General features: G+C 41.7%; 2 protein-coding genes across 2 annotated transcripts; both read left to right on the forward strand.

Moving 5' to 3' along the window:
• Positions 1-41,438: 41,438 nt before the first annotated feature.
• On the forward strand, positions 41,439-44,298 carry LOC133815218 (negative regulator of systemic acquired resistance SNI1-like; the record flags this gene model as incomplete). The annotated part of the gene is made up of 9 exons (XM_062248075.1): positions 41,439-41,564; positions 42,435-42,516; positions 42,600-42,649; positions 42,767-42,979; positions 43,065-43,135; positions 43,228-43,297; positions 43,675-43,740; positions 43,944-44,143; positions 44,262-44,298. Coding segments are annotated over 9 exons (915 nt in total), but the record flags the coding sequence as incomplete, so codon positions are not given.
• Positions 44,299-50,546: 6,248 nt separating this feature from the next.
• LOC133816550 (protein MOR1-like) lies at positions 50,547-51,924 on the forward strand. The gene is made up of 2 exons (XM_062248981.1): positions 50,547-51,125; positions 51,210-51,924. The coding sequence occupies exons 1-2, from the start codon at positions 50,808-50,810 to the stop codon at positions 51,294-51,296; spliced, it is 405 nt and encodes a 134-aa protein (XP_062104965.1). The 5' UTR covers positions 50,547-50,807; the 3' UTR covers positions 51,297-51,924.
• The last annotated feature ends 20,165 nt before the right edge of the window (positions 51,925-72,089 follow it).

Consider the following 72,089-nt stretch of genomic DNA (forward strand, 5'->3'; position numbering starts at 1 on the left):
CCAGCGGGTCGTGGTGCGGAAAGTGGACATTGCGGGTGTCATCCTCCATGAAGGTGATGGGGAGGTTTATCAACTTAGGGCACTGAGCCGGAGCTTGGACAAGGGCGCACACCTCCTGATCGTGGTCCAGCTCGCTTAGGTAGCGCTTTTGGTCATTCCTGGATGGCCCTACCAGGTGAGGTCCGCCCAAGATGGTGACCACATGTCTGTCCACTTGAGGGGGTGCTGCCCAGGAGGGGTAAGGCATTCCGGGGTTGGGAACCTGCGCGACGGGGGCCCCCTAAGGGGCCTGCGCCGGGGGTCCCTGTGCATATCCTCCCTGGGTGGGGGGGTATGCCCGAGTCGTTCCCAGGACCGCGGGTTGTCCGGGGCTTGCTGACAGGCCCGGGACTCCCACAGGCACCCTTACCCACTGGTGGAGGTGCCCCAGCTTGATGATATTTTCAATCTCATCCTTGAGCTTCCAACATTCATCGGTGGTGTGGCCGACATCCTTGTGATAGGCGCACCTTTTGCTGGTGTCTCTAAGATTCCTTCCTCCTTTGAACATGGGGCTAGGCTTTCAGTAGTGCGGCGCCCTTTCTGTTGCCAGATAGATGTTCTCCCTGGTGTCCACCAGGTTGATGTATTCTGAATATTGGGGCTCGTAGCCCCTCTTCCCCTTCTTGACCGGCTCGGGTCGGTTCTGACCTTTGCTCGATCGCTTCCCCAGGGAGGGGTTCACGCTCACCTCAGTCACTCCTGTCTGTGACTGCTGGGCCCCGACAGGGGCCATGCTGTGTCCTGCCGGCGCGACGCCATAACTGGAGAAGTGGGTGGATTGGATCGGGGCGTACCCTGAAGTGGCAGGATCGTACACCGTAGGGGTGTAGTTGACCCCAGGCGTGACGGCCGGTCCCGGGGCAACGGGGGGCGTGGTGTAGGATGGCATCGGGAACTGTCCCCCATATCCCGAGAACGTCTGGGGGACAGGATGCGGAGCCGGGGGGAAACCTAAAGGCTTGGATCTGGGCTTCCTCCCAATTGATGAATCCTTGGGCCCTCCTGATGAACTCTTCCAGGGTAGCGGCCTTGCTACGCTGCATGTCATCCCAAAGGGGGGATCCGGCCCGGATTCCGGACTATAGTGCCACCGGCGCTGTCCGTCGTCCACTTTCGTCTTGGAGGCTTCTTCAGTAAAGCGCTGGATGTAGGCCCTTAGTGTTTCCGCGGGGAGTTGCTTAATATTTGTGAGAGCGCCGATCTGCATATCCATCCTCATGGCGGCCACGAACTGCTTGCGACACGCTGACTACAGCCCGGACCAGGATTGGATGGATCCCGGCTTAAGTCTCTTCCACCACTCCTCAGCGGGACCGCCCAAAGTGATTGAGAAGCAGAGGCACTTGCCGTCGTCACTAACATGGGCCACTGTCATGAGCCGGTTTTATCGGGACAGATGGTCCCTAGGGTCGGTGTTTCCAGTATAGGTGGTGAGGCTTGGCATCTTGAACCCCTTGGGGAGTATGGCGTCCAGGATGTGCCTTGCGCAGGGCTCTTTATCCTCTTCGTCAGAGTCGGTGTCCGCGCCTTCTTGCTTGCGGGCCAGGCGATCCGTGACCTTTTTCAACACGGCCATCTGCTCCATGAGCTGCCTGGCCGTGCCATCTTCTAGGGGGATTCTTTCGGTCCTCATGTCGTTGATGTTGTTCCTGAGGTCGCCACCTCGGGGGAGGATCTTTTCCTTGCGGGCCCACTCCTTCTGAGCGTTCAGTCCATCGCGTAAGTCTATCCGGGAAGTGTCTTCCCCTGAACTGAGGGCATGACGTTCCTTGCGGCGAGGCCATTCTCGACGGTTCTTGTTAACCGAGGCACTTGGGTGCAAAGATCTTTCCCGCCCATCTTGCCCTGGGGCGTGCAGGGCCTGTACGTTTTGCGGCCGCGTCCCCTGCGGATCGATCGGGTGGCCTCGTCCTGGGACGAGGTGCACCTTCTCTTTCCTAGGGAGCGGCCGGGAACAGGTCCCAGCTTTTGCGAAGAGGGTGGTCTTTTCTCGGGTCTTTCCACCGGCCTTCTTTCTCTCCCTGTTCGGGTTTCCCAGAGCTGGCTCAGGAAAAGGCTCCGGGGGAGGGGCCGGGCTGGCTCATTCGGGGACCCCGGCTCGCTCTTGTGGAGCAAGCTGCTGCGCTTCTGGAAGGGGGCCAGTTGCGGGATTGGTTGCCGGACCCTGCGCGGCTATGAGTGCCTCTGCCTACTCAGCGATCCTGGCTTCCTGATCCAGGATTTGCTGCCTTAGTCTGGTCACCTCCAAGTCTTGCTGGTCGGGCTCTCCTTTGGAGGTCTCGGGATCCGCAGCTTTGTCGTGGTACTCCCCCTCATTTTCCTCTTCATAATATTCCTCCTCGTTTTCCTCTTCGTATTCTGTCCCACCCTCGTAGTCTTGTGACTCGTCATGGTGAGATGTTTGAGGAGGCGCGTTCTCGGGCAGATCCTGAGGGAGATGCTGTGAAGGCAGCGGGTCTCTGTTGCCCTGCTCTGGATTGCTAGGGTCGAAGGTTGTGTGTCGTGTGTTCACCATTGTAGTAAAGGCCTGATGTTAGCACTAGCTTCCTTCAGATCTCAATGAAAGCACCAAACTGTTAACCGAGGTTTTCGGTAACTATATTAATAAATATTATTTAAGGGTAATAGTAATAAAAGTAGAAGATTAACACGGGGTTTATACGTGGTTGGGGCGTTAATGAGCCTTAGTCCACGAGTCTGTAGTATTAGAGCTTGGAAAACCTTTTACAATGGAGTTTCTCTCTGTATTTTGACAGAGTAACTGTATCTTAGTTGAAGAGAGGTCCTTTCTCTAGTGTTCTATAGCCTGTATTTATAGGCTTATGGGAACACTGGGTCTGGGCCGGGTATGACCCGGGCCCATCAGAGATACGGATATTCTTGGCCTTTCTAGTGGAAGCCCAATATAAAAGATACAAGATACATGAATTCCAGACCAGCTAAGGCCCAATAAGTCGACTCAAGAGCTATATCTCACCCGACAAAACGGTGCTTTTGGTCTGGACACTTCGAGTTACGAGGCAGATTTAGGAGACAAGACCAGTCAAGGTACTTGGCAGCACAGACCTGAAACAACAGCGTGCAATCCCGAGGTGGCCTTTTCCGCATGTGAAAAGTGGGGACAACGCCCACGCGGAGTAGGGCGACTTCAGGGTCCTGGACGCTTGGCCCCTCCAACCGGGGACGATGTGATCCAGGTTTGTTTACCTTTGTCCCTCTTCATTTACCACAGGCCCAGACCGTACCAGGGTCCTGGACCAGGACGCGTATGTCGTGGGGGGTTCGAACGGTCTGCACGTCTCCCGGATGACTGTCCCGGATAACGGGACCCGGTGACCATGCCGGACCCCCCTAATGGGCCCAGAAATGTACCCCAGGCCCGTGCCCCCCCTCTTGGACACTCCCGTTCCAAGAAGCCTTGGGCCAGGCCTGCATGCTGAACAGCCCCTGACCATGGGCCCGGACGAATGTCCCGGGTCCATGCAAGAAATGGGGATAACATGACTAAACTAAAATTCAAAACTCTTCTTCAACCTTCCTTCAATTTCCATTCCCCCTCATTCGACTCCATCTCCCCGGATCCCCTTAGAATTCAACCTTCTTCAACCCCTTGGAACCCTCTTGCAAGACCCATCGTTGCTCCATGGGAGGATGGGACGGATCTGGGTTTGTGTAGTGACCCAAAATTTATTTTATGTTTTATGTTAATTTTTTTATTATTAGAAAATAATTTGAATTGTTTTTTTTTGTGTATGTGAATTAGGATTTAATTGATTTATTTGGAATAATTGTGTAATGTTTGTTTAATTATTAGTATTACCTTTTTAGGTGTGACAAATTATGTGATCAGAATATGTTACATTATTTTTATTTATTTATTTATTGAGTGAGTGTGTGCCGAATTGTGTGTGTGTGTATAGGTGGAATTTGTTTTAATTTAATTTGAGAAAAAGAAAAGAATTTTTGAGTTGTCATCTTTTCAGATAAGATGACAAGGATTATCCATTGTTGTAACGCCCTGGTTACCCCAGAACAGTTACGGTGAACAGGAAATTTGACCCGCTACCCGAGTCCTTTGTTTAAAAACGTGCATCTAAGTGTTATTAACAAGCTAAGGTAGAAAACCAATAAAAAGGAAAGGATATATTTTATTTAATACATAAAACTGTTCATGGGTCCATCAAAACATTTACAAGTTATTTACAACTCAAACTGGTCATTACTGTTTCAGATTTACAAACCTGCCGACCTAAGCGGCAAAAATAGGGTAAACCCCCTAGTTCCTCTGAGAATTCCTTGGTCGTGGTGGTCAAGCGGCCGCATATGTACACATCACCACCTAAGCTCTCCACTCAAGGTTGGGTGAGCTTTTCATTCCCTTTACCTGCACCACATAGCACCCATGAGCCAAGGCCCAGCAAGAAAACACAATATAGCATGATATAATATCAACAATGATCATAATAATCATTCAGGACTTTCAGTCCAAAACAGGTAAGTGATAGTCGCAAAAGTCACTAAGGTGGGTACAACTTCCTTCAGCCATGTGACGATAGGGTCACCGGGGCTTAACAGATAAGTGAACCTTTCACTAGCTTAAACATGATAGGTGCATGATGACTAGTCACCAACATAACCTTCCTCATGACTCTAGAGTCATAACTATGGAACACTGTTTCCTAGCCATGTGACAAGCAGTCACCTAGGCCTTTGGCCTTGGCTCTGAGTAACTAGTCTTAGACTAGCCATGCACTTATAAGTTTGATCGACCTTAGGGTCGGTCCAGCATTAATGCCTTAGAGTCATTCAATGATAATATCAATTAGATCTAATCTTCATTCGGCCCTGCGTTCAGGACGCTTATGCCGTTTCTGACTCTTAGGTCAATGATACGCAACCAGTGTCGTCCCTGACTAATCAGTGCCATACAAAAGTAAACAACGTCCTCTAGCATTTAATATGCAATCAATGTGCACATTTATCAACAAACATGCCTCAACAACAATCATGCATGTCATATACACAGGGTGCAGTTTTCTTACCTCTGATTCGAGCGAGAATGAATAAAAGAACGACCCCTTAGAACGATTTGACTTTTACTCCTTTAGCGGTCAGCTAATCATAACCAAATATGGGACACCATCAATAAAATAATTAACAAAGGTTCCCAAACCAAGATCTAGCTTCCGGGACATCAATCCCCACTAATCCGGGTAGAAGGAACAATCTCGAGGCCTAAAACCAAGCTCCTGGGGCCAAAACACTCAAACGGGCTCAAACCTGCTCAAGGGCTACGGCCCTAACACCTTGGGTTGTGGCCCCCAGCCACTCCAGGAGCAAGGGTCGTGGCACCCAGCAAGGCCAAAACCTTCCTCCGCTTCTTCGAGCTAGGGCCGTGACGCCCAAGAACAAGGTCGCAGCCCCCAACCCAGAACCATCCCCAAACTCGTTTTCCTTCATTCCAAACCTCCCAAAAACATACCTAAACACTTCCAAATCATCAAATCAAAGTTCCCAAGCTTCCCAATGATCCAAAACCATCAAATCCCGAGGCTCAAACGAACCAAAAACTCAACTATTCACAAAAGCCAATTCGAAGCTTAGAAACTCTAAAAGAACTCAAAACTTAGATTACCTTTGATTTGGTTGTTTCTCATCAAATCCTTCGGTCAAGAAGCTTCTAATCTTTCCTAGGATCGCTATGCCTCGATCCTCGCTTGATTCCAACTCCTAGAACTCGAGATTCCTTGGAAAATGCCTCGAACGTTAAAACGAACTAATGGGAAGAGAACGAGAGGTTTTCTAACGTAAGGTTCTATCTAACAAGCTACTTCAAGCTTAAGTAACCTCAAATAAAACCTAATGCTCGAGACCCCAAAAACACCCCCGGGGACATTATAGTCAAAACTTCCAGAATTTCCTCCTGATCTCAAAAATTCCCAATTTATCATCAAATAAAATTCTCATTACTCAATATCCCAATAAAAGACCCCCGTTATGAAAAAACCACTAATTTATAATATAAAACCGTCTCATGCCGAATAGCTCGAATATATCTCCATAATAATGGGATCTTATCCACAAATCACAATATGCACCCAAATACACAAATATGCCCTCAACGGGCCAAATTACCAAAACACCCTAATAATCACATGTGGACCCACATGCATGCATATAACATCATATTATAATATAATTCACATAAACATGCATATATTCATTTAATGACATAATTAAACAATTATGGCCCTCCCGGCCTACTAATCCAGCCATTAAACCGCATTAGGGATTTTGGGGCATTACAATTGTAGTTTTGTTCACATTGGATAGGGTTTAGGTGAGGTGTAAAGAGAGGAAATTGTGAGATTTAGGCTTATTTTTTGGGATAGGATTTGGGCTTTCACACTTATGTTATTTTCTTAGGGTTAGGTCACTAGGATGTTATAAATAGAAGAGTGTGAGCCTTGGGAATACCCCTTTGTGGCTGCCGAAGCTTTGGGAGAAAGAAAGAGAGGGAGTGCACAAGAAAGAGAGGAAAAGAGAGAAAGAATAAGAAGAAGGGTGGGGTTTAAACTCTTTAGGTGCCCAAGGATTGATTTGCTTTGTGTTCTTAACACTACCAATGAGATAATGGGATTCCCTACCTTTTTGTTGATTTGATTATTGTTTATGGTCATGGATTAGTGTTTGATGTTTTGAGAAAATATGTCTATGTTTGATCATATAGTTTGGCGAATATCTCTTGATTAGATTTTAATTAAATTTAGGTGAAACAAGAGTGTATTGTTGGATGTACCTAGCCTATAGTGTTTGGTTCATGTTATTCTTTTGAATTTTGATAAAACATGTTTCTTATTTAGGGGATACGGTTTAAGGTTTGAGCATAAGGAATATTAGCATGAGAAATGTGATGTATGAATACTTTATGTATTATTAGGAAAATCATGTTAGAGTTTTTATATTATTATAAAATATAATGTGTTGAGGATGTATGATTGAATTAGGTAGCATGATTTAGTTTGTATATTTCTTAATGTTTGATGGTGTATTCGGCCAAGGCTTTGTTTTTTTGGGTTTTATGTTTTTTAAATGATTTAACTCGTTGATACATGCTAATTGTATTTTGGAATGCATGAAAATATAGGAACATGTTAGGTTAATGGTTAAACATGAATATGGGCATATTTAAATAAAATAATTCTTGCTGATTTTTGTTCATATTTTATAGTAATGGATCATACTTCATGTCTTAAAATTTCACATTTTAGAATTAATATAAGTAAAAGGTGATTTTTCACATTTTAATAATGTATTTTTTTCAATAAAATACATGCATATTTTTATGGGTTAAAGGTTGAGAAAAACTATTTTTTAAAAAAAGATGCTTAGAAATTGGTTTATTAATAGTCTTTTTTACCAACTTTTAGGTCCTTAGATATTCTTTTTAAAAATTGTTTCAAACATGTTATGAGTTTTAGGTAATGTGAAACATGAGTTTTGGTCAAAATTTTGCAAAACAAAGTGTCACATTTTTTTTTGTACATTTCGACCAAGTCTATAATTTCATGTTTGAGTTTGTTTAAAATTCTTATGTGATTAATTCTATGATTTTATGTACAAATAGTAGCATGGTAAGCGGTATTTCATGCATTATGAGTTTTGTGAAATTCTTTGTAACCTATAGGTTTCGGCATAAGCATTTATAAAGTGTATAAAGTTCATGAAAACTTTTGTTATATGCTTGTGTGAGTATGAATTGTGATTGAGACCAAATTGTACTTGTTATGTTTAGGCTTTTGAGGAAGTGGTCATGTGTTGCTTGGGTTTTGTGCATGGACTTGAGGTAAGGAAGTTAGCTAGATTTATGCTTTGTTTCTTAATGGACTTTGGTTAAAAGATATGTATGGATTTGTTTGTGTTTGCTTAACCTAGTGTTGCAGCATTATTAAAGGCAGGAGTGCCTAAAGTCTAGACAATAGGGGTGCTAGGTAAAAACATGGACAATAGGGGTGTCATGTAAGTAACCAAAATGAGAGTTGCATATGATCATTGGTCAATAGGGAAGTCATGATCTTATGTTGCTAGTCATTGGATGATAGGGGAGTCATGATCTTATGTTGTTTGCTTAAGTTGATCGTCGGACAATAGGGGTGTCATGATCTTATGTTGTATGTTTATGTTTATGTTGCAATTGATCTTATGTTTATGGTTATGATCTTATAATGTACGATTATGCTTACGTCGCAATTAGTCTCGTGTTTATAATTAAGACTTTATGTTGATAATGATTACTATAAGAAAAGTATGTTAACAATATATGAGATATGTCGCTTATGCTTGTATGTCGTATTTGCACTTCCTTACTGGGGTTTTAGCCCACTCCCTTACTTTCTCTCTTGCAGGTAGACACTATATAGACTCGTGTGACACGCATGGTGAGCTGAGTCAGTTTCCCACAAGTATGTATGTATGTTGCGGGGAGCCAATGAACGAGGAAATGATCTGCAATGCCATAGTGTCTTAGAGTCTTTCCTTATATTAATTTATCAGTAGGATGTATTTATTTATTTTAAGACTACATCAAATTCTCTATCTTTTTGTAAACATTGGATCCAACTGTGCATTATTTTCAATAAGGACCCACTGGCGTTTCAGTCATACTATGAAATCTTTTAACTTATTATTAAAACTAATATTTTAATAAAGACATGCCATTAGGGGCATCATAGTTTGGGTGGGAGGTATATGGGTTTTTCAGGGCTAGGATCGGATCGGAGTCAGGACTGCGAAGACACCGTTCGCACAAGAGCAACGTTGGGCTCACCGATAATTGAAGAACAAAGATTTAGATTTATAGATCTTCACATTTGAACATATGTAGAAATCCCATTGCAGAGTTCAAGAACCCGCATCTTTTGCTTGCGATGAAAGATCCATGTCATCTATTAGTGGGGAGTTTAGATCAACTCAGTTTATTTTTCAAGCAAAATGTCATTGGTCTATTGTTGTTGTGCTAACTTTTTATTGGTTTGTTATTGTTGTAGAACAAGAAACGGTTTGGGAATAAATCCATTACTGAGCAAGATTCAACCTTTTACCAATTAGAAAAAATCCAGAAAAAGAAATCAGTCTATCATAATAGAAAAGAAAAATAAAACAAAGACACAAATTGAAAAGAAAGATAGAGAAACTCAGATGAGATGATACATTAAAAAAAAGAAAAGAAAGTTTACCATTACAACAATGAGGATTCAACGTGGTTTTTCTTTTTAATTTTAGATTTAGTTTTTAAGTTTTTATTAGTTAAATTATATGTCTAAAATTTTTTATTAGTTAAATTTTAAGATTTTTTTAATTGATATATATTTTTTATTATTTTAAATTAAGTAGATTCTTAAAAAATATATTTTTTAATGATTTTAATTTATTTATTAAATTAAAATTTATTTGACCCAATTAGGTACCGCGATGTGTACCCTTGGATTCACTTAATAGCCCAAAAACCAAAATAGTAATGGTAAGTATTTATGTTACCAATTTTTTTACTTAGATATTTAAGTACAACAAATCAAACTACAAATATATTTTTGCACCAAATTTCCCAAAATAAATATAATGGTTGATTATTTATTTTTGGTGCAAAGCTTTGGGTGATATCTCATAACTAGGACCTTAGAATAATTTCAGAAATTATTGGGGTTCCATAAATTAGTCTTGGAAGACTTTAGACTAAGATTTCATGTGTTGGAGAAACACATTTATTCTTGAAATATATTATTGGATATATTCATGCTAATGTCCAGTATATAGCATGATATTTGAGGTTTAAACATTTTTATTAAGCTAATTAATCATTTAATGGTATTTTGGCTCAGTAATGGGGTTGAGCGTCATGGTGATGTAGAAGGGGTTACTAAGCCTAAGTAGTTAGTAGATGTTAGGGGTATTAAAATGGAATTTTTATTGAATGAAATGAGGACTTAAATTGCATGTTGCCATCGGTTTGGAGTAGTTAGTGAGATTGTGGAGATTTAATTATTATTAAGTTAATAAGGGTTTTATTATAAATATTATATATATATATGGATGTCTATTATAATAATGGAGAATCACCAAGTTACCCAGAGTTAAATATCAACATTAATTATTGATTGTATTTGCAGTATTTACTTCATTTTCTTAGATCATATTTATGTGTATAAATAGGGGTCTATCCCTATTGAAATAAGACACAAGAGTTTCACTCTCAATACACATCTCTCTCTATTACTCTGTCTATTTCTTTTATTTATAATTTATATTTCAGTATTCTTAATAGTTTTATAACAGATTTATATATATAGGAATAATTGTAGGCATCACTTTTGCCCTTATCAGAAGTGTGTTTTCTATTTTTGGCACTAAGAAATTATAACTTTTTTTTTTGTATGATGATGTTATAATAGTCATCCCACCAATTTGAAAATTCTGAATAATTTACAGTGTCGAAATCCAAGTTCAAACCATTAATTGCACGAGTGCTTGATTTTTTATACGTGTGGAGAATAAAATATTTGAACTCTAATTTCAGTAGTATAAACTATTCAGAATTTCTCGAAAATTGACGGGATGACGGTTGAAATCGTGAAGTGTTTTATACCACCTTGTGTAAGACTACTTAACCAATCTAAAAAAAAAAGCACAATTACATTTATCGAAGTTGGTGAAAAGGTTAGGCAAAAGCCTACCATCAGAGCACACTGCACTAAAAAATTCAACACCTTTCTCTCTCAATCAAGTTCTCCCATCATTTCCCAAGTCCAAGAAGACAATCTTCAACGAGGTCGGGAGATAGTTTTATATACTCAATACTAGCGTACGAGTGTGTCTTTCAATGAATCTGGCAAACTAGAATCTACCAAACCTAACAAGGAAAAGTAGCCAAAGAAAATAAATTATTGTTTTGCTCTATTCTCCAGTAGATCCACTAGATCTTCCCCCAAATCGTTTTAAGTCTCCTGTTTATCGACTCCCCCTTCTTCTCTAAAAATAAAATCTTTTGACTCTTCTATCAAATCAAATCCATCACAAAAACTCATGTATTTAAAACAAAAAAATTGACCCTGTCTCCCAACAATCCAAAATCCTACTTCAACTAGCACTCTTAGGGGTCGTAGGTATGCAAAAATCTAGAGATGAAAATGAGAATCTAAACACTTTTCATGTTTGGTACTGAGTTTGAATTTTCCTAACCTGGGAAACTGTACTCCAGGGGTTTTAACTTTTCATGATTCTGGCTTCAAGTGAAACTCACCTGACAGGTGTGTTGAGTGCATTTTTCGCTATCAACCTAATATGAGAGTTTAAAGAAAATAATAGAAAAGAACACAACGATTTTACATGGTTAAGGCTATAAAAGAGCCATAGTCAACGAGTCTCTGATATTTAGTGAGCTTGAAGCTTGTTTGAGCAAGCTTCAATGGTGTTTCTCAGGCAGCATATATATTGCACTAAGTTAGAGAGTTTCTCTCTCTAAAATTCAAAACCTCTACAAGGAAATACCCTAACCCTATTTAGAGAGGTTGGGATAATTAATCCCAATCATATATATTTAATTTAAATTTCCCTATTCATGGGGTATTAATTCAAATTAATACAAAAAGGAGTGCACTAAATAGAGACTACGACCCAGGTGGATTGCACAGGGCCCATTGCAGAAAGTTGTCCACTAGCTTTATGGGGAACATGCCCTTGATAGTGTCAGGGTGGGGCCGCACGTTTTCTCCATGTCAGTTGGCATAGTGGTAAATGTCGATTTTCGAGTGTACGACTCGACACCACTACTTGAGGATCCTTCAAAAGGTTGTCAGGCGATCTTCTGGTGGCTCATATGTGCAGTGACTGACACCTGGCAGCTCGTCTAGATTCTGAGGAAAAAATCCTAGACGTGGAGGACAGCTGACAGAAGAAGGCCCGATGACCTCTATACTAGTCCTCGAGGAGTGATCTCACCTGGAGACATCTACACCTCAAGGACGGACCTCAGGGGTGGCCTCCCTTGGAGACATCCGCATCTGGCTAGTTCGGGGTACCAAGAGGAGTTCACCCTCCGAGAACATCATACCTTGTCTTTCCATTAATTACTCCTAATTTCCACGTGTCGAGTGGTAAAATACACGGACAACATTTGCACCCCAAGTTTTTGGTCGTCCTCGGATAGTGGAGACTTAGATTGAGAGGAGTAGTTTGAAAAGGTCTTCGGGGGAGGGGGGAGACATTTGGGCTTCCCTTAACATCATTCTTGAAAATCACGCCACGTGTTAACACCCTATTTCTGGGCCCATTAATCCGTGCAATTAATGAGGGGTCAACTCCATGGCCCAAAACATCCAATCCGTACCCTAGGCATCCCTTCGCCCTGTGCTGAAGGCACCCTTTCCAATTCTAATGATCACGATCCATTCTTTTTTATCTTGACCATTGGATCGTTGTCAAGTACCTACAATGTAGGTAATCTGACGGTCAGGGTGGGATTGCTTCCTCCCCAAGTTCTACTAGTATAAAAACTCGAGAACCACTTCTTAGTATGCACTTTAACCATCCGAAATTCAAAATCTCACAAACTCTCTCATCTTCCTCCAGCTTCCAAGACCTTCAACCATCTCTGAGTTTCCTCTGCAATTCTAGACGGTCGGTGAGAAAGGGAAGCGAATGGCTAGAATCAGTCAAGCCTTCATGTTATGAGAGGACCCTGCCATTGCAGCGACAAGACCCCTTCGAGTTGGCATCTCGGAGGAAGCAACCAATGAGGGTCTGATGCCAATGAACAAGCCTTACACCACCGCGGGATTCAAGGCCGAGGCAATCCCCAACAAGCTCCAACATCAGGGGACATTTGAGAAGATTCTCACCCACTACGAGTTGGACACCCGTGAGATGTTGTTGCGCCTATCTCGAGAGGATGATAGGGCGTATGAGAGCATTCACGGGCTCGGGCCCTGAAGTGCTTATCATTTCCAGGCTAGTGTAACCCTGCCTTTGCACAGTACTATGCCGAATTCCTTAAGTTCATCGACATAGCTCCTTTCTAGTTGTCCCCGAATGGATATCGGGTGTTGGTTGGGCTCTACGTTCTATACAGGAGACAGAATTGGCCTGCCCCTTCCCCAGCTGAGATATTGTACGTCTGCGGCTTTTGGCAGTGTCCGAGGAAGGGGGACCAAGATGGGTACTACACCCTGATGAAGCATACATTCGCAGGGGTGAGATACAAAACTCCCGACGGCAACGAGAACCATGCTCGAGACTACAAGGACCACTTCTTCTAGGCAACTGGTTTCTCGACGAGGACCAATCCCGGCTTGCTCTTGAACTTCGCTATGGTTGGTAAGTGCTTCTGTCCTTGAGTCTTTTCATCTGATAGTGTCCCGCTTGGAATTTATCCTTATTTTTGAAATGTCTCATTTCATATGCCTTCCATCGTACACCTTTCGTTGATTCCTTCAATGAAAGGTTTAAGATAATGAACAACCTCCGCAACGAGGATTTGTATCTTACCTTCCACGACACTAATGTCAATCTTTAGCAGTATAGAATAATGCGAGAGGGGAAAAGTATAAACCCGATGGTCCTCACCAGCTTTCAGGACTTGAACCAATCACACCACGAGGCAAGGCTCCGCACGAAATAAGTGGTGGCTAAGGCGCAATTTGAATATATGAAATTCCTTTGAGAGGAGCATTTGGAGAGCGTCCTCATCGACTATGCGCGCCATCGGTTTTTGGCAGTACGAGACCAATCCGACACAGGAGATTGGTCAACTCATCCGTGAGTTCACCCATTTTATCCTTCACCCGGAGGAGCCTGATCGTAATGGGGCTCTCGAGGAGATTTTTATTTTTAGTTTTGCATGCATTTTTGCTTGTTTTTACTGCTTCACTTTCCTTCCGAGGATTTGACCAGTTTGTTTTCTTTGTGCAGAAAGTATGGGCTTGTCCGAATTGGTCAGTTCGAAGCGTTATAGGGTTTCGGGACCCTCTCAGATAGACCTCTTAGCGATGTCCACCATGACGTCCACACCCCCGGCTGCTACGCCTCCAGACTTGGTGGCCTTAGTGGTTCCTGCAGCTGCTCCACTAGTCCTCACCCCGAGATAGTGGATCCTAAGGAGGTCATTGACCTTGAGGTTTTTCCCCCTCAACATGGGGGATCCTCTAGGAAGGGCAAGGAAATCCCTTTAAAGGTGCCGAACTCTCCTCTAGTTAGGGCACCTCGCTTGATAGTCTTCCCATAGCATTATGACGGTGAAGACTTCGAGAAGCACAAGTGGGTCATTGAGTACTACAATGCCCGTAATGACGAGGGCAGCAAGGACTTCAGACTCCTTGCTAAATTCCTACGCGGGGACCGGCCGCAAGATTATGTCGCTCCTCCCAGCCGTGAGGAGTTGGAACCTCTCCTTGTGGGGAGAGTAGGAGAGAAAACTACTTCGCTTGCCGCGGAGCTTTTCCAAGGGATAGCGGGGTCCCTGTGTGAGATGCATTCTGTTGGGGTTTTATGCCCTAATTAAAACCCAAATTCTTTGTAATCTCATTTTATTATCAATAAAAGAATATAAATCATTTTTTGACTTGGTCAATCACTTTGCTCACATGTTTTATTTTCATGATTATTTGTTTAATATAAACTTCTATTAAATCCCGAGCATATAGCTAATCTTATTTATAGTGACGTAATCACAGTGGAATATAAATATGATTATATGTTCAAAATAAGTTAGTCCTAAGATTAGTCAGTGCACCAGATTTACACTGACTTGCCAATCTACGATATGATCTACTTACAAATTACAATGTTATGTTCTTTCCAGAACATTAGCAAAGTAGATAAGATCGGATGTATTTGTTACGTCGGACAGGACCGATATTGACAGTTAATAAGATAAGTAAACATACCGCTATTATCTATTCTAGTCATATCATATAGTTGACCATAGGTCAATTCAATCTCAATTCTGAGTGGTTAGTATTCTAACTGATTGTATTATTTGAGTTCTTTGACTTGTTCGTTACCAGCTTACCCTACGGACTAGCCCATACTTACATCTTGGGAACTCGGTAGTATAATTGAGTGGGAGTGTTAATCATAGATATGAACATCTATAGCTTCTGATGAAGAAGTGAAACGATGGTTTCCTTTTAGTTTGGTTCAAGGTGATAAATGATAGAGATCTCATTTCAGTAATTAAATTAGTTTACTGAAATATCATTTACAAGGAACTAAGTGTTTTAAGGATAAAATACAATGAGGGGTAAAATGGTATTTTAGCCTTATCTCATTGTAGATCGTCTACAGTGGATTGAGTGACAATTATGGTTGTAACAATGGATAATTAATAGCGTATCTATATTTGTTATAGAGCGTTCTATGAATTCAAGAGTGCAATTCTGAGTCTATAGTGGAGTCACGAGGAATTAATAAGTTAGTAAATTTATTTGTTAGATTTATGATAACTTATTGGAGCTTGATTTCATAGGCCCATGGTCCCCATTGTACCTTGGATAAAATCATCTAGATAGTCTCAATTAATTGATTTAATCATCAATTAGAATTATCAAAGTTGACCAGGTCAATTTTGGATAGTTTCACAGAGTTGTGTAATTTTTAGAAGAAAAGAGAAATTATGGCAGATTTATTAATTAAGATAAATTGGTATCTAAATTAATAAATAAGTTTAAATCAAGGTTCAAATTATAAATAATTAATTTGATAAAGGATTTAAATAACTATTTAATTAATTAAATCAATAGAAAATAATACAGGCCTTGATTTTAAGTCCAATAGGCTTATAATCAAATGAGAAATTTCACGGGCCTATAGCCCATGATAATTTCGACATAGGGCTTCAAAATGGCTATTATTTTATTGATTTTTTAATTAAATTAAATGACCTAATTGAGTCTATAAAAGGAGTGCTTAGAGAGAGGTCAGTAGGAGAAGTTTGATAAGTTTAAGTCATATTTTCTAATAGTTTTATATTCTTTCTAAACACAAGTCCTTTTCTAAACCTCTTTGTTATTTTCTTTTCTTCTCTCTATATCTATCTCATATGTTGAGAATTGCCCACACTAGTCTAGGTGGTTCTAAGGATACATTGGAAGATTGTGAAGAAAATAGAAGATCGGTTCAGTTTCTTGATAATACTCTGCGACAGAGAGGTTACAAGAGTTAGAGAAACTGAAGGAAAGACTCTTAATTCCGCTGCGTATACTATAAGTATTATATTATTTGTTTCTCTTTGAATTCAATTTTAGAAACATGTTTTAGGCAATCTCGTATTAATTTGTTTAATATTAGATATACATAAAAATAAATAAAGATCATGTATAAGCTAATCCAACAACTGGCCTTAGAGCCTTTGGTAATCTTTATTTTCATGCATGAACATGTTTAAAATTGGATTATTTGATATGTAAATAATTGGATGGTTTTCATGTTTTTATGAGCATATTGATTTTATGTGAATTTTAGCAATTTTTAGGTTATTTTGTAGTGTTTTCTATGCTATTAATTTTTATATATGCTTTATTTTGTGTAAAACATGTTAAAAATTAATTAGAAAATGGTTTTGGTTTGAAAAATTGCTCAAAAAAAATTTTGACAAAAAAATTTGCACTGGCTCCCATGCGCGCGCCCCAGCCCCGCGCGCGCGCCACCAATAGCCAGAGCAACCGAGGTGAACAGTACCCGACGGTACTGTTCATCCAGATTTTTTTTTTTTTTTGAAAAATAAATAAAATTAAAATTGTAGAAATTTATTATGTATAATCAAAACCTAAAATATCTTTTTTGTTTTATCATTTAAATTTTTTAAAATAAGATATTTTGGTTAGTTGAGATTTAAATAATTAGATATTTTCTACAAAGATTCAAATTCAAATTTAAAATTAGACTAACAACTTAATTTTAAATCTTTTAATATATTAAAATATTAGAATTATGATATGAGATATTTAAGATATTTTCATTTAAATTCTTGATATTTTTATTAAATCTTTATTTGAAATATAAATATTTTTTTATTCTATAGTTTTTAATATTTAAATTATTTGAAATTTAATATTGTTAGTTAAATATTTTTATGGATATTTGAATTTGTTTAACTATTTGAGATATTTTAGGATTGTTATAACTATTTGTATTTTATTATTTTTAAATGGTTAAAATATTAGATAATAGTCGTAACAACACAAGATATTTTTTGAAAATAGTTTAAATATTGATTTTAAAATTTAAAATTGGTTAAATTTTGAAAAATATCTTTTTTTTTCAGCCAATTAATAAAATATTTTTTTGTAATAAATGGGATTTAAATTAACTTTGGTTAATTGTTGATAAATCCAATTTAAACTAAATTAATATTTTTTTTATCAAATTAACCTAAAACCAAGTTGATTGTTGATAAATGAAATTTAAATTCACTATTGTTAATTGTTGATAAATTTCATTTAAATTGACTTATTTTTTGCAAAAATTTAATTAATTTGAATTTTTTTTTATAAATTCTAGATAATTAATTGTGGTATTTTTGCAAATGAAATCAATTGTGGTATTTTTGCATAAATTCATAGAATTGCTCATATAGTAACATGATTAGGCCCATCCAATTATAACATGTCTGTTTGCACTATATGTGGTATTTTTGCAATTGGGCTTAGATGCATATAGTGGCCCATAGGTTTGTTAGATATATGGTATTTTGCCAAATAAAATATTCATAAAATGATAGGTTTTATTTGGGCCCATTAGAAAATGTAAAGTTTAAATTCCTCTCTTGTGGGTGATTCCACTTGTGAAGGCCCATTTGCTTTGCATGACTATAGTGGGCCTAATCAATTAATAACAATTAATAAAACGAATGTTTAAATTCCTGTCTTTTGGACCTTGTATGGAAGATAGGGGGCCTTTGTAGTGGGAACGACATACTGGACCCAGCCCTCCTCCATACAAGCCCAATTGTTAAGGCTCATTTACCTGAGTTGGACTTAATTGTATAGGTTCATTATATTAGTTAAACCTAAATATTGATTAGCAACAAATTAATTCTAAATTAATTGAATTTGTTTCAATGTGACACTTTAGAATTAATAAGAAATTATAGGACTTTGGTTTTAAAAAATTTTAATCTGTTTAATTTTTTTTTTGGAAAACCAGTCATTAATTTTCTAAAAATAAATAATAAAAATACTATTTTTAATTTTATAATGAGCTTATTTTAAGAATTTTATTCGATCTCCACCGTTGGTTTAACATAGTCAATAGCTTAATGGGGCCTCGAGGCGCTTTGATTCGTCCCCCTACGGAAGGTGTTCATTAGTTATTTTGACAAGGTTAGATTTCAAAAGATAGATAATTATAGGTCAAATTCTACTAGACTTACCCCTACGGTGACTACTAGGACTAAATCTATGATTATTGAAACCGTGGGTCTAGCTCATAAAATAAGAGATTTTGTTTTCTTATTTTGATCGAATAGTAGGTTGTTAATAGTGGTGTCCATTATTAAATGAGTTTACAACTCTATTTAACTAGTGATATTTTTTACTCTCGCCAACCGGGACAAGGATATCATAGATTAGTTAAAAACCTAAAGAAATAGATATATGATTGTTTTTGGTATTTTTTCTCATATCTTACATATTTTTGGTATATGTTGTGCTATTTCTTGAAATTTGTGTGAATAGAAGTTTTATTGAGCAAATGTGATTGTGCTATCCAATAAATTAGCATTGGTGACATGGCAAATAATCTCTTGACACGTGGCTGATACCTGGGAGCGTCTGCTAGAGTATCGACCAGGAGACACAGTAGAAGCAGGGTAAGACTGTATTACCCGCGACCAGTCTGGTCGGTAGTTCCGTATACAAGGCAACATTTATGAGAAGATCTTTATGAATCCCGAAATTATCTCATACAATCTTCTGGATACCCGATTATTCAGGGAAGAATATCTGTAACAATCTCTTGTAACCCTCCTTGAGCCTATAAATAGCAAGAGATAGCTCAAAGGAGGGGGCTCTCTCTCTCACTTTTAGTCATTCAAAACTGTAGTAATTTTCCAAGTAAATTTGTATTGTTCTTGAGAAGAAGGTGAAGCTCATTGAACCCTGGTTCCTTGATCATTCTTCTGATTTTACAGCAATATTATTCTAAGTGGACGTAGGTCATTACCAAATCCTGGGGCCGAACCACTATAAATTATTGTGTTTTCTTTACTTTTGTCATTGCGTTCTTCTCCATACATCTATCCATATCAATCACGTTTTGACTCCGTGTCAGTTGGCCAAATCTTGGGTCAACATTCTGGTGCTTTTCATTGAGAGATTGATTTGTTGCTGTTAAGAAAACCAATGGCGAAAGCAGGAAGGAAAACTGGGCAGGCAACTGCCGCTGCACCGTCGAATCCACCACCTCCTCCTCCCCCTGCAAGCATGGCGGAAGATGAGCCGCAACTAGATTTTGAAGAGGAGGAAATGGACGATGCGACGCTGAAGAGCACCTTGGGCGCGTTGCAGGAAGAATTGGCTAGTCTGGGGGCCAATCAAGAGACTGCCGCAGAAGTTATGGCGCGGCAACAGCAGGAGATTGATCGACAGCGTGCAGAATTGAGCGAGAGACAGGCGGAGGTGGATCGCCGCCAGACTGAAGCCATGGCCGCCCTCGAAGCAGCCTTGCTGTTGGCTAGAAATCAGGCCGCACCTGCCTCGCAGCCTGACCAACCCACGAATGGTCCACCCCAGAAAGGTCCCAATCCTAGCCCACCAGTTCAGCCTTCAAGTCCGCAAAGGCCTAAGCAGCCTCAGACGCCCCATGACGATGTCCTGTTGGACCCCGAGGGAAACCCACCATCCCAAGCTGTTCGGGGTAATTCCCCGCAGCAAAGGCAGAATAGGACCGAGCGTCAACCTCGTAGTCCTAGGCGCCATGAGAATGACAGGCCAAACCAAGCAAACAGAGGTCACTACCCTCCTGGTAACAGGAGGGACTCAGAACTAGGCTCTGCGGTCCGTGGACCCCCACGACATAACGATGCACGGGGACACCGCGACCAGCGCAGGCCACCCTCTAACGCTCAGGGCGTTTCTGCCAGAGACGGGAACAGAGGGAACAGTCAGTCTCACCACAGCCAGTCAAGGTTCAGAGATGTTCATGGGTACAATGAGGCCGACTCAGGCAAGGGAAATGCTGGTGGGAGGAATGGAGAAAGAGGTAAAGGCAGGAGCCAAATACCTCAAGGTGACCAGCCAAATAGACAAGATGCTGGGGGGCAGCCCAGACAAAATAATGTCTTCAACCGGCTCGGAGGTAGCGAGCAACGAAGAAGAGAAGAGGATCTGAGAGATGTACTCAACAATCGTCGAGAAAGGCACGGCGAGAACATCCCCCCGCAGTGCAAGCCCAGATAGACGCACTCAATCAGGTTGTGCAGCAGCTGGTCGGAGGAAGGACTTCTTACATCGACCACGACAGAAGGAAAGGTACTCCTTTCGTCCAGAGGATAGCTAACGCCGAAAATCCCAGCAAGTTCAAAATGCCTACGCTCCCGAACTTTGATGGATATGGGGACCCAGTCTCGCATGTGAATAAATTTGAGATTCAAATGGACATACAGAAAGTGTCCGAAGACGCTCGGTGCAAGATCTTCCCTGCAACACTTTCTGAAGCAGCGCAGGAGTGGTTTTTTAAGTTCCCGCCTGCAAGCATAGTTTCTTGGGAAATGTTTGTAAGGGAGTTCTACGGGCAGTTCTATGCAGGTCGTGTGCACCCAACTGAAGCAAACCAGCTGGTCGAGATTCGCTAGCAGGACGGAGAGTCAGTGAAGGATTACGTCCAGCGCTTTATGCGAGCGGCGGCTGGAGCGAAAACAGTAGGAGACAAAGGCAAGATGATGGCCATTACCGCAGGGGTAAAGCGTTGCTCTCCCCTCTGGAAGAGTCTCCGAAAGGAAGGAGTTAAAACGACCCAGGAGTTCTTGGACCGAGCTGATCGTTACATCAAGCTCGAGGAAGCCAATGCTGATGATGGGAAACCCTCGAACAAGGGTAAAAAGGCCGCCGAGCCTGCCAAAGCCGCCAATGGTTCCAAACCTAATGGCAACGACAAAGGCCACAAAAACGGCAACGGTAATGGCAAAAATGGTGGGAAACGGCCGTATAACGAGCCTTCCACCTCCGACAACAAACGGGCCAAGGGTAATCGTTATGAACCTAGGTTCACTAACTACACTGCCCTCGTCGAGTCTCGGGGAGAGGTTTATCAGGCCACAAGCTCTAGTGTGCCTTACAATAAACCAGGACCCATTCGAAAAGACATTTCGAAAAGAGACACCACCAAGTTCTGTCGTTACCATAACGACTACGGACATGACACTAACGAATGCAACCAGTTAAAAGACGAAATCGAGTTCCTTATTAGACAAGGACACTTGAGAAGGTACGTATGGGCATCGGGAACTTCCCAACGAAAAGCTCCAGGTAGCAACGAGCAGGCATCTACACGCCAACGCTCGCCACCATTACAGCCTGCCCCCGTGGCCGGAACACTTTTAACCATCTGTGGAGGCCCGCACCTTGCGGGAAATAGCGGAAAGGCCAGAGAACAATATGCTCGGACTCTACGTCACGACCAGGACATCGAGATGATGACAGTGGAGGACCGTACACCAAAAAAGGCTCGGTCAGAGGAGGGTGAGATAACTTTCTCTGATGGCGACGCCCGGCACGTTCGATTCCCACATACCGATCCGCTGGTCGTGGATATCCAAATGGCCAACATGATGGTAAAAAGGGTACTGGTCGATACAGGAAGTTCAGTGAACATCCTGTATAAATCAACACTGGAACGCATGAAGTTTTCCGTAAAAGACTTGGAGCCCTGCAATCAAACCATATACGGCTTCTCTGGAGAAGGACTCGCCCCAGCCGGAATGGTCAAGCTTCCAATAACGACGGGTACATCGCTCGCAACAAGGACATTACTCACCACTTTTGTAGTGGTCGATTGCCCTTCGGCATACAACGCCGTTATTGGAAGGCCCATACTGGTTGATCTACGGGTCGTCATCTCTATGTGGCACTTAGCCATGAAATTCCCAACGGACGCGGGGATAGGACGCGTCGTAGGGAACCAAAGGGAAGCCAGGGAGTGCTACAACGCCTCGATCACAAAGGCGAAGAGTGGGATGTCGAGGAGCACTACCCTAGATCGATTGCAGATGGCAATAGACACGCAAGCCCAATCTGGTGGAGAAGCCACCAAATAGGGTTTTGCCCAAAGTGAGGATGGAGATTTGGATCCTCGCTTTGGGGATTTTGAAGAAAATGTTGGACCTGTCGAGGACCTAGAGGAGGTCCAACTCGACAAAAAAGATCCGACCAGAGTCGTAAAGGTTGGGAAGAACTTAGAGCCTACTATAAAGCAAGCACTGGTGGAATTCTTGCAAAAGAACCAGGAAGTTTTCGCCTGGACGCACAAAGACATGGTTGGAATAGATCCGGCAGTAATCAGCCATGTCCTAAACATAGATAAAACCTTTCCACCCATGCAACAAAAGAGAAGGCTGCTCGATAAAGAAAGATCAAGGGCCTTGAAAGAAGAAGTCGAAAGGCTCAAGGAGAACGGGTTTATCAGGGTAGCGTTTTATCCGTCATGGGTCTCCAATCCGGTGCTGGTCCCCAAACCTAACGGCAAATGGCGGACCTGTGTGGATTTTACGGACCTCAATAAAGCCTGCCCAAAGGACTGCTTCCCGCTCCCAAGAATCGACCAGCTGGTCGATGCGATTGCAGGACATGAGATCCTCTCATTCATGGATGCATATTCAGGCTACAACCAGATCAGCATGCATCCCCCTGACGAGGATCACACCAGCTTTCGGACCGATACGGGCTTATACTGTTACAGAGTGATGCCCTTCGGGCTGAAAAACGCAGGTGCGACTTACCAACGGCTAGTCAACCACATGTTTAAGGAGCTGATCGGTGTAAACATGGAGGTATATGTGGATGACATGCTGGTAAAGTCTAAGAAGGCAGAAGGACATGTGAGCGATTTGCAAGAATGCTTTAATGTGCTAGACAAGTACCAGATGAAGTTGAATCCCCTCAAGTGTTCCTTTGGAGTCGGATCAGGGAAGTTTTTGGGTTTTATAGTGAATTCAAGAGGAATCGAGGCCAACCCCGACAAGATAAAGGCCCTGGTCGACATGAAGTCGCCAGAAAGGATTAAGGATGTACAAAGATTAACCGGGAGGATCGCGGCCCTGAGTAGATTTATCTCGAAATCAACTGACAAGTGTGTGCCATTCTTCAATCTACTCAGGGGGAATAAGAGGTTTGAATGGACGGAAGACTGCGAACAAGCATTCCAGGCCTTAAAAACTCATATGGCGCAACCTCCCATCTTATCAAAACCAATCGAAGGAGAAACTTTGTATATTTATCTGGCAATTACCGAAGTTGTTGCCAGTGCAGTACTAGTACGGGAGGAAGAAGGCGTACAGAAAGCAGTCTATTATGTCAGCAAAAGGTTGATCGGTGCAGAATTAAGATATCCGCCAATCGAAAGATTAGCGTATTGCCTAATTCTAGCCTCCAGAAAGTTGCGTCCTTACTTCCAAGGCCATCCTATCACAGTTCTAACCGACCAGCCCCTTCGGCAAGTCCTCCAAAAACCTGAGGCGGCTAGAAGACTATTAAAATGGGCAGTCGAACTAGGGCAGTTCGATGTAACTTATTCACCGCGGGCAGCAATAAAGGGACAAGTCTTGGCCGATCTTGTCGCGGAGTTCACCGAACTCCCAGACAGTGAGCAGAGCGAACAGCTTGAAGCGCCTATGCCTCAAGACAAAACTCCCTCGTGGAAGCTATTCACGGACGGTTCATCCAATGAATCCCACACTGGAGAAGGAGTGATATTGATAACGTCGGAGGAGCATCGATTTCACTACGCAATCAGGTTCGATTTTGCAGCATCAAACAATGAAGCGGAATACGAAGCGCTCCTTGCTGGATTGAGAATGGCCAAAGATATGAACATAAAAACGCTTGATATTTACAGTGACTCTCAGCTAGTTGTAAATCAAATCCTAGGATAATATCAAGCACGGGGATTAAAGATGGTGGCCTACCCGAATAAAACAAAGGATTTGCTAGCCCAGTTTACAAAGTACACCCTCCAGCAAATCCCGCGAGACCAAAATTCGAATGCAGACGCCTTGGCTAAACTCGCGAGCACGAAGGATGCTGACACTTTGAACATTGTGCCAGTGGAAAGATTAAGCAAGCCAAGTATACAAACAACTGAGTCCAGTATGGAAATTCGAATGGAAGATACATGGATGGCGCCTTACTTGGAGTATCTGACAAATGGTGCACTACCAACAGATAGAAATAAAGCCAGGACTCTGCAAAGGCGAGCCGCTAGGTACATTCTGGTCAATGGTATTATGTATCGAAGAGGATATTCAATGCCAATGCTCAGGTGCGTTACACCAGAAAAAGCTAAGGAACTCATGAAGGAAGTGCATGAAGGCTTCTACGGAGATCATGCTGGGGGGCAGAGTTTGGCAAAAAAGATTCTAAGACAAGGTTACTTCTGGCCAACAATGAACGAGGATTCAATGGAGTATGTACGAAGATGTGACAAATGTCAGAGGTTCTCCAAGATCCCACGAGCAGCTCCGAATGAACTAAAACAGATGCAGAGCCCATGGCCCTTCGCAGTGTGGGGGATAGATTTGATTGGATCCCTGCCAACAGGGAAAGGAGGAGTAAAGTATGCAGTCGTGGCAGTCGATTACTTCACAAAATGGGTCGAAGCTGAACCACTCGCAACCATCACAACCAAAAAATTTCTTGACTTCGTCATCAAGAACATTATATGCCGGTATGGATTGCTCAGGAAGATAGTTTCAGACAACGGGACCCAATTTGACAGTGATTTGTTCACCGATTTCTGTGAAAGGCATGGAGTCATTAAAAGTTTTTCTTCAGTCGCACATCCCCAAGCAAATGGGCAAGTCGAAGCCGTGAACAAAACTCTTAAGGACACCATGAAGAAAAGACTCGAAGAAGCCAAAGGAGCGTGGCCAGAACAACTGCCTGAAGTCCTCTGGTCGTATAGAACATCCCACCGAACAGCAACAGGGCATACCCCATTTTCTCTAGCCTACGGATATGAGGCAATGTTACCTGTCAAGTTAGATCCCCCCTCACATCGACGTTTGACTTACGACCAGGACGTGAACAGCCAGCTGATGATGGAGTCCCTAGACTCGATCGACGAGATATGAGAAAAATCTCAACTCCGAGTTGCTGCTTACCAGCAAAAAGTCGCCCGGTACTTTAACTCCAAAGTTAAAGAAAGAAAATTCAACGTCGGAGATTTGGTGCTTCGACGAGTTTTCTTAAATACCCGCGACCCCACTGCTGGAGTGCTCGGACCTAACTGGGAAGGACCTTACCAGATTGAAGAAGTCCTTCACCCAGGCACCTACAAACTTGCACGCTTAAACGGAGATCTCGTTCCGAGCTATTGGAATGGAGAACACCTGCGCAAGTATTATCAATGAACAGCCCTTCTTAAAGGACTGGCTTGTTTAAATCCCTCATTTTAATTTTTACAAGTTTTGCAAAGAGGGTTAGCCACGCTGTATGGCTAACTGCTCGTATATGTAAGACTCTATTTCAGAATCACTCGTAAAGACATGTTTAGTCCATTTTTAATATGAGATTATAAGGGACTGTGCTCAGCCAGTCATTCTTGCCAACCTTTGTGAATTTATATTTACAAGTATTTGTTCATTACGTGTGTTGTTTTGCTGTATTACAAGTATCAGTTTTACTACGAACAGGAACGTTCGAATAGGTTATGGTCAAGGCAAGTGACCAAGGACCTAAAAGCTCCTCGATCACTTGGGGGGCATATAAGGCACATCGATAGCAAAGCATACTTCTCAAGGTATGTAAACACATGAACAAAATAAGTGAAAGCATGCTACAGTACTTAGAGTATTTTTCAAAATTTGTGTTTGATAAATCATGACAAAGTACTATGCTAAGTTCGGTCATACGAACAAATGTTATAAATATTATAACATCAATATTTAAGTTTGGATATAACTGTTCAAAGTAAAAAGATTTGCTGCCCGTACAGCAAAGTTTAAAAAAGAAACTACTGTCTTTACACCACGACCCTTGGGTCGTAAATCCAAAAAAGAAGAAAAAAACAAATAAGCATTCAAGAGGCATTCGGGACTGAAGGGTCCTGGGCAGCATCCTGGTTAGTCACATCCTCAACAGCATCTTCTTCTTCCAAACCAGCAACGCTTGGGGTGGCAGGGGTCGCGGCTCTTGCTTCCTCCTCGTCCAGTTGGGCAGCACATCGGGCCAGCTCCGCAGTTTTGACTTCCTCTGAAAGGTAGCTAAAGTCAGCACCCTGATTGTGTTTCCAGAAATTGTAGAAACATCGCAGTGTTGTCCTCTTATACTTTTCCAGATTCTTGGAGTTGTCAAGCTCCAACTGCTTCACTTTGCCCTCGAGGGAGAGAATAGCCTTATCCTTGGTCTTGAGTTCCTCCCCCAGATGCTTGATTTCTCAGAGATGGGTTTTGTTGAACTCCCGGTACTCTTGCCTCAACTTGACCGCTGCTTCCTTCGCAGCTTCAGCCTCGGACAACTTAGTCACCGCTGCATCCCTCTCTCGGATCACCGCCTCCAACTCCTTAGCATGCTTAGCCTCAGCAGCCGAAAGCTCCTCGGCCGCTTTCACCTGAAACCTCTCGATGGCTTTTGCCTCGGCCTGCTCGAGGTTAGCCTGGGCTCGGGTACGGGCAGTAATGGCAGAAAGTAAGTCCTGTGCACAAAGAAAAAGGAGTTAGAACTTATCACGAGGACTAAAAAAACTAAAGACTCGAAGAATAAAGAAGCACTTACGCTGGAGATTTCGTTCAAAGCCCTGTTCATGATCTGGTCGACTGGCAGCTCTTCAGCTTGAACCATTGCGGCCCTAACACGCTCGCCTTTACCAATGCGATCGAGGCGGTCCCTGGCGGATCGGATGGCACGACTCATAAGTCTGGCCCCATGAGCCTCTTCACGAGAAAGATGCTCCCTGGCAGGCGCAGCTGGAGGATTCGGCTGAGCAGGAGTAGTTTGCTGTTCAGAAGGAGCTGGAGGAGGAGTAGGAGTTCGCCCAGTCGGCACAGGACTTTGCCCAATAGGCATGCCCTGAGGAGGATCTTCTGGTCGACCCTTCTTGGCTGGAGGGCCTTGACTGGATTCACCAGTTCTTTTCTTAGGTTTCCGTTGGAGTTGAGGAACTTCCTCTTCCTCCTCAGCCTGGTACATGTCGAAAATGTTGGGAGTTGACATATCTGCATGAAGATAAACATAGCAAGTTTATAAAAAAAAGAGGCAGGTGAGAGTAAGTTAGACAATTGAAAGGAGGTAACAAAGTAAAATACCCGAGCTACAACTACTGGTCGCTACACTACTGACTCTATTAGTCATATACTCATTATCTGGCATGAAGAAGTCTGATCCTAAGTTTGGAGCATATGTAAAGTTACCATCCCCATCAAACAAGTGACAGGGAATCGATAAACCATTTAAAAGCGAAATAACTTTACCATTATCGTCGGAAGATTCTCCCAAGTCAACAATGGGTTCTTTGGCCTTTTCTTTCCCCTTGCCTTGGGGAGCAGAAGGCCTTTCTGCGGAAGGGCTACCTGTGGGTTCCCTAATTGTAACTCCTGTTGGCCTCCTCCTAGGAGGAGGCACAGGAGGTTGCTGCTCGGGAACCCCCTCGGCGGTGGCATCGCCCACCACGGGCCCTCTATTTTCATGGCGAGGAGCCAGGAGGCCAGACGACCTTAAGTTCTTTTCGAGTGTCAGGGTCTTGACACATTTTGCTGCATCAGACATCCTGGCCAGAGTGTTAGACCTCGACACCATGCTTGGTGTTGGGGTCGGACGTAACCAAGGGCCTGAAAAACAGATTAAGTTTAAAAAAAAAAAAAAAAGATGAAAGGAAACACTTTATGTTAAAGCATCGACCAGATGAAGACAAATTTATACCTCCTCTCGCAAAGGCCAAGTTGTCACTGGTTATGTCCGGAGTAAAGAAGTACTCCTTGTTGTAATGCCCCACGTTTGATATATGGGTTGTACCACTCAAGAACGTCCGGCCGGTTTCCTGGTGGCAGAAGTGGAAAAAGCCCATCCCGTTGTGCTGAGGGTTGGACTTGAGGTCAAAAAGATAATTGACCTCGTGGGGTGAAGGTTCTGGCCATTTGTTAAGTTTGTACAGAACATAGAGTGCGACCAGCATCCTATATCCGTTTGGAGTTATTTGAAAGGGAGCGACGCCGAAATAATTGGCCACCCCCACAAAGAAAGGATGAAGAGGGAGATAAGCTCCCGCCTCAATGTGATACCGGGACAAGGCGCTGTTCGCCCCTCCTGGACGGTTAGCCCTCTGGTCCGCGGTGGGACGTGTAATGGTTACCCCCGTGAGGGGAAATTTCCTGAAGCAGTTAGCAACCATTCGGATAGTCACTGAACTGGTTGGAGGAGTATACCACTCGACATTAGACGGATTCCGATGACGAGGGCGAGCCCTAGTTTGGATATTAGGGTCAGGAACAAGATTTTCTCGACCACTGGTCGAGGGAGCCCTAGCCTTACGAATCAGACTGGGCAGGGGGAGTAGTGTTGCTTTCAGATTCGGGCCTCTTCTTGCCAGAAGACTTGGAGCGGGCCATTGGAGAGGAAGGATGTGGTCTGGAAGAGGGTCGCGAGAAAGGAATCTCGTGGACACGTACAGCTGGTTGTTCTTCCCCCTCGAGCAGCTGGGCAAGAAGGTCGTCGTCGATGGGTCTTTCACCTCCCCACAAATCTGGCATTAAAGTCTGCAAACAAAAGGATGGGGAGGTGAGGAAATAGAACTCTAAAAATCTTGATAGAATAACGTTGGTCGAGTATAAAAGTTAGGCTTTTATACAACAACATTCTATCAAAAAGCTAGTTTTTCCATACGAACAGTTTGAAAAGTGAATCAAAGGGTGAAAGTAAAAAGTTTTTCTGTAAAAGCTTTTTCAACTCCCCTTAGGGCGGGAAAAATTTATTTTTCAACTGGCTTAAAAATCGAAATGTTACTTCGGTTTTACGTCCTAAAAAGCATGATCCTGGGTTTTTAAACTGACTCGTAAAACTTTACTACGCCTACAAAACATTCTGTCTACAAGCATTTTAAACCAGAAACAAGACTTAAACAGTATACCACCAGAAGCATGCGTCACGAGAAATTAGAAGCGTGGGGTTTCAAAAACTTACTAAGAAAAGTGATCGTGAAAGTGGAAGAAAGGTCTTCGGAGATTAAAGAGTCCGCGGTCTGAGTCTTGAAAATGCAGGAAAACGGTCTCCGAAGAAGATTAAAGCTCTGGTTTTTAGGGTTTTCTGCAAAGATAATGGCGTGCGTAAAAAGAAAGAAGGGGCTCCGACGGTCTTATATAAGTTTGTCTCTGATATTAAAAAAGTGTGATCATTATTTTTCCTTTTTCAAGGTATGGGGGAACGTGATGGCCGTCGAAATCGTTTCTGGGGGACTGAAAAGGCATGATTAGATAGAAGTGGGTTGCTTTTTTCGAGAGCACACGAAGGGTTCTGACACGTCAGGAGGGGTTACCGAAGAGTCGTCCGTTCAAAGTTTATTTACTGTTCGTAGTAAATAAACTTTGGGGGGCAAATGTTATCCAATAAATTAGCATTGGTGACATGGCAAATAATCTCTTGACACGTGGCTGATACCTTGGAGCGTCTGCTAGAGTATCGACTAGGAGACACAGTAGAAGCAGGGTAAGACTGTATTACCCGCGACCAGTCTGGTCGGTAGTTCCGTATACAAGGCAACATTTATGGGAAGATCTTTATGAATCCCGAAATTATCTCATACAATCTTCTGGATACCCGATTATTCAGGGAAGAATATCTGTAACAATCTCTTGTAACCCTCCTTGAGCCTATAAATAGCAAGAGATAGCTCAAAGGAGGGGGCTCTCTCTCTCACTTTTAGTCATTCAAAACTGTAGTAATTTTCCAAGTAAATTTGTATTGTTCTTGAGAAGAAGGTGAAGCTCATTGAACCCTGGTTCCTTGATCATTCTTCTGATTTTACAGCAATATTATTCTAAGTGGACGTAGGTCATTACCAAATCCTGCGGCCGAACCACTATAAATTATTGTGTTTTCTTTACTTTTGTCATTGCGTTCTTCTCCATACATCTGTCCATATCAATCACGTTTTGACTCCGTGTCAGTTGGCCAAATCTTGGGTCAACAGATTGATTTCTATTTTATTGATAATTTGTAGTTTTAAGCTAAGTAGTGTCTGTGTCTACTCCCATCCTTTCTCAACTTTCGATGGAGAAACTCACTAGAAAAAACTTCCTTAATTGGAAGCAGAATATCAACATAGAGTTGATTGGTGACAACTCTGAATTCGTCATGATTGAGGAATCCCTAGAACGAGCACCGTGTCTGCACGTTAGTGATGGCACCGTCAATGCTCGTGATGGTACCGTAAATGCTTGGATAGCATCGTCTCTGCACATTCGTGATGGCACCGGAAATTCTCGGATGGCACCATGTCTGCACGTTCATGCTCAACTCAACTATGGTCTGACGCAGCTCATGAACGAGCTTCAGATTATTGAACCTGTCATGGGTGGACCTAGTAAAGGAGGTGAAAATAAGACTACTGATGTTGCTGCGCATCTAGCTAAGGCTGAAGCTAACCAAGCTTCGTCTTCAAAAGCTGGAAACAAGAGGAAATGTGGACAAATAAACAACCCCAAGCCTGCAAAGTCTGCAAAGACGAGTGCACAACCAAGTGCACAGACGCCTAAGGGGAAGAACAAGAAAACACAAGAAACGTAAAGATAAGTGCTTTCACTGCAAAGAGAAGGGGCATTGGAAACGAGATTGCCCTAAGTTTCTAGCAGCGAAAAACAAAGGTAATGATTATAGTTCATTTATCTTGGAAACATGTGTTTTAGGGAATGATAAGTCTGTTTGGATTAATGATTCTGGAACTACTAACCATGTTTGTAACTCTTTACAGCTTCTTGAATTGTGGGAGAAAGTGAACGAAGGCGGCTTAAAGCTTAGAGTTGGCAATGGAGCATTCGTTGCGGTCCAAGCTAGAGGAAGAGCTCGTCTGAAGTTCGGAAATAAATTTTTAATTTTAAAAGATGTATTTTTTATTCCAGATTTTAGTAGAAATTTAATTTCAGTTTCCATGTTGCAATTAGAACGATTTGTTATGATTTTCACAAGTTTTAATATATCTATTTCTTTCAATGGATCACAATTGTGTATTGCATGTTTGGAAAACGGGCTTTATATTCTGCGACCTAACGAACCCCTTGCTCTTAACAATGATTTATTCAAAGTAGCTAAACCTAGGACCAATAAACGTCAAAAGATCGATAACAATAATATGACGTATTTATGGCACTTGAGACTAGGTCACATTGGCTATGAAAGGATTCAAAGACTTACAAAGGACGAACCTTTGAGGGAACTCACCTTAGGTGAATTACCCGTCTGTGAATCTTGTCTAGAAGGCAAACTGACCAAGCGTCCATTCTCTGCAAAGGGTGATAGGGCCAAAGAACCACTTGGTCTTATGCATTCAGATGTTTGTGGACCTTTGAATATACAAGCCAGGGGTGGTTTTGAGTATTTCGTCACTTTCATTGACGATTACTCTAGATACTCATGTCTTTACCTAATGCATAGGAAATCAGAAACATTTTCAAAGTTTCAGGAATTCCTAGCAATGGCTCAGAACCAATTAGGTAAAAGGTTAAAGATCTTGCGATCTGATAGGGGTGGAGAATATTTGGATATGCAGTTCCAAGATCATTTAACTGAACTTGGGATTTTATCACAACTTGCTACCCCAAGTACTCCGCAACAAAATGGTGTAGCGGAACGCCAAAACAGAACTTTATTGGAAATGGTTAGATGCATGCTTAGTTAGTCAACTCTACCAACTTCGTTCTGGGGACATGCAATTGAAACCGCAAATGACATTCTCAATGTCGTGCCATCAAAATCAATCCCCAAAACACCTTTAGAATGCTGGAATGGTCGTGAACCTAGTTTACGCCATTATAGATTCTGGGGGTGTCCCGCTCACGTCCTGAGGAAAAAGGAGGGAAAGCTAGAACCGCGAACTGAAGTTTGCATGTTTGTTGGCTATCCTAAAGGTACTCGGGGTGGACTTTTCTATTGTCATTCAAAAAAGAAAGTGTTTACTTCTACAAATGCTACTTTTCTGGAAAATGACTATGTCCAGAACTTTAAACCTCGCAGCAAAGTAGTTTTAGAGGAGATGGTTAAAGAATTGACTCCAACCAATGTTCCATCATCATCAGCGCGAGTTGATGATGAGATTCCCACTCTTCATGTACAACCGACGCAAGTCGATTTAAATGAAGAAAGTACCATTGTTCCTGAGCAAACAGTCACGGAGCCTCATCGTAGTGGGAGGGTTTCTAGAAACCTAGTTCGCTGTGGTTTGGATGGTGAAACCAATATGGTTGTTGGTGACACTAGTGATGATGATCCATTGTCTTTCAAACAGGAAATGGCTAGCCCTGAAAAGGAACTATGGCTCAAAGCCATGAAACAAGAAATGGAGTCTATGTACTCAAATTCCATCTGGGATCTTTTGGAAGCACCTAATGACTTTAGGGCCATTGGGTGCAAGGGGATCTACAAGAAGAAACGAGGTGTTGATGGAAATATCGAGACTTATAAAGCTCGATTAGTGGCAAAGGGTTATACCCAAAGAGAAGGCGTGGACTATGAGGAAACTTTTAGTCCAGTAGCCATGCTCAAATCCATTCGCATCCTCCTATCCATAGCAGCCGCTCTCGACTATGAGATTTGGCAAATGGACGTCAAGACAGCTTTGCTTAATGGAAAGCTTGACGAGGTCATTTATATGGATCAGCCATAAGGATTTAAAGTATCTGGACAAGAAGGAAAAGTTTGTAAGTTAAATAGGTCCATCTATGGACTTAAGCAAGCTTCTCGTTCCTGGAATCTTAGGATTGATGAAATAATCAAAACCTATGGCTTTGAACAAAATATTGATGAGCCCTGTGTTTACCAACTGAAGGAAAATCAAATAGTGGTATTCCTGGTTCTTTATGTAGATGATATCTTACTCATTGGAAACAATGTTAACAAATTATCAGATGTAAAGAATTGGTTGAGCACTCAATTCCAGATGAAGGATTTGGGTGAAGCAAGTTATGTTCTAGGTATCCAGATAATCAGGGATAGAAAGAACAAACTTTTAGCACTATCTCAAGCAGCTTACATTGATAAAGTGCTTGAACGTTTCTCAATGACAAATTCCAAGAAAGGGCGTCTACCGTCCCGCCATGGAATTCATCTTTCAAAGAAGCAGTCTCCCCAGACTCCTGAAGAGGAAGATGCAATGAGAAAAGTTCCTTACGCATCTGCAGTTGGAAGTCTGATGTATGCCATGTTGTGTACTAGACCAGATATCTGCTATGCAGTGGGAGTAGTGAGCATGTATCAGTCAAACCCAGGACCGGAACATTGGATAGCAGTTAAGCATATCCTGAAGTATTTGAGATGGACTAGGGATTATATGTTAGTCTACAAGGGTGGTGTTCTGAACCCTGTAGGCTACACCGATTCAGATTTTCAGACTGATGTCGATGACAGAAAGTCTACTTCTGGAATGGTGTTTACTCTTGGGGGTGGAGCTGTGATTTGGAGAAGCGTAAAGCAGTCTGCAATCTCAGATTCCACCATGGAGGCTGAGTACATAGCTGCGTCAGAAGCAGCTAAGGAAATAGTCTGGCTAAAGAAGTTCTATTCGGATCTTGGTGTTATTCCAGAAATGGATAAACCACTTATGTTGTTTTGTGACAATACAGGAGCGATAGCCAACTCGAAAGAACCTCGAAGTCACAAGAGGAGTAAGCATATAGAAAGGAAGTATCACATTATTCGAGAATATGTGGCCAGGGGAGATGTGAAGGTTATGAAGATTGCGACTGAAGACAATCTTGCAGATCCGTTTACAAAGACACTGCCAGAAGTTACAATTGATAAGCATATCAAGGAGATGAGATTAGTAGAATTAAGGCATTAGTTTCAATTAGTGTAAGTGGGAGTTTGTTGGGGTTTTATGCCCTTATTAAAACCCAAATTCTTTGTAATCTCATTTTATTATCAATAAAAGAATAGAAATCATTTTTTGACTTGGTCAATCACTTTGCTCACATGTTTTATTTTCATGATTATTTGTTTAATATAAACTTCTATTAAATCCCGAGCATATAGCTAATCTTATTTATAGTGACGTAATCACAGTGGAATATAAATATGATTATATGTTCAAAATAAGTTAGTCCTAAGATTAGTCAGTGCACCGGATTTACACTGACTTGCCAATCTACGATATGATCTACTTACACATTACAATGTTATGTTCTTTCCAAAACATTAGCAAAGTAGATAAGATCGGATGTATTTGTTACATCGGACAGGACCGATATTGACAGTTAATAAGATAAGTAAACATACCGTTATTATCTATTCTAGTCATATCATATAGTTGACCATAGGTCAATTCAATCTCAATTCTGAGTGGTTAGTATTCTAACTGATTGTATTATTTGAGTTCTTTGACTTGTTCGTTACCAGCTTACCCTACGGACTAGCCCATACTTACATCTTGGGAACTCGGTAGTATAATTGAGTGGGAGTGTTAATCATAAATATGAACATCTATTGCTTCTGATGAAGAAGTGAAACAATGGTTTCCTTTTAGTTTGGTTTATGGTGATAAATGATAGAGATCTCATTTCAGTAATTAAATTAGTTTATTGAAATATCATTTACAAGGAACTAAGTGTTTTAAGGATAAAATACAATGAGGGGTAAAACAGTATTTTAGTCCTATCTCATTGTAAACCGTCTATAGTGGATTGAGTGACAATTATGGTTGTAACAATGGATAATTAATAGCGTATCTATATTTGTTATAGAGCGTTCTATGAATTCAAGAGTGCAATTCCGAGTCTATAGTAGAGTCACGAGGAATTAATAAGTTAGTAAATTTATTTGTTAGATTTATGATAACTTATTGGAGCTTGATTTCATAGGCCCATGGTCCCCATTGTACCATGGATAAAATCATCTAGATAGTCTCAATTAATTGATTTAATCATCAATTAGAATTATCAAAGTTGACCAGGTCAATTTTGGATAGTTTCACAGAGTTGTGTAATTTTGAGAAGAAAAGAGAAATTATGGCAGATTTATTAATTAAGATAAATTGGTATCTAAATTAATAAATAAGTTTAAATCAAGGTTCAAATTATAAATAATTAATTTGATAAAGGATTTAAATAATTATTTAATTAATTAAATCAATAGAAAATAATACAGGCCTTGATTTTAAGTCCAATGTAATCAAATGGGAAATTTCACGGGCCTATAGCCCATGATAATTTCGACCTAGGGCTTCAAAATGGCTATTATTTTATTGATTTTTTAATTAAATTAAATGGCCTAATTGAGTCTATAAAAGGAGTGCTTAGAGAGAGGTCAGTAGGAGAAGTTTGATAAGTCTCAAGTCATATTTTCTGATAGTTTTATATTCTCTCTAAACACAAGTCCTTTTCTAAACCTCTTTGTTATTTTCTTTTCTTCTCTCTATATCTATCTCATGTGTTGAGAATTGCCCACACTAGTCTAGGTGGTTCTAAGGATACATTGGAAGATTGTGAAGAAAATAGAAGATCGGTTCAATTTCTTGATAATACTCTGCGACAGAGAGGATACAAGAGTTAGAGAAACTGAAGGAAGGACTCTTAATTTCGCTGCGTATACTGTAAGTATTATATTATTTGTTTCTCTTTGAATTCAATTTTAGAAACATGTTTTAGGTTATCTCGTATTAATTTGTTTAATATTAGATATACATGAAAATAAATAAAGATCATGTATAAGCTAATCCAACACATTCTAATAGCTTCGCTCATTGTGGCAGCGACAATGAGGTTTCACTGATCGCTACTAGTCACCACTCCTCCGTAAGGGTAAGTCTTCAAGCATTTGTCTAATTCCATTATTTATTTCATTAGCTTCTTTTTATTGATTTGATACCCTTAACTTGGCACAGACTGTGGCTTTCAACCAACGGCTCGGGGACATCATATTGATGCGGTCCTTTGAGTTGAAGGAGGCTCAGGAAGAGCTAATACAGGCTCGGGAAGAGCTAGAGTGGTTTTGGGAAACCACGGTCCCGCTGGAGGAGCACTCGCAACTCCAAAAGGAAGTGGAGGACACGAGGGTCTATGTCCGCGAGATGAAGACTATGTTGGGCACCAAGCGATCAAAGATGTCCACTCTCGAGGACACTTCCTCCAAGTTATTAGATGACGTTGCGGGCGCACCCATGCGATAGAGGAGGAGATGGCTAAGGGCCACAAAGAGCTCTGCCAAGGAGCTGATCAAGGCTAAAAAGGACATTGCACGGGCAGCCAAAGACCTCTGTCTCTGAGTAGAAGAACTGGAAAAGGACCTCGACGTGATAGCCGAAGATACACTCTTTGTTGCATGGCAGAGCAACAGGGATGTGGATCTCTCATTCACTGAGGAGCCTGACATAAGGAAAATGCTTGAGGTGCGCCTTGAGGTGGGGAAGGACAAGGCAGCCCAAGAGAGGGAAGTTGCGGTAGTGGGTCGCATCCCTGAAGTCGATCTTGTGATCGAGCTGGTGGCATAGGTTCCTCCAGGCTAAGGCCCCCAGCAATTTTGTTCTTTACATGTATATTTTTAGCTAAGTAGGCTTACGTGCCATAGTTCATTGGGGTATAGACAATTAATGCTCGAGCCCCCGAGCACTATTGTAAATATTTTTCCATTTAAACATATGCAGCTTGCACTACTTTATTGCCATGATTGCACTATTATGTAGGCAATTTGGACTTTGTTAATTTAACTCAACGTAAGCTAAGTCACGAGAGTCCCTAGTCATTGACTTAGGTCTTGTGCTCGAGTCTTGAAGACTCGAGTCTTTTTCGACTTCTCTTAGTACTTAAGACAATTTTTATGCATTTAGTGTTGCTCTGTAGGCTCGCGGTCCTTGAGAGTAAATTTAACGCGAGGTCAAGTGACACACTTGACGTGGCCATACGTCCCGAGTTCCAACAACTCAGGACGGGGCCAGCCTGCAATACTTAGAGCTTGAGGATCCTCATGTCGGTGTCTAGACGCTTGTGCATTTAGTGCTTCTTCTTAGGCTCGTGGTCCTAAGAGGAACTTTGATGCGGTGTTAAGTGAGGGCACTTGGGTATCATACACCTTCAAGTTTCAACGACTCGGGCTTTTAGGAGGTATGTTGCACTGTAGGATTTTGCCTTAGTGTTCGACTCTTAGAAAATTTAGTGTTGCCTTCCAGGCTCGATGTCCTTGAAAGTAACTTTAATGTTGTCTTGTGTCCTCTAGTCCCAATTAATCGGGACCTTAGGAGGTAATTCGCACTAAGCTACCTGCCCCCGGATACATGGTCATCGGTGGGTCATCTCGAGCCTTTTGAATTTCCCCCTGAGCGCACAATTCATATAATTGAGTTCCCCACCCTTAGACTAGGTTTTTCGCGATACTTGAGTTTTAACACTCAAGGTTTAGCTTTGAGTTCCAATGAATCAAGCTTCCATTCGCATCTCGAGTTCATAGGACTAGGTCATTACTTCCCAGGCATGGTGTCCTCAGGGGTTAACCTTAGTCCATACTCATGCTACATGGGTTTTTAAGTCTTAGGCGACTTAGGCTTATGCCTGAGTATGGACGACTCAGACTTTCGTTCACATCTCGAGGATTGGTATTTTTTTATTGCTCCTTGGGCGCGTACTGTCCTCAGAAAAATATTCTAAATCCAATCTCCCGTTACTTGGATCTCTTCGGCACTTGGTTTTTCCCAAGCCCCTTAGCTATAGGGTCTTATGGCATTAGGGACGCTACACTCATCAACTAGCCTAGCTTCCTAAGTCATCGACTTCCCGATGCTATTTTTTTTTTTGTGGCTTACTAGAGACTTGGTCAGTGCTCCTCGAGCACAACGTCCACGGGAGGTGACCTAAGTCCATTCTTGCGCTACTAGGATTCTTAGTCTTTAGTCTCTAGACGCTAAGCCTACTTCGCTCTGAACAAACCCATTTCCATAACACAAAAATATAACTCTTTCCAAAAAGTATTATAATATATATATATGTATATATTTTGGCGCCTAATTTTCCCCAGCCCCCCCCCCCCCCCCAAATTTTCACACGGTCCAATTTCCCCATTTCACAGTCGGTCCCCATTTCCCCATTTCACAGTCGGTCCCCATTTCCCCTCTCTCTCTCTTCTCTCTCTTTGTTCCCCGTTTACCCTCTCTCTCTCTCGTCGTTCCCCGTTTACCCCCTCTCTCTCTCTTCGTTCCCCGTTTACCCCCTCTCTCTCTTCGTTTCTCGACCGATCTGCCCAGGAGGAGGACGATTAAGCTTGCCCGCCACTTATACAATCTGCCCAGGAGGAGGACGACGACACTGTGTATGTCTTCATCACCTCGACGCATGGTGGAAGCAAGATCTGGTATGTTTCTCCAATTTGTGTCCCTCTCTCAATTACAGTAAGCTTTTTTTTAATATCCATTTTTGTATTTATGGGGTATTTTTATGCTCTGATCACTCTGTTGTGCTCATAATTTATTGTGTTTTTTTTCCGGTCTCACTTCATTACAAATATGGTTGGAAAAAGTTTTTTTAGGGCTTGATTTAAACTTTCAAAAAAGGGTAAAGATCTCTAGAAACTTAATAAGAAGGTATATTCTTTTAAGATATTCTATTTTTTATTTCAAATATTATGCTTGATCTATATACATGTATGTGTTATATATATGTCTGTAAAGAAAGTATGTATTGTATTATTTAGCTTTCTTTGAAGTCCTGAACTTGAGTTACAGTTTGTTGAATGGAGATAGTATATCATGGGTTATCCTTTCAACGTGCAATCCTTATCTTATTACGAGACTTGTGTTTTATACGAGTGATTGAGGCATAAATTAAGCTAGTTGTTTTGAGGAAGTGAGATCTTTGCATTTCTCTTAAGGTTCTATGGTTGAAAGGTATATGAGAATATTTAAAGACTGGTCTGACTCTTAATAATAGTTTTGTATGCTAGAGTTTAGTTTTGGGCTTCTCTTTGGGTTTATACTTGAAATTTGTTTTAACAGTATTGCCTTCATCAGCCACGAGTTACTGGGACTTTTATGCATTTGGAGAATTCCTAGTACTCTTTATCCATTTATTTATTTTTAATGGTTTTTTTAGTTTTACTATAATTTTCTTTTTCTTATAAACGATATTATTCAAATCTGGCTGGAAATGGTGCTGTTGTTAGTTTTTGAGGATAAGAATGTAAAGTGTTTATGTTATGTTTCTTCACGTAAAACTTTGTTTGTGCTACTGCAGGCAAAGGGAACTGCCTCTTCTCAGGACAAATGGCTCTTGGTAAACTTGCAGTCTACTAAGGAGTTCAGCTCACATATGGTAGGTAGCGTGTTTCGTTGGACTTTTCTAAATTGACTGAAATTGGTGTTCATTTAACATAGATTTTGGTGTTCATTTCTTACTTTTATTCTATTTTGAAGCTTAATCGAGATACATGAAGCTGTCTCTCAAACGATCAGTACAAACTTTGTCTTTTGGCAGGTAAGTATTCCATTTTTGGGGGGTTTCACACTAAAATATAATAATATTCAAGGCGGTTTGGCAAAATAACATTTTTTTAATGTCACTTTGCAAAATGACCTTCTATTAGTAATTTTCATTTTTTATTCTGCTATAAGGATTCCTTATATCTAGTAGCAAATGCCTATTTTCATATTGTTTCAAGGCCTTGTATGTACATCTGTAGATACATGGTCATTATTGGACTAGAATTTTAAGATAATATGCTATACTTATATAAAGTTTGGGGCAGGGATCTTTATGTATTTTTCTTAATTGCATTATGACTTCATATTTTCGGTCTACTGTTAACTTTGCCGTTTGATATTTTGGCACTTTTGATCTGAATGTTGTTTAGATGATTAAAATTTAAAATTTGCCTCATCATATATATATATATTTTCATTGTTTTTTTTACTGTGTAACGTTGTCATATTTGCGATCTCTTTCCTTTAATAACTTTCTTTTATTGGGTCTTTTGTAAAAAAAAAAACTTTTATTAATTATATACGTTTTTTTTCCACGGTTCTTTGGTTTGTTTCTAGATTACTTTGTGCCTGATGATGAAAACTTTTATTTTTGTATTTATATGTGCATTGATTTCATTTTGAGCCTCCATCTTTTCTGCTCTCACCATCTTTGGTACTCACCATGATCCATTATTTTATTTTATTTATTTATTACTATTTTTGCATGTTGGCTGTGGTGATGATGATCTGTGTTTGCTGTTGGTGGTGGTGAATGCCAAAGGTGATGGTTGAAGTGGTGGTGTTTAAACCTTGAAGATGTGATTGGTTCTTAATGAATTTTCAATGTTCATGAAATTTCTAGCATTAATCTCTGAGGGCATTTATATATTAAAATGGTCTCTTTTTTCAATATTCTCTATATGTTGATGTTGCAAGTCATATGCATTGTCTTATAGTGGACACTCTCTCTGTGCTTCTTAGGCTTGGTCGCCATTTGATCTCAGTCCGGAGTTTTCTAGTCACGGAAGAGAAGGTGATAAAAACCAGGGGGGACCAGTAGACTCCTATGTAAGTTAGTTTCTCTTTCTTCCTTGTCAGTCTTAATTGCATTTCTAAATACATGTATTTCTCCTGGTTGTTGCATTTTGTATATACTTTGAATAAGATTATGAAATGCTTTCTCATCTCCATGCCATAACAAGTTGAAGACATTGTGTTTCTCGATATGACTTTGCCCCCTTATATTAATACCTGGACCATGCATTTCCTAATGAGCTTGTGGCTTGCTGTTACCTTTTCCTATCCTTGTCCTTTTCAAATTTCCTATGAGGTGAAAGCTTGGTTGAGGAGATTTGTACATTCAAGAAAAAAATAATAGATAAACATGTAATTTTTTAAAAATATTTTATTTTTGCTCTGTATATCTGGCCATTTTTATAACCTAGAAAATGATGAAAAAGTTAGTAGTGTAAAAGAAAGCTCATTCATTTCATGGCTAACGTCCAAGTGTTGAATTGTGTTACATGTATTTGTTCGGAGCATTTGTCTGTTATTGATTGCTTAGGTATGATACTTTCACATTGTATAATGTATCATCTTCTGAAGCACATGACTTTCATTGCCTGATACAAGACCTTGTTCATGTGACTAATGGAATGAACTTTCAAAAGTCTGATACAAAGGTTGGTTATCTAGTTTCCTTTTCATTGTTTATTGTAATTTAGGACTTTTTTGTAATTGATAATTATATTTAACCAAGTATGATATGTCTCTGGTTAAATTCCTGGAAGCTAATGACATCGTATACCAAGGTTCATGGTGATGAAGCCAAGAATGGTTCAATAATGTCTTGTGTGAAGTAAATACTTGATATTTGTTTTATCATCTATTGGATACACATGATCTCATATATAAAGTGAAAACAAATTTGGAGCTTAGAAATGTATGGAGTATGACTGTAACTAGAGAAAGCTGTAGAAATATACAGGTCACTGATAATTACACTAATTTTTATAGTTTTATAATTACTGATATTTTCTAAACTTTCTAGTTCTCTGATTTTGCACCACGCAATAGTGCATGTGAAGGTAGTTCATATGATTGTGTTTATGGTTTGTCTTTATTATTATTATTATTGCTGTTGTTGTTTTTCGTACTCCATTTCTTGAATCCCACTACTGCTCAATTAATTACAATACCTTGCTCGTTACTGTTCATGGCTATAAAGCCTTTACTTCCGGAGATTATTAATACATACCGTCTGTCCAAATATTTTCACTTTTTCATGGTATCCTTGCCCTTCTTATAATGCTTTAGACAATACTTGGTGATTGGCTCTGCTTTGAACTTGTCAAGTGAGATGCATAAATAATGATGTTTCTTTTTTTTTAAGACTTTCTAAAGTTATAATTAATTTTCTGACATTTTTAATTAGTTTCTGCTTGTTTGAAGTATATTTCAATATTTGTAATTGTAAGGGGCAATTCATCTAAATACTAGCATGCTTCTTTAATTCTATGTTGTTTATTACAGTCCTTTTTTTTTTTGTGCAGTCCCTGAGAAACCTATTATTATTTCAATATCTTGTCAACATTCTTGAAAGTGATTTTGTACCGCGCAATAGTGCATATGAAGGTAGTTTATATGATTGTATGTATGTTTTTATGGATTTAACTCCATGGATACATTCTTAAGCTGTAAATCACTGTTGTTTGCAGGTCTCATGAGCTGGGCGCATTTGAAAGAGTCTTTGCTTAACATGCTTTTGGTATGTACTATCTTAAGAAAAGAATAATGAAGGGATTTATGCTTGTTGATGTGTTATTTTCAAAGTGATTTTTACTGCAGCATGGCTCTTATGTTTGAAGCTAATCTTCTACTGCAGGGATCACGTAAAATAAACTACAAAAACTTTGTGAAGGATTGTTTAACTTTTATGTGTCAACTGTACCAGAGTTCTGTTGCATTTAATGATGATGAAATACATCCAGAAATTTCTAAAGAAAAATCAGCTAAAAGTTGTGATACAGCTGTGATAGTTGCTTTATTTGAGGTTGGAAAGAATGCCTGCATTGCTATGCAAAAATTTCTCACAATTGTAAGTCCCCCATGAGAAGTCGATTTGTATTGTTTTGAGCCAGTTTCCTCTGAGTCACTGATTTTTAGTTTTACACGATATTTAGATTATGGAGATAGATACATCTAAGAAGAAAGCAAATAAGGAAGGTTCTACTACAAGAGCTAATGATGTCAGGTATACAGTAGCTCTCTTTACAAAATTATTTTTTCAGCTCTTTTATATAATACTCTTATAATAATAATAAAAAACCGAAAAATATGATACAGGACTCCGATGGTGGAGCTAATTGTAGATGAGCTTACTTATAATAGGGATATTTTCCACCCTTTTCTTCAGGTAATCATCTCCACTTCCTACTTTTTTTCAGGCCATTTTTCAACATAGTTTATGTTCCTATGCGCGCGTGGTATAAAATATAAATCTCTAAAGTGTTGAGACAGCTCTTTTGCCCAAGATTAATTTTATGTATTGTTTTTTTAACTTTCTTATGGTTACAAATTGTGGGTTATAATATTTGATGGCTCTACAATAATTTTCTTACTGGTTTAGGAACAAATAAGATTTCATCTAACTTCTAAACAATGAATTTGCCCCGATTTGTTTCCCCTGTTTTATGGTTTTATATATGATGAATTTGTAGTTATTTTTCTGTGTAAAAATATATAATTTGCCAAAAACATGGTCACTCAGCCAATCTTGAGGATGTTTTGCAGGTATACGATGAACCTAAATGGAAGCTTGAAATTGTTGTGCAGCACTCTTGGAAATATGTGGGAAAGGTAAGTGACTTCTTGGAATGTTGAAAGAACAAAGTAGTCAACCAATGATAAGACTTCACATATATTGACCAAAGAACTTTCTTCCATGGTCATTGCTGTAGTTTGTTATTGTTGTCCTAAAGTGTTATTTTGTTGTAATGATAAAGCAATTTTTTTACTCATTGCTGATATTCTTATTTACCTTGTATCATTCGATATTGCAGCCTTCTGTCCGTACTCGTAGGTCTAATGGTTCTGTAGATGATACAACATTTAGTGGAGCATTGAAGTGCTTTTCAGATATCACAGGCACAAAAAGCGCTGTTAAAAGAATTGGGACTGAAGTAATTCAGTTACTCTCAGTACATGGATTTCAGGTGATTGGTCTTGCTCTTTATGAACTTATCTATATACCTGTTAATAAGTAATACTGTCTCTCAAAGTTTAACCTGTTGTATGTAAAGAAACCCCTGTACTCTATTTTATGCAATTGCTTTAGACCCCCACAACTGCTCTTTGTAGTTCTTTTTTAAATTTTGTAGGATGACTGAGAAGATAAAGTATTACTCTTCTTGCTAAACGTATCGGTTTTAAAGAAAAGATTCTGATTATATAATTATGTAGAGCATGGTTTTTCAAACGAAAATTTGTTTGCTGCTAACTTTCCTTCTCCAGATAATCCCAGTTGTTTATTTGAACATGGAAAAGTTTTGAACTCTAGTCATCTGATAAGCCATTCTAAATTGTTTAATATTGTGATTCAACCAATTTTAAGGTCCTTAACCAGCATTAGTAATAGCATGGTACCAATTTGATAGGCACTAATACAAATATAATCTTTGAAAGAATCTGTTGTAGAGCTCTTATTGATATCAGCCACCAAAATATATATAATCTTTGAAAGAATCTGTTGTAGAGCTCTTTGTAGTATTCCTGCTGTTGGGCTGCACTTATTTGGTTTTCAAATTGTTGCATTGCATTGCATTGCGTCCAATATTTTTGAACTTGTTTGTAGACATTTACTTTATTTTTATAGCTAAAAAAATTCGTCACCAGGATCTAGAGAGTCCTTTTGATACAAGCCTATTAGACTACTAACTTTGAACTTTTATTTATTTTTATTTATTGTAGATTGGATGTAGCAGAGCAAAGTGGAGGGGTTACACGATCTGCCTCTGGCCCAGTACTTCCAAGGTATTAGAGGCTCAGCTTGACAGAAGCATCATCTAGATCTTGTAAATATGTTCTCAACACCCTCATGCAGGTAAGTTTGGTTTATGTTGTTGTTGAATGTCTTAATGCTAACACAGTACTCTGTTTTTCAATTTTTTTATATACCTTACTGTTGACGGTGAAATCTCGTCAACGAAATTAGATCGGAAAACTCAAAGGTAAGTCAGGTGATGTTTATATAAGAACTAAGAATAAACTTTAAGGAAAAGTAAACACAGATAAATGATGGAGCAAGTCCTGGTATATTTCTCAATAGCCTCTCCTTACAAAGGATTTTCCAACCCCTCATTCTGAGGGGTCAAGCCCCTTTTATAGCTGGGCTCTAATGGCCCCTTATACATGGTGGTCCCGTGAGACAAAATAGTACAAAAGTACACTGTCAGGGTAATAGCACAGGTGGCAGTGGTGTGGGAAGAGTGGTGGAGCAGAGGATCATAGTGTCAGCCTGGTACATAGTCAGAGGCGTGCATATAGTGCCTCCACTCTCTGGACTGATCCGTACCTCCACTACCTGTGTGGTACAGGTGTCAGGGTCATGCTTCTTTCCTCCCCATGGTTGTACGCCATGCACCCGTACACGTACGGGTACTATGTACCCAATGGTTATTCCACGTCCTACTAAGTGTAGGGAAACTCAGGAAGAGAGATAAGGCTTCTTCAACGGGGCCTGCTGCGTGTGTGATGAGGCATGATGCCTACAAATGAGATGAGGGGCTTATCTTGTGAAACCATCACTTTGCATCCCCCATACTACGAGGCTCCTGATATATGGCCGAAGGGTGTTTAGTGGAGGCTATGTCTCTTGAGGCCTTTGACGTGGCCGATGAGCGAGGCGAGGCACACGTGGCCCTTGGGCGAGGCCTTTGGGGACGAGGCCGCTATATACACGCGTGATTCTTGGGCGAGACCCTTGAGGTTGTGGCCGCTAGGCATGCGCGACCCTTGGGCGAAGCCTTTGGGGGCGAGGTGAGGTGACCTCACTGCGAGCCCTTGGTGCACGCGGGCGTGAGGCCCCTGGTGCGCGCGGGGCACGAGGCCCCTGGTGCGCGCGGGCGCAAGGCCCCTGGTGCGCGCGGGGCGCGAGGCCCCTGGTGCGCACGGGGCGCATGTGCGCGCGGGCGCGAGGCCCCTGGTGCGCGCGGGCGCGAGGCGCATGTGCGCGCGGGGCGCGAGGCGCATGTGCGCGCGGGCGCGAGGCCCCTGGTGCGCGCGGGGCGCGAGGTGCATGTGCGCGCGGGTGCGAGGCCCCTGGTGCACGCGGGGCGCGAGTCCCATGTGCGCGCGGGGCGCGAGGCCCCTGGTGCGCGCGGGGCACGAGGCGCATGCCTTGGTGAGACATGGGATACATCCTAGGTGCGAAATGTCTTCTTGGCGTGAGGTCCTTGGTGTGGGACACCTCGGGGCAAGGCTAGGCGCATGAGGTGTTGGCATGCGCGGGGTGCAACGGGGTGCTGCTAGAGTAGTGTTCGCAAGGCTGGGGCCTTAACTTCGAGGGGCATGGATAAGAGCCATGTGTGCATGACAAAGGCGTCTAACAAGGTGATGCGGCTTGGGGGCTTGGAATGACCTCGTGAGGCCTAGAGCCCTGCGAGTGTTTAACACTTTGATGGCCTATAATAACCTTCTGCCTTCATCGCGTACTTGGCGCCTTTGGTGCCCCTTAGCTGTTTACTTCTTTAAGGGACTAGAAACTTCTTTTGTTTTTCTTACTTGGTGGATTTTTGGCATCCACACTTGCCCCCCAGTCTATAGGGAGGCCTTTAGGCGTTCTTGTAGACTCTTCCGTTCCTTTTTATTATTCTCTTATTCTTCTTTTTCTTCTTTTTCTTCCTCTTTTTTTTTTTTTTTTTCATGTTCGAGGTCCTTTGGAACCCACGTGAAAAGGGGGTTCGGTAGGCCTCTCTGTGGTGCGCCTTAGTTGCACCTGTAAGGATATATTGACCCCTTGGGTTCTAGTTATCCTTTTATATATCTTCGCGCGCGCTTATAATATCTTGCGAGAAGCGTCCTTCTCGTCATTAGGCATAGTACTATTTTTGCAAGCGTCTTCTTTGAGGCTCTTTTTGCAAGCGTCTTCTTTGAGACCCTTTTCGGAAGCGTCTACTTTGAGACCCTTTTGGATAGCGTCTACTTTTGAGACCCTTTTTGCAAGCGTCTACCTTGGAGACCCTTTTTGGATGTGTCTACTTTGGAGACCCTTTTTGGAGGTGTCTACTTTGCAGACCCCTTTTGGTGGCGTCTACTTTGGAGACCCTTTTTGGAGGCGTCTACTTTGGGGACCCTTTTTGGAGGTGTCTACGTTGGAGACCCTTTTTGGAGGTGTCTACTTTAGAGACCCTTTTTGAAGGCGTTTTCTTTTGAGGTGGTTTCCCCTCAGGTGGGGACTTTCACGGCTAGAGGGTCTTCGTTCGATCTCCAACTTGGCCAGCGACCCCTCTAGCACGATGCCCCCCTTCTATATGGAATCCCCAGACATATTGGGAGTATGGCCACTGGAGGAAGGTTCGCTTTCTTCGACCTGGAAGTTCTTATGGCCCTCTTCCACACGTATGTACCTCTGTGCTCTCTCGAAGAAGTCGTCCAAATCTGGAACTTCCCTTTTGAGCATGTTACTCCATAACTTGCTTCCTGGACGAACTCTGGCTGTAATAGCCATCTTGAGCTCCACTTTGTTTAAATCTCCCACCTTTGTTTCTTCTATATTGAACCTATGGATGTAGTCCCTCAAACTTTCATTTTCGCCTTGTTTTATGTTAGCGAGGTTGGTAGTCGGCATAACGTAGTCACAGGCTGCATGGTGCTGCTGAAGGAATTCATTAGAGAGTTGCTGCCATGATTTGATTGTTCCTGGCCTTAACCTCTTGAACCACTTGTACGCCACTCCTTTAAGCGTAACGACGAAGCAATGACACTTTGCCCTATTGTTGACCCCTCTTAACCTCATCAAGTTATTGAAGGAGTCTAAGTGATATTTTGGGTCTGTAGTTCCCTCGTACGGGGTCATGCGTGGCTCTCTGAAGCCAGTGGGCATTTGCTCAGCCTGAATCTCCCTTGTGAAGGGTGAATCACGGTCGAATTCTTCGTCATCCATGTGCCCCCAAGTGTAGTGGTGATCTTGCATCGAGGGCTTCGCATTTTGGTGTCTAGTCCCCTCCTCTTTTTGCATAAGGAGTTTTGCGGGTTCTCGGGCTGGTCCCTTGCTTTGGTTGTGTCCCTCGGGGGATCCACGGGGGGTACGTCTCTTACTTCTGACCTCTCTCCACGGGGCTCTTTTCTTAGGCCAGGGGGTGCTTCTTTTGAGGGGACCTCGGCCTCATTCTTACGACCATCACCTTCCCTCCGCCTTTGCTCCTGGGGACATTTCGTTGGCCTAGGTCCCCCCTGGTACTTTGCCTGGGGGGTTTTACTGGTGGAAAGTTGGGTCCTCCCATCGTCTACAGGGACGGTGCTTTCCCCTTTTTCATGCCCCTTCCCTTTACGCTTAGGGAGGGGTGTGCTTGACTTCCCTTGCAGTAGGTCGTCTAAAACCTCCTGCATGTTCTCTATCATGGTTTCCAGCCTTCGAGTCTTTTTATGCAACTCGTGAATCTCATCCTTGTAGAAGTGCGTCCTTGAGCTGGCACTTACCGAGCGTACCCCGGGACCCTTGCCTGGCCAGTGCGTCGAGGGACCGGGGTCCTGGTGGCCTGAGCGCGGGGTCAACCGGGGCCGGTTAAGTGGATACACTAGTGGCTCTGAATGACCTCCGTCGGGCTGGATAGCTGGGGACGATGCTTCCCTCTCCTCCCCTGGGGGAAGAGGTTCTTCCAGCCCACCTCCATGCCCGGGCGGAGGGGAGTCTTTCTTGGAGGCCCTTCGCTCTACTTCGTCTCGGTGAGCCTCAACCTCTTGTATTTTCCGTAGGCGTTTTGAACGTCTTAGCATCTTTCTTTTTTGGAAGTGATGGAAGAACACTGGCTTGATGCTTGTTCTTCCCACAGACGGCGCCAAACTGTTGACGGTGAAATCTCGTCAACGAAATTAGATCGGAAAACTCAAAGGTAAGTCAGGTGATGTTTATATAAGAACTAAGAATAAACTTTAAGGAAAAGTAAACACAGATAAATGATGGAGCAAGTCCTGGTATATTTCTCAATAGCCTCTCCTTACAAAGGATTTTCCAACCCCTCATTCTGAGGGGTCAAGCCCCTTTTATAGCTGGGCTCTAATGGCCCCTTATACATGGTGGTCCCGTGAGACAAAATAGTACAAAAGTACACTGTCAGGGTAATAGCACAGGTGGCAGTGGTGTGGGAAGAGTGGTGGAGCAGAGGATCATAGTGTCAGCCTGGTACATAGTCAGAGGCGTGCATATAGTACCTCCACTCTCTGGACTGATCCGTACCTCCACTACCTGTGTGGTACAGGTGTCAGGGTCATGCTTCTTTCCTCCCCATGGTTGTACGCCATGCACCCGTACACGTACGGGTACTATGTACCCAATGGTTATTCCACGTCCTACTAAGTGTAGGGAAGCTCAGGAAGAGAGATAAGGCTTCTTCAACGGGGCCTGCTGCGTGTGTGATGAGGCATGATGCCTACAAATGAGATGAGGGGCTTATCTTGTGAAACCATCACTTTGCATCCCCCATACTACGAGGCTCCTGATATATGGCCGAAGGGTGTTTAGTGGAGGCTATGTCTCTTGAGGCCTTTGACGTGGCCGATGAGCGAGGCGAGGCACACGTGGTCCTTGGGCGAGGCCTTTGGGGACGAGGCCACTATATACACGCGTGATTCTTGGGCGAGACCCTTGAGGGCGTGGCCGCTAGGCATGCGCGACCCTTGGGCGAAGCCTTTGGGGGCGAGGTGAGGTGACCTCACTGCGAGCCCTTGGTGCGCGCGGGCGCGAGGCCCCTGGTGCGCGCGGGCGCGAGGCCCCTGGTGCGCGCGGGGCGCGAGGCCCCTGGTGCGCACAGGGCGCATGTGCGCGCGGGCGCGAGGCCCCTGGTGCGCGCGGGCGCGAGGCGCATGTGCGCGCGGGGCGCGAGGCGCATGTGCGCGCGGGCGCGAGGCCCCTGGTGCGCGCGGGCGCGAGGCCCCTGGTGCGCGTGGGGCGCGAGGCCTCTGGTGCGCGCGGGGCGCGAGGCCCTTGGTGCGCGCAAGGCGCATGTGCGCGCGGGCGCGAGGCCCCTGGTGCACGCGGGGCGCGAGGCCCATGTGCGCGCGGGGCGCGAGGCCCCTGGTGCGCGCGGGGCGCGAGGCGCATGTGCGCGCGGGCGCGAGGCCCCTGGTGCGCGCGGGGCGCGAGGCGCATGCCTTGGTGAGACATGGGATACATCCTAGGTGCGAAATGTCTTCTTGGCGTGAGGTCCTTGGTGTGGGACACCTCGGGGCAAGGCTAGGTGCATGAGGTGTTGGCATGCGCGGGGTGCAACGGGGTGCTGCTAGAGTAGTGTTCGCAAGGCTGGGGCCTTAACTTCGAGGGGCATGGATAAGGGCCATGTGTGCATGACAAAGGCGTCTAACAAGGTGATGCGGCTTGGGGGCTTGGAATGACCTCGTGAAGCCTAGAGCCCTGCGAGTGTTTAACACTTTGATGGCCTATAATAACCTTCTGCCTTCATCGCGTACTTGGCGCCTTTGGTGCCCCTTAGCTGTTTACTTCTTTAAGGGACTAGAAACTTCTTTTGTTTTTCTTACTTGGTGGATTTTTGGCATCCACACTTACTATAAACCTAACTAGTTGATGTAAAATTCTAATTGATTTTTAGACATTTCAAAACAAGAGACTGGCTTATGCTGTCAAGGAAAGCACTCTTGATAGTCTAATTACTGAGCTCCTTCTATGGCTGTTGGATGAGAGAATTCCACATATGGATGATGGCAGCCAGCTTTTAAAAGCTTTGAATATTTTGATGCTAAAGATTCTGGTTAAGACTTGCCATTTCATTTCTTCCCTCTTCTTTTTTTCATTTATTCTTATCTTGACTCGCATGTTTTATTTTAGTCTGATTTGTTATTCAACTTTACAGGATAATGCAGATCAAACTTCATCCTTTGTTGTTCTCATCAATCTCTTACGCCCATTAGATCCTTCAAGGTGGCCCTCACCTGCATCAAATGAGACATTTGCTGTCAGAAATCAGAAGTTCTCTGATCTGGTTGTTAAATGTTTGATAAAACTTACAAAGGTAACTTCTTGTTTTAGCTATTTTCTTCTGCATTGCTCATATTTTGATGCTTCTATGAATTTTCATAATGTGTTTTCTAACCAGGAAGGCAATGTTGCCAACCAGAGGGAACATCTAATTCTTCTCCTTGCCAATATTAACATTCAGAAAGCTAATAAGCAGTCTGTCTAGAAGGTATTCTGATTGTTAATTAAGGTTGTAAAGCTTTGGCTTTAACTAATCCTCTTATATAAATTTGAATTTATGATATTTGGAGTCTAATGTCAAAACTGGATATTTATGCAGCATTGTTCCTTTGTAAATTTCTATGTAATTAGCATTTGAAACATTAGTGGTGAAATTTGGGTTTTCAATAAGGTCTTCTATTTCTTTGAAACTCTTTTATGACTCTTTAATTTAAGGTCAATCACTAGAGTCTTGAATTTAACATAAGGATGTAATATTTGCTTTTACATTTACTATCATTCTAGTCATAGAAATTTAGTATAGTTTAGTTACAAGTAATTTAGTTGCTGCTGTTGACAATTTGTGGTATCTAAAAGATGGAATATATACTGTAGTCTTGAAAAAACTTTCAGAAAATGGTAAGAGCTATGTGGGTTTTACAGTTTTATTTTTGTATGATACTTCAAGCACTGATCTGTAGACTTATCTCAGTTTTTGGTGGATCCTACTCCATTTTCTAGGATCTTGCAGGCAAAGGACACCAAGTGAATTAGATAGAGAGGTTAAGAACTTGAGGGTGGCATTTACTGACCTGTTTTTGAAGCATAACACTTTCAAAGAAACTGCAAAGCCATCGAGATATTGATGCAAAGAATGGAAGAATGTATTTCACTAATTTTTGTATACATTTCTTGTTTTGTATTTGGTGATAAAGGAATCTGAATTGGGCATAAATTATGTTGTAATATGATTTCTTAAGCCTAGACTAGTAGACTAAATATTGTAATTACATTTGCGTAATTAATAAAAATCTATTTATGTTACCTTATTTGGCTTCAACTTTCATATTTGTTTTCCTAGTTTTGTGTAAGTAAAAAAAGATTATGTTTCTCTAAGCTAATATAACACATGTGTTATACTAAAGTGTAGTATAACACAAATAATGTGTTATACTAAAGTTTAGTATAACACAAAAAAAGTGTTATACTAAAGTCTAGTATAACACAAAAAAAGTGTTATACTAAAGTGTAGTATAACACAAAAAAAGTATTATATAATCGACTATAAATAACATAATTCAACACTTATCTATATATTAAAATAACACAGAAATTGTGTTATCGTTGACAATACAATAACACATCTGTATAACACTGATAAAGTGTTATGTAAAGTACCCTGACCTACGATAACATAGTCGGTCTTAACACATCAAAAAGTGTTATCGTAGGTTTTGATAACACATTTTCGGTGTTATTAAAATCATTTTTTCTTGTAGTGTGTTCACTTGTTCAAGCCAGCGAGCGGGTGCTCTACGAGTAGTGCATGCAGAATAAAGGAAACTAATAAACATAAACAGAATCTCATAAAATATTTATTGTGTTTTGTCTACATGGTTTCCATTAACTATGCCTAGACACTACAAGGAGATTACAAAAATTAATAAATTTACTGCTCAAATCACTGGTAATACCGGTGAAGATGCTCGACATTCCAGGCATGGGGTATCAATTCCAAATTCAATCGGGCTAACTTGTACGTTCCTGAAAATACGACGCTCTCAACTTGGTATGGACCCTCCCAGTTAGGTCCTAGCACTCCCACACTGGGGTCTCGGGTAGCTAAGAAGACTCTTCGCAACACTAGATCTCCAACCCAAAAATTTCTATCATTCACTTTTAAGTTGAAATATCTGGCCACTTTCTGTTGGTAGGACGCTACTCAAAGCTCAGAAGCTTCACGAAGCACCTCCACAAGGTCCAAGGACTATCGGAGTAAAGCGTAGTTTATGGCCAGGTCATACGTATCCCGTCGGTGCCTGGAGATTACTGCCTCAACCAGGAGCATGGCCTCATACCCATAGGACATAGAGAATGGTGAGTGGCCAGTGGAGGTCCTGGCAGTGGTGTGGTAACTCCACAATGCTCTAGGCAGCTCCTCGAGCCAATCGCCTTTCACCTGTTCAAGCCTTTTCTTCATGGTGGCTTTGAGCATCTTGTTGACTGCTTCCACCTGCCTGTTTGCCTACGGGTGGGCCACAGAGGAAAAGCTCTTCATAACTTTGTGCTGCTGACAGAAGTTCGTGAAAACTTTGTTGTCAAACTGTAAACCATTGTCAGAGACTATTTTCCTCGGGAGCCCGCAGTGCAAAGAATGTTCTTGATGACGAAGCCCAGTGCGCTTTTAGAAGTGATTGTAGCGAGTGGCTCAGCCTCGACCCACTTTGTGAAGTAATGGAATGCCACTATTGCATACTTCACTCCTCTTTTTCCCGTGGGCAATGTCCTGATAAGGTTAATGCCCCACACATCGAAGGGCCAAGGACTGGTCATCTGGGTGAGCTCATTTGGAGGAGCTCTATGTATATTGGCAAAGCGCTGACACTTGTCACATTTCTTGACATAGTCCATCACCTCTCCATTCATGGTGGGCCAAAAGTATCCTTGTCTCAATATCTTTTTGGTGAGGCTCTACCCCCAATGTGGTCTCTACAAAAGCCCTTATTTTTTTTTGGAATATCAAATTGGCTTCTTGCCTGGACACACATCGGGGGAAGAGCAACGAATATCCTCGCCTATATAGTTTGCTACCCATGATAACATACCGTGGTGCCTGGTAAAGTAGCTTCTGAGCTGCTTCCTTATCCTGCGGTAATTACCCAGAGACAAGATATTTCACTACGGGCTCCATCCAACAGTCCTAGGGTTGGACTACTTCCCCTTCCTCGAGAGCTGAGATGCTCGAACTAGCCAAGCAGTCAATGGGGACTACATTGATTAGCCCAGCATCCTCGGTGGTCACAAGCTTGGCCAGAGCATCAGCATAAGAGTTCTGTTTCGGTGGCACTTGTCGAATGGTGAATTTTTTGAACTTGTGTAGCATTTTTTGGGTTTTTTCCAAGTAAGCAGCCATTTTTGTCCCCCAAGCTTGGTACTCCCCGAGTACTTGATTAACTACGAGCTGCGAGTCACTGAAAATCTTGAGGCCCTCGGCCTTGAGTCAAGTGCTACTCGTAGACCAACAATGAGCACCTCATACTCTGCTTCATTGTTTGAGGCATCAAACCCAAATCTCAAAGCCTTGTGAATCATATGCCTCTCGGGGCATATTAAAATGAGGCCTACTCCGACACCATTTTCATTTAATGATCCATTTATAAACAGCTTCCACGTGGGCCCAACCACCAGGGCGTCCCCAAGTCTCTCGTGGTTTTTGGTGCACTCGGCGATGAAATCTTCCAGTGTCTGTCCCTTTATGGCAGTTCTCAGGTGATAAGTGATGTCAAACTGACTAAGTTTGACCGACCACTTCAAGAGTCTCCCAAATGACTCTGACTTTTGGAGGACCTGCCGTAAGGGATGGTTTATGAGGACCTTGATGGGATACGCCTTGAAATAGGGCCTTAGCTTCCGAGAAGCTACTATTAGGAAAAAGGTCAGCTTCTCCATAAGTGGGTATCTGGACTCTGCTCCAAGGAGTTTTCTGCTTACGTAGTACACGGGGTGTTGGACGCGACCTTCCTCACGTACTAAGGCAGTACTGATGGCATTCTCTGAGACAACCATGTAGAGCAGGAGGGGCTCGTCGTCTACGGGCTTTAACAAGTTAGGTGGGTTCGCCATGTGCACCTTCAACTATTGGAATGCTTGTTCACACTCCTTTGTCCATTCAAACCTCTGACCTTCTTAGAGTATGCTGAAGAACGGAATGCACTTGTCAGTTGCCTTGGAAACGAAGCGACTCAGGGTAGCTATCCTCCCAGTGTGGCTTTGAACATCCTTATTATAATGCCCTAATTTCTCTAATATGGCTTAGTGCCTGAATTATGGGACTGGGGAATAATAATTGAGTTAATTAGGTGCTTATGTTTTATGAGCATGTTATTATGTGAATTGTATTATGATATGATTATGCTTGCATGTTTAAGTGTATTAAATGTTCATGTGGGCCTGTTTCTTATTATAATGGCATTTTAGTAATTTTAACCCGCTGAGGGTATAATTGTAAACATGTGAGATATATAATTGTGACCACATTAGTATGTGGATATATTTGAGTTACCCGACACGAGGCGATCCTAGGGAGCAAGTTAGCAGAAAAGTCACAACAGGGTAAAATATCCGGCTCGGGGTAAGCTTAGGGGTATTTTGGTAATTTGGTAAATTACTGGGAATTATAGAGTAATGGGAATTAATTGATGAATATTGGTTTGATAGATTATTTGGGATTTACGGGAATCTCAGGGGAAAAAGACTAAAATGCCCTTAGGGGTAACCTTTGAGGTTAAATGGGGCAAGGGGTATTATGGTCATTTAACTACATGGGTTACCAAGTAGGCCATAGTAGCTGATGTGCTTAGGCTCATTCACATTTTAGGCATTTCCTTTCAACTTGGGAGCATTATCTTTGAAGAACACACAAGGCACTCTAAGGCTAGACTAAGCTAGGATTTTTGAGGAGATTGAAGCCAATTCTCGTGGAATAGAAGCTTTTGATTGGGACTAAAGGTTTCTAGGACCATCATCAACCTCAAGGGATTCGAATTCAGAGGTGAGGCCCCTGTTTTTGGTGTTCTTGAAATTTCTTTTCAGTTTGATTCCTAAATTGAGTATCTATGGGTGTTTGTGAGGGTTTGAGTAGTGGGTTTTATTGCCAAGGCCTATTATATTGTTTATGTTGCTGGAATGCTATTAAAAACACATGGTTGGATTGAATTCATGGTTTGAATTTGTAGGAAAATCGCAGAGTTCATAGTTAGGGAAGAACATCATGTTCTGGGCAAATTTTTGGTGCGCGCTTGGTCAGGCTTGACCGTACGAGTGTCCCAGAAAGGGTGGAATTGAGTTTCGATTTGGGTCTTGAGTTGTGGGGCGCGACCGCACTAGGGGTTGGTACGACCATGCCAATAGCCTAAAAGGCCCAAAATTTTTGTGGGCGCGACCACACTAGGGGCCCTGAAACGCCAGTTTGCTGATTTTTAGGGCTAGGTCCGAGGCCTTGGGGAATCTGATTTGGGAGCCCGCTTGGGGGCTCAAGGGACAGTTTTAGTGCCCCGTTAATTGGGAATAATGGTTTTAAGAGTTAGATTTCAGTTCGGAACTCGGGTTCTGGGTTAATTCCTGATGAGTATACACTTGTGTTATGACTAGGGTTTTCGCCAGGCTCGGGTCAGGGATAACACTCGAGGTCGTTTCATTATTTGCACGAGGATCGAGGTAAGAAAAATAAACTCGATGTGTGAGATGTGTGATTAAGGCTTGGCCCTGTTGTTAAATGTAAAATGATTACAGCTTGGCCTAGTTGTTAAATGTAAGATGATTAGTGCTCGACCCAACTGTCAAATGTTGTATGATTAGGGCTTGGCCTAACTGTTAAATGTAAATATGATTAGAACTTGAGCCCAGTAAATGAGCATGATTATAATTGTGCCTATGAATATTTGTTTAAGTACACTGTAATGCACTGTATTTGTGTGTATGACAAATGTATTAAATGCATGTTTATTCCTGACTAGAAAGCTTAGCTTATAAGTCGAGGATCTATCTACTGCACTTAACTAAAAGCTCGGCCTGCTAGTCGAGGGCATACCTGGTTAAAAAGGGGCTCGACTTATAAGTCGAGGATTTACAAGGCTCAACTTATAAATCGAGGGCTTACAAGACTCGGCTTATAAGTCGTGGTCGGCACTATGTGCACTTAGCGCACTTCGTTATGGCTAGGTCACCCCGGGAATGCATTATGCACTTGACTGGCTCAGATGCAACTTGAATAAATAGACATCTGACACGCACTTATGTGACCCTGTGGTCACTTACTTGTACAATGTTCTTGCTTGGTCTCAGATATTACTGTTAAGCATGGTAATATGTTCTCTTGATTATTTGAGTCTTTTATTATGTTTTCTTGGTGAGTCTTTTGGCTCACAGGTGTTATGTGGTACAGGTAAGGGTAAGGAGAAGCTTGGCCAGCTATGAGTTGGAGAGTGTTAGAGGCGATATGTACATATGCAGTCTGCTCGACCACCATGGCTGAGATATGGCAAGGAAACTAGGGTTGGACCCTGTTTTGCAACTTAGGTCGTCTTATTTTGTAATACTTGAGTTTTAAATAATTTTCAAACTTGTATTTTGGGATCCCATGTAAAGACTAAAATTTTCAATGAAAATGTTTGTTCCTTTGACCAAGATTTTTAATACCTAAACCATTAGTTTCTTAATCAGATGCTTTAGTCCAAATGACTCGTTCAGCGAGTCCAACACAAATTTAAACACATGTGGTAAGAGTCCCTAATTAGCTGGGTGTTTCAACTTGGTATCAGAGCTACCAAGGTTTAAGGGTTCTTGATGATGGACTGGCATGTACACTCGTCGCTATAGACAAGCTCGACTCAAGGTTTGGTAACTATTAATATAGTTATGTGTGCAATTGCTTAAATGAAATATATATGCCTTACTGCCTGTCTAATTAGGAAGCATGAGCTATTCTGATAGGGCCTAGCTCTTGACTATTGTATGCATAATAAAGACATGCTTATTAGCACAATTGTGGCTTGTAAATATTGTAGAAATTCTTATTACCATCATTATTGCTCTTAAATGTTAGAAACGCTGATTAGTGTTATTATATGTGCATGAGTGCCAGAAAATGCTTATTAGCATCGTTACTTGTTTAGAAATGTCAGGAAGTGCTTATGAGCACCATGTTTGAGTATGAACATGAACCGACATGCTTCTCATCATGATTGTTGAATGTGAATCGCCATGTTTATTAGCATGACCGTATATGTGTGGACTATTGGGATGCTTATTTGCATTGTCGATGCATGTAAATGCTTACTTGATTGGTTTTGAACCGTGGGTTGACATGGAATATTGTTATTATTACCTGATAAGTCGAATCATTGATTGCAGAGAGACTTGGAAGTATGCTTCCAGGGTAATCTAATGAGCCAGGCAACGCTAAAAATCAGGTTAAAAGTAATGACCAGGGACAGAACCCTCCGCCAGCTCCTGAAAACTGGCAACAAGTGCTTGCTGATATGCAAGCTAGGGTGTAGATGCAGGAAGAAGAGATCTGCTAGTTGAGGCAACAACAGGTTCTGACAGGGAACGTTGCGTTAGAGGCCCCACCTGCTGCTACAGTATTGGTCGTACAACAGCAGACAGAGATAGAGAACCATTTAGAATTGTTATATGAACGGTTCAGGAAGCAGTACCCTCATGTTTTTTAGGGTAGCGCAGATCCATTCAAGGAAGAATAGTGGATGAGCATGATTACATCCATCCTAGACTTTATGAGGGTGGTGGACAATAAAAGGGTGGCTTGGGCCACGTTTCGAGAGGATGCCCGAATTTAGTGGGAGGTGGTGTCCCAAACTAGGGATGTAACCACAATGAGTTGGGAAGAATTCAGAGATGTATTTAATGAGAAATATTATAATGATGCAGTGAGAGCTGCGAAGGTAGATGAATTCAATAGTATGGTTCAGGGAAATATGTCAGTAACAGAGTACGCCCTGAAGTTTGATAGGTTAGCCAAGTTTGTTATGGACTTAGTGCCTACTAATGTGACCAGGAAGAAGAGATTCCTTAGGGGGCTGAACTCTATGATAGCCTGGGATGTCAAAATTACAACAGTACCTGGAGTGATGACATACACTCAAGTAGTAGAGAGAGCCCTTACTGCAAAGGGTGCTGAGAACAAGATTTTGCGCGAGAATGTGACCCGAAGGGATAGTAGGAGGATGGGACCTCCCTTTCCAGGATCTGGTAGGGGCAGAGGTCCTAGTGACCAGAAAAGGAAGACCTCGGATATTGTTTTGGCTTTCGGCCCTGATAGGACGCCAGGAGGTGGACAGATTGGCCACCAGGGCTGCAATGAGAACTAGAGGACATATCCAGAGGGCGCCAGATGTAGAAGACGTCATCTGGTGGAGTGTCGGGCGAAGGTCTTCTTTTTATGTGGAATTGTGGGGCACCTAAAGAAATACTACCCAAGAATGAAGAAACAGGAGTCGAAAAAGGCGGACAGCTCAACTCCAACTCGAGTGTTCACACTGATACAGGTTAAGGCTGAGGCTAGACCCTCAGTGGTGATAGGTCAGCTTTCTAGTGTTAGCACTTCTTATACTGTATTGATTGACTCTGGTGCTACACACTCTTATGTTTCTAGTAGGATTATTGATAGATTGTGTAGGCCATGTGATTACTATGTTGTGGGGTTCTTGACATTATTACCCACTGGGGAGTTAGTATTTTCCAGGAGATGGGTCAGATCACTGCCAATGACAGTGGACGGAGGGAATTAAGTTGACTTGATAGAGGTAGTTATGACCGACTTTGACATGATTTTCAGGATGGACTGGTTAGCTAGATATGGAGCAACCACTAATTGTAAAAAGAAGATGGTAACTTTTGAGCCTAAGGGTGAGGACCCATTTGTAATTGATGGCACTGTGCATGGACCCCGTGTACCTATGATTTCAGCATTAAGAGCTAGGGACCCATTGCGAGGAGATTGCATATGATTCTTGGCCAGTGTGGTGGATACCACTCAAGTCGTGCCAATGGGACTAGAAGAGACTAGGTTAGTATGTGAATTCCTAGTAGGGTTGCTGTAACGCCCTACTACCTTAGAGTCATTACAAAGTGAGTTTAAAACACATCTGTGCAACTAACTAACTCTACGAGGTTTTCAAAGACCAAAAGTGTGACTAACCAGAATCTAAGGCTGTAATCTTTGAAAAGACTTAGTTTCATTGAAAACTTTAAGCATCAACATCTGGGATCCCAAAAATAAGGTTTACAAAATATTTACAACTCAAAAATAGATTTACACTTGATTGACTATCAAAAGAACAAGTTAATACAGCCATATTCAAAATGCCCCCAACCAAAGCAGTCGGGCAGGCTGAACATGTACGCGCCGCCCCCACGCTCTCCATACTCATGGCTGGTTGACTGACCCATTTGGTTTTTACCTGCAACACAGAGCACGCGTGAGCCGAAGCCCAGCAAGAAAACTCATACAGTAAATAACATATGCATATAATATAGTTAACATATAATCCATTGATAAACAGGAAAACCGTCAGACTGAACAAACACGGCCATGCCGCCCCCGAGGCCTTACCATAGCCTGGGATCTCGGTCCTTACCGTAAGGATAACTCATGTATCCATTGGGTCCCACCCTGACTATAAGCACTCCATGTGCTAAGTGTTACTTCCGGCCCCACGGCCGTTCTCGGCCTTAGCCGTTCATTTCATTATAATCACACATATAGTACATCTCGAAATAATCATTCAAACATACAATAATTCATTTAAGGTTATACATTAGCATGTAATACAATCTAGGGCCATGCCCTGCAATAACACCATGGGCCCATGCCCAGTTCTCGGGTGCTACAGTTTTCTTAACTGTATCCCGAGCTTTCCGATGCACCAAGGTCACAAGCACGGTCCTCTAGCACGAGCCTCTCCGAAATCCTAGTCACAACACACATAAAACACTTTTAATACTAACCAATCCCAAAACCACTTCCCGGGACCAATCCCGTACTCTCGGGACCTCTAATTTCCTAAAACAATGTATTGGAACCATCCCCCGAGCCCCCGGGCAAAAGCCCCAAAAATGCAAAATTACACTGTCAAAATTTGCCTAGGGCCTAGGCGCTCCCATCAAGGGCCTAGGCACCCAGAAAATTTTCCTGATCCTGATGCAAGCCTGCGCCGCGGCACCAAAGAACAGGGCCGCGGCGCCCCTACGCGAACCCAGTTTTCTGGGTTTTCTCTTGCGTTTTTTCTGAGCTACAACCTCTCCAAATCATCCCAAACAAATACCTAAACCCCAAGATCAATTTGAAACTTCAAATGAACCATCTAACAACCTATAAACACTAGTATCAAGATCAAAAACACAATCACACCCAAAAACCCACACCTTTGATTTCAACTTCATAAAATTTAAACCCATAGCTCAAAACTGAAACCATGCTTCAATTCCTTAAACCAAAACAGAAACAACCTTAAAAAATTGCATAAAATCCTTACCTCAAGTGGGGAATTCAACCTTAAGCTTCTTTGATTCTCCTCCTAAATTCCCACTTCAGCTCCTTCTACTCTTCTTCTTCTTCTTCTTGCCCTAGATTTCCCTTAAGCTTTTCTTCTCTCAATTTTTAACAAAACCCATAATATGACTAAGTGTCTAAACCGAGTACCCCAATATCCCAGCTGAAATTTTTCAAAACCCTCTGTCAAATGACCATTTTACCCCTTCTAATTATCCTCTCCTAACTAAACCTCCAAGGGTACTCTGGTCCTTTCACTTATATTTCAATTCTACCATTTTCCATCTAAACTTGTTACCCTCAGCAGTAACTAATGGTTACTCAGGTTACCTAATCACCAATAACCATTAACCACAAACTCACAACCCAACTCATGAAATTTCCCCAAAGTACCCCTAGGCTCCTCCCGAGCTGAGTTTAAAATCCCGTTGTGACTTTTAGAATAAATAGCTCTCTAGGACTGTCTCGACGCGTGCATCACAATAATAACACCACACTCACGTGGTACAAATCACATAATACAATTACCACATTTATGCCCTCAACGGGCTAAAATTACCAATTTACCCCTATCATGCAAACGGGGCCCACATGCATATTTATACCACCTAAACATGCCTTCTAATCACATATTCATTTAAATTCACATATTAGCATATTAAATCACTTATTGCCCTCCAGGCACACTAATCAAGGTCCTAAACCTTATTAGCAACTTTAGGTTGTTACAGTTGCCACCACACAAAGACATAGAATTTGTTATTGAGTTGGCACCAGGGACAGAGCCAGTGCTTAGGGAAACTTACAGAATGGCCCCAGTAGATTTGAAAAAACTAATGGTACAATTACAGAAGTTGTTAGACTTGGGTTTAATCAAACCCAATTTCTCACCATGGGGTGCGTCGTCCTATTTGTGAAGAAGAAGGATGGTTCTCTAAGGATGTGCATAGACTACAGAGAACTGAATTAGTTGACCATTAAGAACAGGTATCCGTTGCCAAGGATAGATGACCTATTAACTGCAAGGTAAAATGGTATTTTCGAAGATAAATCTTCGATCTGGTTATCACCAGTTTAGAATCAAGGAGGAAGACATACCAAAGACAGCCTTCCGTACCAGATATGGTCATTATGAGTTCCTCGTCATGTCATTTGGTTTGACTAATGCGCCGAAAACTTTCATGGATCTGATGAACAGGGTGTTCAAGAACTACCTGGATCAGTTTGTGATCGTCTTTATCGACGATATCTTAGTTTATTATCATTCAAAGGAAGAGCATGAGTAACATCTCAAGTTGGTTGTAATGCCCCGAATTTCCTAATAGGGTTTAGGATCTTGATTAGGAGGTCGGGAGGGCCATAATTGATTTATCATGGTATTAAATGATCATATGCATGTTAATATGAATTATATTGTTATATGATGATAAATGCATGCATATGGGTGTATTTATAATCATAAGGGCATTTTGGTAATTTGGCATGTTGATGGCATATTTGTAAATTGGGTGCATATTGTAATTTTTGAATGAGATTTTATTATTATGGAGATATATTCGAGCTATTCGGCATGAGACGATCATAGATTTTGAGTTAGCGGTTTTGTCATAACGGGGTCAAGTATTGGGTAATAAGAATGTTTATTTGATGATAAATTGGGAGTATTTGAAATCAGGATGGAATTCTGGAAGTTTTGACTATAATGTCCACGGGGGTGTTTTCGGGACCCCGAGCCCTAGGTTTTATTTGAGGTTACTTAAGCTTGAAGTAGCTTGTCAGATAAGAACGTACGTTAGAAAATCTCTCTCTCTTCCTGATAGCCTATTTTATCGTTCGAAGCTTTCTTAAAGGAATTTCGAGTTCTAGGAGTCGGAATCAAGCGAGGGTCGAGGCATAGCAATCCTAGGAAAGATTAGAAGCTTCTTAACCAAAGGATTTGACGGAAAACTACCCAATCAAAGGTAATCTAAATTTGAAGTTTTGAGTTTCTAAAGCTTTTAAGCTTAGAATTGGACTTTGTAAATTGTTGACTTTTTGGTTGGTTTGAACCTTGGGTATTGAGGGTTATGGATTTTTGGGAAGCTTGGGAACTTTGTTTTGATGATTGCGGAATGTTTGGTATGATTTTGGAAGCTTTGAGAAATTGAAAACACGTTTGGGAGTGGCCCAGGGTTGGGTGCCGCGGCCCTAGCTCGATGAAGCAGGTGCCCCAATTCTGTTCTTGCTGGGCGCCGCAGCCCTTGGTGTTGTGTGCTGCAGCGCTTGCTTTAGGAAATTCTGGGGGCCGCGGCCCAAGGTGCTAGGGCCGCAGCCCTTTCCCTGTTTTCACCCCGTTTGCTCGTTTTGACCCCGAGAATTTAGCTATAGTCCTCGGGAGTGTTCCTGTTCCCGGAGGCTAGATTTTGGTTTGGTAACCTATGTTGATCATTTTTATTGATGGTATCCCATATTTGGTTATGATTAGGTGACCGCTAAGGGCTTAAAGGTTGATCGTTCTCAAGGGTCGTTCTTATATTGGTTCTAGCTCGAATCTGAGGTAAGAAAACAGTGTAAGAAAACTGCACCTTGTGTATATGTGACATGCATGGCTATTATTGGTGCATGTTGGATTGTTAAATATAATGCATATGATGCACGAGAAACATGTGATTAGGACATGCTTTACATATTGAGTATGATATTGTTTAGAGCTTGAGCCTCTGTGTTCGTGCATGGTCCTAATTGTACTAGTACTTGTTAAGTAAGCATGTTGAATGCCTTGTATATGGATATTGGATATGTGATATGTGTTTGGTGGCATTGCTTACTTGTTTATGGCACTGACTAGTCAGGGACACTGACCTAAGAATCAGAAATGGCATAGCGTCATGAACGCCGAGCCAAATGAAGATTAGATCTAATCGATATCCGCGTTGAATGGCTCTAAGGCATTAACGCTGGACCGACTCTAAGGTCGATGAACTTATAAGCGCTTGTCTAGTCTAAGACTAGTTACTAGAGCCGGGACCTAGGGCCCAGGTGACTGCTTGTCACACGGCTAGGGAGTGATGTTCCAAGGTTATGACTCTATGGTCATGAGGAAGGTTATGTTGGTGACTAATCACCATGCACCTACCCTGTTTAAGCTATGGAAGGTTCACTTATCTGTTAAGCCCTGGTGACCCTATCGTCACATGGCTAGAGAGGGGGCTGTACCCACTTTTGTGACTTTTGCGACTGTCACCTATTTGTTTGGACTGAAAGTCCTGAATGATTATTATGATCGTTGGTTGATGTATTATACTCAACATTACGTTTCTATATTGGGGCTAAGAGTCTTGGATGATTATTATGATCATTGGATGATGTATTATACTCAACATTATGTTTCTATATTGGGGCTGAGAGTCCTGGATGATTATTATGATCATTGGTTGATGTGTTATACTCAACATTATGTGGATCTGTTGCCTGTTGGAGTAGGGCGTGTGCCTTATGATCCGATGACATGTTATAACTATTCATGAGCATATTAAGTTTTCTTGCTGAACTTCGGCTCACGAGTGCTATGTGGTGCAGGTAAAGGCAAAAGAAAGCTGGGCCATCCTTGAGTTAGAGAGCTTAGGTGATGAGGTGTACATATGCAACTGCTCGTCCACCACGGCCGGGGGTTAAGAAGGAACTAGGGTTAAACCCTGTTTTGCCGCATAGAACGGCCTGTTGTAAATATTTTCTTGTAGTAGACTCTGAAATTATAATTTTGGGATCCCAATATATATATTATACGTTCTAATGAAACGTTACATCTTATCCAAAAGTTTTAATCCCTAAACCGCTAATCATACTTAGTACACGATTTCGGCCAAATGACTCGATTAGCGAGTTTAGCACTGTTTACAAGGCACACCGTAACGGTCCCTAGAGTTTAGGGCGTTACATTGGTCTTATGGAGACTGAGAGAGCATAGATTGTTTGCGAATTTCAGGAAATGTGAGCTTTGGTTACCACAGGCGGCTTTCTTGGTCCATATTGTTAGTAGAGATGGAATTGAGGTAGACCCAGCTAAGATTGAGGATGTCGGACATTAGCCAAGGCCAAAGAATGCCTCTGAGATTAGACTCTTCCTTGGATCGGTGGGTTATTACATGAGGTTTGTGGAAGGGTTCTCAAGGATAGCTAGCCCAGTCCAGAGCTGACACACAAGAGCCAGAAGTTTGCATGGTCAGATAGATTCGAGAATAGCTTCCAGGAGCTGAAGCGACATTTGATTTCCACTCCAGTCTTGAGTCTTCTAACAGGTCAGGAGAAAATTGTAATTTATTATGATGCCTCAAGGCAAGGGTTAGGATGTGTCCTTTATGCAGGCAGGGAAGGTGATTGCTTATGCGTCAAGCCAGTTGAAGGATTATGAGCAGAGGTATCCTACTCATGATCTGGAGCTAGATGCAGTGGTCTTTGAATTAAAGGTTTGGAGGCATTACCTTTATGGAGAGAAGTGTGAGATATACACTGATCAAAAGAGCCTGAAGTACTTCTTTACATAGAAGGAATTGAATATAAGATAGAGGCATTGGTTAGAACTAGTGAAGGATTATGATTTTGAAGTCCTTTATCATCCAGGGAAAGCCAACGTGGTGGCAGATGCCCTAATTCGAAAAGGTCCATGACAATTGTACAGTTTGAAGCAGATATCCAAGGAGTTCGCGGAGGATATGACCAGAGTAGGGATAGAGTTAGTAGTGGCCAGTTAGCCAACATTACCCTGCAGTCTACTCTCCTAGAGAGGATAAATGAGAGTTAGTTAAAAGAGCCACAGCTGATGAAGATTATAGGAGATGTCCTAGCGGGAGTAGCTAGGGACTACACAATATCATATATGGGTTTACTGAGATACAAAGGTCAGATCTGCGTTCCGATGGATAATGTTATTAGACGGGAGATTCTAGATGAATCTCATACTACCCCGTACTCTTTGTATCCCGCCACCACGAAGATGTATCAGGATTTGAAGACTTTATATTGGTGGCCTAGAATGAAGAGGGATGTAACTGAGTATGTGGCTAAGTGTTTGATGTGTCAGCAGGTCAAGGTTGAATATCAAGGACCAGTGGGGCTATTACAGCCCTTGGATATCCCATAGTGGAACTGGGAGGACACCACAATGGATTTTGTGGTGGGATTGCCCAGGAAGGTGAATCAACACAATTCGATGTGGGTTATTTTAGATCGGTACAGCAAATCAGATCACTCTCTACTAGTGAGGACGACATATACAGTTGACCAATATGAAAATCTCTATGTGAGGGAGATAGTACGTCTTCATGGGGCTCCGAGGTCGATCGTGTCAAATCGAGACTACACATTTACTTCCAACTTTCGGGGAAGTTTGCAAAAGGCGATGGGCACGCAGCTGAAGTATATGTAATGACCCAACTTATTCTAGACTTTGGACCAATAATAACTACTATACATAGACACTAATCTTAAGAAAACATACATGTGAAACATTCATCACTTTATAAAAAAACTGTAAAACAAAGGTTAACATAAAATTCGGAATATGATATGGGATCCTATTGTTTGAAAAATAAAATAAAACACGACTTAAATCTTAAAGAAATTGGTTACAAAATCAAGTGCAGAAATACATAGAAATCATAATTAAAAGACTTAAACAACTTCATCCTCGAATCGTTCGCGGAGTCCACTGAATCCATTCTCCCTCAATACACATTCCCAAGCCGCCAAGAATCTTCCCGCCGCCATAATTATTTTCCTGCACATATAACATAATGGAATGAGCCTAATGCCCAGCAAAGAAAATCCACTACAAGCATGCAACATAAACATAAACATAAACTACAAACATATAAACATTCACTATAAACATATATCATAATTCTAACCCATGTACATGGTATCTATTGGGGTTTGCTAACTAAGCAACTATAAGCCTCAAAATACAATGAGGTTTGCTAGCTAAGCAACTATAAGCCCCAAGAAAATATAAAAGGGGTTGGGGTTTGCCATTTAAGCAACTATAAGCCCCAAAAACATAAAAACATTTGGGGTTTGCTATTTAAGCAACTATCAGCCCCAACACATATATATCATAACATATAAAACATATTATAACATAATCATAACATATAAAAAAATACTATAGCATAATCATATAAGCATATAATATTATCCTATTTTCCTTACCAAATACCGGGATGTGAGAACAAGGACGGGATTTTGGAACACTCCTAAAAACCATTAACGAGAAGGTGAGTAATTCTAAAAGAAGAAGATGAAAAAGAAATGAATCTAAACCACCGAGAAGACGAGCTTACCGAAATGAAACCTCAAGTTCAAAGAACTTAGATGCCTAACCAAGAATTGGAAACAGTGAGTTAGGATTTGAGTAGAGAAAAACTATCAAAACTAATGAAACAATAAAGAAAGGAACTAGTAATAGGAATACCTTTGAATGTACTATAACCGAACTACACCTCAATATCGAAATACACACTATTATCCTTACTTCCCAAGTGTTTAATAAGCTTAAAAATGATAAAGCTTATAACCCCAACCCAAGTGTTTAACACTCTAAAGTAAACCTAGCTGCTTGAAGGCTCTGAACTCAGCTTGAAGAATGAAGAAATGGATAGGTACTAGGTCCTATTTATAGAGTTCAAGAATCAAAAGATCTTCATTTAGCTTGAATAAAAATAATGACTTTTTAATTGAAATACATTTGAATAATCGTTCAGCAGAGGCTTAAGGCTTGGTCAAAAAGATTCGGAGCTTATCAAGAGGTTATCGAATAAAATGAGCTCAGTTTCAAAATTATTCAAAAAATAATGCCCTAGAGCCGATATATCGCCCATGCTAGGCAATATATCACTTGGGCTTATGTTCCCGAGGCTCGTCGAAGTGTTCGTACGAAGTTACGTGTTTTTTGTATTCCCCGAGTGGCGATATATCGCCCCCTAGAGCGGCGATATATCGGCATACGCTGAAATATTATACATACAATTGCACTTTTTCAGCCTAATTTGAATTGAGTAAACAGCTTTGACTGAGTCCTATAACGATTTCAAAGCTGCTGGCAGACTCTGGGGTTTTCAAATATTACTCTTAATAAACTATTCCTCAAAAATACTTAATTTCTTAATAAACATGCACACGACAAGTATCATCATTTTATTGGGTCTATCTAAACCTTATTGTATAATAAATAACATCTTCATAATCATCTATATTAATCAAACCTTATGTTATAATTAATATTCTTAAACTATAGGTTAAACTTATAAAATCTACAAGTGTTGCTACGAGTGTTCAATTAAGTCCCGGCTTGAACCAAATCCACAGTAATAAATGTACTACAACTATTACTAGCTTATTACTACTACTACTACTATCTAATTAGCTAAGTAAAGTTCTTGGACTCTACAATTCTCCCCTACTAAAAAGAATTTCATCCTCAAAATTTACTTACCAAAAAATTCCGGATACCGGGCTAACATGTCCTCCTCCAACTCCCACGTTGCCACCCATTCAGAACTATTACTCCATAGGACTTTGACTATTAGAATACGCTTGGACTGTAACTGCTTCATCCTTCTATCTAGGATGCTAACCGTTCGTTCCTCATAACTCAAGTCTTTCTGGAGTGCTATCGTATCGCACTTGAGGACGTGAGATGGGTCTGACACATACTTTCGTAGCATTGAGATGTGGAACACGTTGCGGCTATCTGCTAGGGTTGGCGGTGGGGCTAGTCTATATGCAACTGCTCCCACTCTGTCCAATGTCTCAAAAGGACCTATAAACAGGGGACTAAGCTTTCCTTTCTTCCTAAACCGCTTTATTCCTTTCATCAGAGATATCTTTAGGAAGACTTGATCTCCGACTTTGAATTCCACATCGCGTCGCTTGGCATCCGCATAGCTTTTCTGACGGCTTTGAGCAGCGAGCATACGCTTTCTAATTAGCGCTACTGCTTCTTGAGCTTCTCTAACAGCTTCGGGACCGAGGAGCTGCCTTTCTCCTACTTCATCCCAATGCAACGCGCGATCGGCACCTTCTTCCATAAAGAAACTCATAAGGTGTCATCCCGATCGTTGAATGGTAGCTATTGTTGTAGGAGAACTCTATTAGTGGTAAGTACTTATTCCATGATCCTCCGAAATCAAGTACACAAGCACGTAGCATATCCTCTAAAATCTAAATCGTACGCTCGGACTGACCGTCTGTCTGAGGATGAAAAGTTGTACTAAGACTTAACTTAGTACCCATGGCTTCCTGTAAAATTCCCCAAAATCTCGATGTAAACATCGATCCTCTATCAGACACAATTGTCTTGGGGATTCCATGCAACCTTACTATTTCTTGGACATAGATGTCTGCGTATTGATCCGCTGTGTATGAGGTCATAAAAGGCAGGAAATGAGCGGACTTGGTTAGTCTATCTATTACTACCCAAGCTAAATCATGCTGCATACTTGTTCGTGGCAAACCTGTCACGAAATTCATAGCTATATCGTCCCATTTCCATTCGGGTACGCTAAGCGGTTCCAATAAGCCTTTAGGTCGCTGATGCTCTACTTTCACTTGCTGGCATATTAAACACTTAGACACAAATTCCGCTATGTCCTTCTTCATCCCTGGCCACCAATACATTGCCTTGATGTCGTGTGTCATCTTGGTCGACCCTGGGTGAACTGAGTACGAGGTATTGTGCGCTTCTTTTAGAATCGTCATCTTCATTCTTTGATCATTTGGCACGCATACCCGATCCTTATATCTCAATAACCCTTGACTTGATATTGAGAAATCTGTGGCCTTTCCATCTCGAACTACATCCATATGCACTACTAATGTGTCATCATGCTCTTGTCCAATCCTTATATCTTCTAGCAGATTTGACTTGATAGAAAAATTAGCCAGCTTACCGACAACTATTTCTATTCAGGCATTGATCAGCTCCTCCTGTAGCGTCTTTTCCATTCCGGCTAGTGCCGCTAAACTTCAATAACTCTTCCTACTTAGCGCATCGGCAACTACGTTTGCCTTTCCCAGGTGGTATAGGATTTCGCAGTCGTAATCCTTCACTAGCTCTAACCACCTGCGCTGCCTCATGTTAAGCTCCTTCTGAGTAAAGAAGTACGTTAAACTTTTGTGGTCCGTATAAATCTCGCACCATTCTTCGTAAAGATAATGGCGCCATATTTTTAACACAATGACCACCGCTGCCAACTCTATATCGTGAGTTGGGTAGCGTTGCTCGTACTCCTTCAGCTACCTTGAGGCGTAGGCTATCACCTTGTCATTTTGCATCAGCATGCAACCCAACCCTTGCTTTGACGCATCATAGTAGACTACAAACTTTTCATTGGGTGTTGGTACACAGAGTACTGGTGCTAAGCACAGCTTGTCCTTAAGCAACTGGAAGCTTTCTTCACATCTATCATTCCAGTTGAATCTTTGCTGTTTCCGGGTCAGGTTGGTAAGCGGAGTGGCTATCTTAGAAAAGCATTCTACGAACCTTCGATAATAACCTGCTAATCCCATAAAGTTTCTTACTTCTGATGCGTTCTTTGTTCTTGGCCAATCCTTCACAGCCTCTACCTTTGATGGGTCTACTGTAACTCCATCCTTGGATATAATGTGCCCGAGGAACGCCACTTGCGAAATCCAAAACTCGCATTTCTTAAACTTGGCGTAGAGTTGATTCTCCTTTAGTCGTGACAGGATTAACCTCAAATGTTCCTCGTGCTCGACTTCGTCCTTGGAGTATACTAAGATGTCATCGATGAATACTATGACGAATTTATCTAAGTATTCTTTGAAGACCCTATTCATTAAGTCCATAAACGCGGCTGGATCGTTGGTAAGACCGAAAGACATAACTAAGAACTCGTAATGCCCATAACGAGTTCTAAAAGATGTCTTAGGAATATCCTCTCCCCGCACCTTGAGCTGATGGTACCCGGACCGTAAATCAATCTTTGAAAATACAGTCGCGCCTCGGAGTTGATCGAACAAGTCGTCAATCCGGGGCAGCGTGTACTTATTCTTAATCGTTAGCTTATTCAGCTCACAATAGTCTATGCCATCCACATGCTTCCTTCCTTTTTCTTCACAAATAAAATCGGCGCTCCCCATGGCGAATGGCTCGATCTAATAAAACCCAAGTCTAGGAGTTCTTGTAGCTGTGTCTTTAATTCCTTGAATTATGTAGGTGCCATTCGGTATGGTGCTCTGAAGATAGGCTCAGTGGCCGTTCCTAATTATATCGTGAAGTCAATTTCCTGAGTCAGTGGCAACCCTGGTAAGTCATCGAGAAATACTTCTAGGAATTCTCTTATAATGCAGACGTCTTCAACTTTAAGCGGTGTTTCCTTGACTATGTCTGTGATGCTGGCTAAGAACGCTTAACATCCTTTTTCTATCATCCTTTGTACTTTGAGAGATGATATTAGCGGTGTGCATAGTCTTGAAACTTGTCCCATGAAGCATAGTGTCTGGCTGTCAGGAGTCTCGAACATCACTTTCTTGCATTTTCAGTCGATGGTTGCGCCATGCCGTGCTAGCCAATCCATGCCTAGTATCGCGTCGAAGTCCTTGATTTCCATTTCTATCAGGTCTCCTTCTAATTCTATGTCCTCAATCTTGATCGATACGCCTCGTACTATCCGTGATGATAGAACTACTTTGCCCGAAGGCAACTCGGTTACAAACCTAGTTCTAAATCTT

This window comes from Humulus lupulus, chromosome 2 (assembly GCF_963169125.1).
Source record: "Humulus lupulus chromosome 2, drHumLupu1.1, whole genome shotgun sequence".
Lineage (NCBI taxonomy): Eukaryota > Viridiplantae > Streptophyta > Magnoliopsida > Rosales > Cannabaceae > Humulus > Humulus lupulus.

What these genes read in the sequence shown, in the direction of transcription:
- LOC133816550 (XM_062248981.1), top strand. Translation starts at nt 50,808, where the DNA reads ATGGATGATGGCAGCCAGCTTTTAAAAGCTTTGAATATTTTGATGCTA. An exon ending in GTTTGATAAAACTTACAAAG is followed by an intron (nt 51,126 to 51,209) that starts GTAACTTCTTGT and finishes TTTTCTAACCAG; the next exon opens with GAAGGCAATGTTGCCAACCA.